General features: G+C 44.6%; 4 protein-coding genes and 4 long non-coding RNA genes across 11 annotated transcripts; 7 read left to right on the top strand and 1 right to left on the bottom strand.

Moving 5' to 3' along the window:
* Nucleotides 1-13,652: 13,652 nt before the first annotated feature.
* LOC139839113 (uncharacterized) lies at nt 13,653-14,213 on the top strand. Its single transcript, XM_071829159.1, has one exon. It carries the CDS (start codon nt 13,653-13,655, stop codon nt 14,211-14,213), a length of 561 nt encoding a protein of 186 aa, XP_071685260.1.
* A 536-nt stretch (nt 14,214-14,749) lies between these two features.
* Nucleotides 14,750-22,124, top strand: LOC139839112 (uncharacterized). Its single transcript, XM_071829158.1, has 2 exons — nt 14,750-15,003; nt 21,869-22,124. The coding sequence occupies exons 1-2, from the start codon at nt 14,750-14,752 to the stop codon at nt 22,122-22,124; spliced, it is 510 nt and encodes a 169-aa protein (XP_071685259.1).
* A 9,354-nt stretch (nt 22,125-31,478) lies between these two features.
* On the bottom strand, nt 31,479-57,820 carry LOC139830527 (uncharacterized). 2 transcript variants are annotated; one of them, XR_011742796.1, is made up of 5 exons: nt 57,095-57,820; nt 42,390-42,504; nt 42,112-42,262; nt 32,426-32,474; nt 31,479-32,323 (listed from the first exon to the last, which is right to left on the bottom strand). It is a non-coding gene; the product is annotated as an uncharacterized lncRNA (long non-coding RNA). The 2 variants fall into 2 exon arrangements; XR_011742797.1 differs by lacking the exon at nt 32,426-32,474 and having other exon boundaries at nt 57,095-57,818.
* LOC139830778 (uncharacterized) lies at nt 33,683-39,959 on the top strand. Its single transcript, XM_071819606.1, has 8 exons — nt 33,683-33,779; nt 33,891-34,181; nt 34,272-35,090; nt 35,205-35,459; nt 37,012-37,369; nt 37,460-37,752; nt 38,833-39,854; nt 39,953-39,959. Exons 2-8 carry the CDS (start codon nt 34,008-34,010, stop codon nt 39,957-39,959), a joined length of 2,928 nt encoding a protein of 975 aa, XP_071675707.1. The 5' UTR covers nt 33,683-33,779; nt 33,891-34,007.
* On the top strand, nt 42,498-43,718 carry LOC139830002 (uncharacterized). 2 transcript variants are annotated; one of them, XR_011742799.1, is made up of 4 exons: nt 42,498-42,943; nt 43,030-43,120; nt 43,200-43,330; nt 43,452-43,718. It is a non-coding gene; the product is annotated as an uncharacterized lncRNA (long non-coding RNA). The 2 variants fall into 2 exon arrangements; XR_011742798.1 differs by having other exon boundaries at nt 42,498-43,120.
* Nucleotides 43,834-45,027, top strand: LOC127293865 (uncharacterized). 2 transcript variants are annotated; one of them, XR_007846188.2, is made up of 4 exons: nt 43,834-43,980; nt 44,069-44,500; nt 44,569-44,673; nt 44,758-45,027. It is a non-coding gene; the product is annotated as an uncharacterized lncRNA (long non-coding RNA). The 2 variants fall into 2 exon arrangements; XR_011742800.1 differs by having other exon boundaries at nt 44,569-45,027.
* Nucleotides 51,644-54,105, top strand: LOC127347179 (uncharacterized). Its single transcript, XM_051373394.2, has 4 exons — nt 51,644-51,820; nt 51,911-52,003; nt 52,878-52,927; nt 53,020-54,105. The coding sequence occupies exons 2-4, from the start codon at nt 51,967-51,969 to the stop codon at nt 54,103-54,105; spliced, it is 1,173 nt and encodes a 390-aa protein (XP_051229354.1). The 5' UTR covers nt 51,644-51,820; nt 51,911-51,966.
* Nucleotides 57,821-62,538: 4,718 nt separating the features above from the next.
* On the top strand, nt 62,539-68,006 carry LOC127293864 (uncharacterized). The gene is made up of 2 exons (XR_007846187.1): nt 62,539-62,797; nt 67,786-68,006. It is a non-coding gene; the product is annotated as an uncharacterized lncRNA (long non-coding RNA).
* Nucleotides 68,007-70,817: the final 2,811 nt, after the last annotated feature.

The raw sequence follows: 70,817 nt of genomic DNA, 5'->3' as shown, positions 1-70,817 counted from the left end.
TCTGAAAGCATATATACAAATGCACTTCTGATGTACTAACAACTAGCGATCTTAGTTTGACTAACACAGATAGACATAGTGAAGAAAGAGAGATTCCTCCTCTGTGATAACTCCACACTTTACCAGGCACTCGATGCCCTTCCGCCGCCAACCACCCAGATGCCCTTCCGCCGCCAACCACCATCTAGCTCCAGCAGCGCCACCGCCCAGATTCCCCTCCGCCGGCAACCACCATCCAGCTCCAGCAGCGCCCGGAGCTCCGTCGCGGACGGCGTCTGACACCAAGAAACCCTAGGAGGAGGGGAAAAGGGGAGGAGGCGCGAGGACTTACAGCGGACCAGTTGCCGGAGCAGGATCTCGTCGTCGCCGTTGCGGTTTGCTCACTCAGTTCCCGCCGCTGTCTCCTTTTCCCGCCGCCTATCGCCGCCGTTGCGTCGCCTCCCTCTCTGTCTGCTCTCCACGACCAAAAACACGAGCTCCTGGGTCGAGAAAACCGGAGCGTGGAGCTTACTGGGTCGGGATTATCCGGGATGGGCCGGAAAATTCCCCAAATAAACCAGACAAGTAAACAGCCCATCCGGGAACTTTCGGGATTTGGTCATGGGCCGGTATTTTCCCCTCCCAACTCCAAAAATACCAGACAAGTAAACAAGGCCTAAGGCACATCTCCTGCCGCCAGCGAGTGGTCGAGGCCGGGTCGGACGCGAGGGAGAGGAAAAGGATGCCGTTGACCTCCTGACACACAAGCACTAGTGATTTTTTCCCTAACGGAGAACACTGTGTGACATGGAAATAAGATTTTAGGGTTTTTTTAATGGACGGGTCTAGGGAGCGGCTGCATGCCCGTTGGCTATTGTGAGCGGTCATGCTAAAATGGAAAGTGCCCACACAAATAGAAAGATATGTCCAGCTGTCAAAGAAATGGTAGGCTAGCTTATATCACTGTCGTTTTTTAAAAAAACTATAACTTTTAAACTGTGCGACGAAATTACAATCCGTTTTCTCTTTTAGAATCCAAACGACGAGAGCTTCCAAACTAGACCACATTTTCATATGTTTTGACGGAATTTTTTAACAAGCAACTTTGATGGGCGACAGAGCAACTTGTTGTGTAGGAAAAACAACTTTGGTGTGCGGCAAAGCAACTTTAGTGTGCAACGAAAACACTTGATTCACAACGATGGTAGGCTTCACAACAGCTGCAGCAACAACTCCTAATATTGCTCTGTAGGACACTAAAATTTCTTGGCCGGGTACCAAAGTTGCTCTGCACGACACTAAAAATTGCTCAGTCAGGCGCTAAAGTTGCTCTAGAGGGTTCAAAAAATGTGTCGCCAGGCACCAAAGGTCACTTAAGTTGCTTCGTCACATATGGAAATTGCCCCAATGGACACCAAAATTGTTGTCGGGCACCAAAGTTGTGACTTCATGTACCAAAGAGTGTACATGTTCGTTGCACACCAAAGTTGCTTTGTCGCACACCAAAATTGTTTAGCTATACAACAAAGTTGCTCTGTCGCACATAAAAAGTTGCTTGTTAAAAAAATTCGTCGAAACATATGAAAATGTGGTCTAGTTTCGAAGCCCTCGTCATGGGGATTTTAGTAGTGAAAACTAATTGTAATTTCATCGCAACGGTTTAAAAGTTACAGTTTTTTAAAAACTGAAACCTGATATCAGCTAGCCTACCATTTCTTTAACAGCTGGATGTAAATAGCTGTCGCTAGTGCGTGTGCTAGGGATGTCCATCCAGCACGCGCCCGCTGGGAAGAATTCAGGTTTTTTAATAAATGAAACCAGTAGTTCAGTTTTCACCAGCCACGTAGACTTGACATGACAGGTAGGCCCGAATGAACACAAAACGGTTTAACACCACTAATTGGTGAAATCAGCTCTGTCATGACCAGCCCTAATTGTGATGGTTAAGTGTCATTACGCGCCACATTGTTAGTTAAGTTACAATGCTGTCGTGGTGGTTTTGCTTCATTTTATCATCTCTGCAGCAGGCAGACGGACACGGCCACCGCGCCGCTACAGGAGCTGGCAAGCAGCCGGAGTCGCCCCTTGCAGGCTCCTCCATCCATCCTCCCCTCTATTCCCCAAATCATCCGAGCTGCCGGAGGAGGGCACTCGACGGCCACTGGAACACTGTGGGAGGTGCTCGCAGCCGGAGAGCCCCCGGAGCTCACGAAGTACAACGTCCCCTACCCTCCTTCTCCCATAGCAGCTCTCCCCCGTGCCGGACTAAGAGCATCTCTAGCAGATCCCCCATATCGGGCTCCATATAGCAATTTGGGCCGATATGGGGTTTTAAGTTTTTTTTTTAGAGAAGCCAGCATCTATGGTCTGGTCAGGATATATTTTTTAGGCCGCAGCCCAAAACCGTTTTCGGCCGCTATATATCCCGGTTGGCACTGCGGATGCAGGTCAAACCCCATCCGCCTCTCCACCGCTTCCGCTCCTGCCGACGAGAAATCCGCCCCCGCCACTCCACTCTCTGGCGAGCAATCGCGTTCGTCCCACGCCCGCAAGAGCCATGCTGTCCGACGGAGGTTGAGGAGGCACAACAGAGGGAGGGTGGATGGTGCCGGATCCCATTCGGCCGCCGCCCGCAAGCTAACCGCCGCCGAGGAGCTCGAGCGGGACCGTCAGGCCTCCGACGCCATCCGCATCCACGGTTCGTACCGGTACCTCAACCACGGCATGAAGCCGCCACGCGCCTGCACTGATGGCCGGTGACTTCGTCCCCGACTCGACCCTAGGCACGGTGATGAAGCTGGTGGAGGAGAAGAGCCGCCGCGATTCCAAGAAGAAGGAGGAATGGCTTCGCGAGCAGGCGACAGGACGCCTGCTACATCGAGATCGATGACAGTGACTGAGCTCGAGCCAGCTCCGCCGCCACGGCACGAAGCTCCCCGGTGAGCTGTATTTTGGTAGTTTCAACGACCGCGGTGGCGTCATTAATGTAGAAAGCGGACCACTATACTCCATTGTTTCATCTACTTTCTCTGTCTGTAGCGAATAAAATCTAGCGCGAATGTTTATTTTAGATTATGCAGTTTGATTTGCCGCTTCTGATCTGTGCGTTCCTTTTTCAATTTGGATATATGCTTTGGGATGGTCTGTATAGCTGCTTTTGGGGTTTGATGTTTAGGGATCTACTAGAGATGTTCTATCCACCCTCGGACTCTCCTCTCCCATCTGCCGTCGTCAAAGCATAGGTACTGAATGCCATTCTTGGTCGTCGGTTCAGAATTCAGATTACTGCCCGAGTCTTAGATCAGTCCTCTCTGTCGGGGCGTCGCCGGTGTCATCCTGAGCGCAACGAGCGCAGTCGTCTCTGTCGGAAAGGGCCGACACTTCTTGCGGCGTCGGCCTCGTGCTCGACGCGGGTACCATTACCAACCTGTACTTGGTCAGGCCGCTGCTACCATGACACTGTACTTGAGCTTTGTCAGTAAACATGGCTCAGTCTAGTGTACGTTAGTAGAGTTCGGTAGCGAGATGTGCTGGTCGCGATTGACAAACGAGGTGTGGTCGTGCCATGTAATTTGCAATTGTTACACTAGTCATTTGTAACGTTGGTGAATCGTACTACTAGCCATTTGTGGATAACTTCTTTTCTTTTGCCTTCTAGTATAGTGCAGTATGATATTCAGAGTAGTGTGACGTTGTTATAATCAGAGTACTGTGACTATTGGTGAGAATTGATAACTCTCTCTTTTTGCCTCTTGTTCCTGTGATGAAGTGCTAGTTAATGCCTACGTACTCTGCAGGTACAGAGAGGGCCGAACCATGGAACCTAAAGGATTACTCTTTAACCTACTAGTGAGGTGCAGGCCAAACCTGTAACCTCAAAATTATGTAGAGGTTCCCAGATCCAACTCCAGGGCCAAACCGGACCGCACCGGTTGCATCCTGAGTTTCCTCCTCTAATGCACCAGGACTAATTGGTTTCCGAAGCAAGGCTCATACGAACACAACCTTCCACGCAAGAAGGGGTCATACTCTGTTGAGGACAGTAAATGAACTTATTGACCCGGCTACAAACAGTTGGGATGAGGAACTTGTGAGATCTATATTTCTGCAAGTAGATGTGGAAAGAATACTGAGGATCCCACTCAGTCAGTATGTGTCAGATGATTTTGTGGCCTGGCATAACACAAAGAGTTTCTGTTTTTCAGTTCGCTCAGCTTATTATATTCAGTGGGAGCATCTGTTTGGACATATGACAAGAAGAAGAGATGGTCAGGGATCGGCCCAAATGAATCCTGTATGGGAAACCATGTGGAAGTTAAATATTCCGAGCAAGGTGAAAATATTTCTGTGGAAGGCGTTGCATGGTGTTCTTCCTGGTATGGCTATCTTGGCTGGGAGGCATATCAAGGTGTCTCCTCAATGTCCAATATGTAAGATTGGGCCGGAAGACATTGGGCATATTCTGTTTAAATGCATAAGAGCAAAAGAGATTTGGAATGAATTGGGCCTGATGGCTGACATACAACATGCACTTCTAGCTGATCGATCAGGTTCGGTTGTCCTCGAGCACATTCTTCGATCACCCAATAGAGATGCCCCAAACCTTGAGCGGGTGTCATTACATGAATTAATAGCGGTGGGAGGATGGTACATTTGGTGGCAACGAAGAGAGGCAGTGAAGGGTGAGAGGGTCAGTCCTCCAAAGAACTCAGCTTTTGCTATAAAGGCTCTTACTGCGAACTTTGGAGCGAGTCAGGGAAAGGCAAAGGAAAAGGAGTTCAAGTGGGTAAAACCTATGAAGGGTAAGCTCAAACTGAATACTGATGCATCTTATTTTGCGGATGGGTCGGGAGCTGCAGGCGGAGTTCTGAGAAATGAAAAGGGGGAGGTTATGGCTGGTTACTATTGTACTCTGAATAATATGATCAGCCCGGCAGCAGCAGAGGCAAATGCGGTCTTGAAGGGTTTTGAACTTTTGGAGAGACTGGGCTGTACTTCCTGTGAAATAGAAACGGACTCCCTGGACATTGTCAAAGAATGCAACGGTGAAGTGGAGATTAACTGCCCCTATGCGGCTATTCTAGCTGAATGCTTTCACAAGGCGAGTGATATGACGGAGCTCTCATTTATACACTGTCATAGAGAAGCAAATCAAGTGGCCCATGAATTGGCTAAGTATGCTTATAGATCAAATGATAATTTGTTTTGGGAGGGTGATAGTCCAAGTTTTATTTCCCCTTATGTAATGAATGATGTGACGATGTTCACAACAATGTAACTGTACTTTGTTGAGCAGGCAGCAAGTTTCAGACGCACTCTTTTCCTTCCAGGGTACCGAAGGGGACTGGAAGGTTTTTAATGAGGCGGCTTGCTGACCTTAATATATATGTGATTTTCAAAAAAAAACACAACCTTCCACGCAGCCAAGCTTTTAAAGCAAACATGAAACTACCGACCACCCCTCAAAGTGAAACCACGCCAGCTCCGGTCAACTTTTTTAGGAATTGCTAATTTGCAATCGTCTAAGAATTATAGTTCTCATTCGAGTGAGAACTGTCTGTTGTTGGTGCTACGATTCATGCAAATCGGCGTGATTTTCTTTGTGTCACGTGATTCTAAGCAGCTAGACCACTCTTGGCCTTTTCCTTGTTCTACTTCGGAAACAAAGATTTCTTAACCCAGGAACACGTTGCTTCTATAGGTGCATATCTGAATTACTGGAGTTAAATTATTAGTTCTAAAGCAATATTGACCCGGACTCCTTGGGGCTTATTGAGCTGATACCTGTATGTACATGTAAAAAAAATAAAAATAATGCTTTGTGTCTTATGTACCGGGGTAGCTACCAAAATAAAGGGCCATATGTAGACACCATCGCATAGTAGACATAAATTGGAAGGATGTGAAGCATATAGGAGATCCGAGTCGATATGTAAGTGCAGAATTTGAGACACATACATCAAAGTGAATGTTTGGGTGAATAAAAAGATACAAGCTAGTTTGCGGTACCTACAGTTATTGAATATCACGTCATGCCCCAAATATATAGTCATCTTACCCTAGGACTGAGAGGGCTCGGGATGAGGCATACTCAAGGAGAGTACAAGGATCTCTGTAGCGCTTGTTGTCCTAGCGCTGTGATAACAGCTTGCTGGGAAACTTTGTTGGCTGCGGAAGGACGATCTCAAGTTAGGGTCCGTTTCAACGTGTGCTTTCGTCTGTGTTGCCTCTGTATAGCAGGAGGTGCCTGAAGAGAAGGAGCTTTTCGGAACAGCAATCTGGCTCTGCTGACTGCTGTGCGGACGGGAGATCCTGGTTAGACTGCCATGTCCCGAGAACGTAGCACTCATGGTTAATTATGCGGGGTATGTATCACACATGCATGCCGCCGTGCGAGCGGACAATGGTGTAGGCGCCGTTCGAGATGTGTGCTTCAACAGCGGGAAGCATGCTCTTGACGGTGAAACGATAACTGGATCTTACTAGAGCAGCCCCTCAACTATGTTTTGTTCCTGTGTCGACCAGACAACAAAGAGAATTTGTGCTACTGTGGGCTCTTATTTCGAATAGTAACATTAATTGGTTTCATAAACTTTTCCTCAAATGCACCTGGACTAATTGGTTTCAGGAGCAAGGATCATACATACAGCTAATCGGTTTCTCCTCAGATTCAACCTTCCATGCAGCCAAGCTTTCCACCGAGCCAAAGCAATATGAAACTGCCGACCGGTCCCCAAGTGAAGCCACGCCAGCTGCGGTCACCTTTGTAGGAATTGCTTAATTACAATCGGCTAAGAATTAATTCTCATTCCAGTGAGAACCATCCATTGCCGGTTCTAAGATTCATTGAAACCGGTGAGATTATTTCTCTTTCTTGTGTCATGTGATGCTAAGTACCTAGGCCACTCTTGGCCTTTTTCAATTCCTTCTACAGTTCAGAACAAAGATTTATTTACCAAGGAGCACGTTTGCTTATATCTGAATTACCACCACAGTAAAATATTCGTTCTAAGGCATTATTATACAACCCGAACTCATTGGGCCTTATTGAGCTGCTACTGTATGCACATGTAGAAAAAAAAGATTTATGTCTTACGTAGCGCCGGTAGCTACAAACATAAAGGTCCTTTTTTTGAACCTACAAATATAAAGGGCCTTGGACACCCTCGCATATAGACATAAAACAGAAGGAGGTGAAGCATAGGAGATCGTAGTAGTTGATAACTAGATATATAATTGCAGAATATGAGACACATACATCGAGTCAACATTTGAGCAAATAAAAGACAATAGCTACTTTGCGGTGTGTACAGTTAGTGGTCATGCCCCAAATGGTCATTACTCTAGGATTGAGAGGGCTCAGGATGATGCATATTCAAGGTGGATACAAGGATCTCTGTAGTGCTTGGTGCAATAGAGCTATGAGTATGGCTCGCTGGTATCTTTGGCTGGCTGTAGAAGGACGATCTCAAGCTAGGATCCTTGGTTGCCTGTATATAGCAGCGGGTGGCTGGCGAGAAGGAGCTTTGAAGAACGGTAACTCGGCTCTGTTGACTGTTGTTTGGACGAGGGATCCTGGTTAGACTGTCATGTTCACAGAAAGTAGCACCATATTCTTCATAAGGAGTGGCAACTGACGATCAATAGAGGTAGATGATTCTCAGAATTTCTCCTCTAGGGATTTTGTGCTCTCTAAAAAGTGTCATGTTGTCACTCCTCCTCTATGCCTTCTTAGTAAAGCCCGCCTGGATGCTACCCAGGGGTTTCCTCAAACTGCTAAACCAAAACAATTGTTGGCTCCTGCCATCTCTACTTCAGTTGTACATGTCAGGAAAAGAGCTAGTACTACGCCTCTTTGTGTCTCTGATGTGAGAAGAAGCCCCAGATTGATAGCAGCAAACAAAGGCTACAGGGCCAAGACATGTTTCGATAAGAACTGTCTGGCATATGCATCTGCAGCTCCTCCTATCAAAAAATCTGTAATCCAGAACCTCTGCAGCAAATTCAGTATTCAAGTGAATGATACAGATGATGACTTGCCTCCTCAGAGCTCTACTTCTCGGCAGATTACGTCTCCCAAAGAGAAGAGATTTTTGACCAAGAAGCAAGTCAATGATGCAGTCAAGAAGCCCAAGAAGAAGTAGAAGTTGGCATGTGCTGGACCATATTGGCTGCCACCTACACTCTGAATATCTTTTGGTCACTTGCTGGGGCCTCTGGTTTATTGTTATAATATATCTGTTGGCTCCCTCTTTTGCTATGGAATGTAATCCCTTATTATGCTACATTATGAACTTCCACTGTAATCACTTTTGGACCTTTGGCACTCCTAAGTATTTGATCTGGCTACAGTTTATGACTGTAGCAGCTGGCCATAAATATTATTGTTTTTTATGGATAAATTATTTTGAAAAGCGCTTAACTGGAATATAAGAGGGACCAATGATCCAGAAAAATGTCCTATCATCGTGAACAAAATAAGAGAAAGTGCTTGTCATGTGATCTGCTTCCAGTAAACAAAAAGGGAAAATATTGACTTGCAGTTTTTGAAGAATTTTTGCACTAGAAATTTTGATTCCTTTGTTTTTGTTCCCTCTATAGGGAAATCAGGAGTAATTTGTTACTGTATGGGACAGTTTTTCAGTGGCAGATTTGTTTTTTAGAACAGATATGCTATTTTAGTAGAACTGCAATCAACTAAAACAGACTTGTTTCGGACCCTGACTAATATTTATGCACCATGCCAGGATAGAACAGATTGCCTTCTTACAATGGCTTAATAACATTGTAATACCAGATGATGAAAATTGGCTTCTTGTTGGAGACTTTAACCTCATAAGATCACCTCAAGATAGAAATAAGGCAGGAGGAAATGTTAATGAAATGCTCTTGTTTAATGAAGCAATCAACAATTTAGGACTGGTAGATATTCCTCTTAAATGTAGAAAGTTTACCTGGAGTAACATGCAGGATTACCCTTTGCTGCAAAGGCTAGATTGGTTTTTCACATTTTTGGCTTGGTCAACCACATTTCCAAATACTATAGCTTTGCCTTTGGCCATGACTACTTCAGTTCAGATTTGAAAATAGATGGGTAGATATGTCTGACTTCCTCTCTACTGTGGAAAAAGTATGGACACAATCTATCCATTATATTTATGCTGCAAAAAGGATTACTGCCAAGTTCAAGATCCTTAGAAAAGAATTAAAGAAGTGGTCCAATTCTATTTCTTCAATTAGTAAAGATATTACAGGCTTGAATGCTCTAATCACTACTAGGAAAAAGCCTATAGATGGAAATAGCACTACCGGCGCACCAGCAAACCCATGTGCCGGTGGCAAATAGTGTTGGCGCACCAATATGTCGCCGCGCCGGCGATGATGTCTTACTGCCGGCGCACAAGCAAGAAAGATGCGCCGGCGATAAAGTTCAAAGAGAACCAGACCAGGTCAAAAAATATCAAGCCCCATACTGTCGGCGCACCACCATGTTGGTGCGCCGGTGGTAAGTTGCTTACCACCGGCGCTGCAGCATGATGGTGCGCCGGCGGTAAGGGGAGCCATGTTTTTCCCTCTCCCGCCCCCCCCCCCCCCCCCCCACTTGGACCGCCTTTTCAGTTTTGAAAAAAAAAATAGAAAATTCAAAAAATAAAATCCTTTGAACTACCCTTATATTACGTAATCTAGTTTTAAAGAAAATTTGAAAAATTGAATTTTGGTATATTATGCAAAATGGCATCATCTTTCGGTAAACCGGGATTTATGGTTGCATACGACCTCCGATGAAAAAGTTTTTTATATCAAAATCTATCTACGTGAAATTTGCTATCCGAATTCAAAGACCTATGGTCGTTTCGACAAAAATTGGATTCGGAAAATTCAAAATAGAAACATGACTTTTTTCAGGTTTAAGATTTCAATGAAAAAAAAAGGAAAAAATATTGTCGGCGCACCACCATACTTGGTGCGCCGGCGGTAACATCTCCTACATATAATGCAAACCGTCGACCTCCTCCTCACTTTCCTCACCTTCCCCTCTTCCTTCTCTTTTCCTCCTCCTCCTCCAACGACGGACTCCACCAACTGCTGCACCGTCGACCTCCTCCGCATGGCCTCCTCCTGCAACTGAAAGAAGAGAAGAACAACATGATGCCTCCTCCGGCGTCGTCCACCTCCTCCGGCCTCCTCCGCATGGCCTCCTCCAGCCTCCTCCACCTGCCTCAACCTCCTCTACGGTGTTGTCCACCTCCTCCGGCCTCCTCCACCTCCGGCCTCCCACTCCTCCACCTCCTACACAGGCGCAGCGACAAGAACGACAACCACGGCCTACTACACTGGCGCAAAAACGGCACCACAACCGTAGCTCACGAGATCTAGATCTAGATCTAGATCTAGATTTTTTTTGTTTTCTGGTATAACTTACCGCCGGCGCACTAGGCAGGTGCACCGGGGATAAATCGAGTTACTGCCGGCGCACCAGCTGGTGCGCTGGCGGTAAGCCAATACCACCAGCATGTTCCCACCGGCGGGCGCTGGTGCGCCGGCAATAACCAATTTTGGTGCGCCGGCAATAAGCCTTTTCCTAGTAGTGAATCTCTCTTATGGATGCCATAGAAAATTTTAGAGATCTCAGCACTATGGAAAGGCAGTTCAGAATAGCAATGAAATTACACTTAACTGCTCTTCTACAGCAACAACTTGCTTATTGGAAACAAAGAGGTAAAATCAAGTGGGTTACTCTTGAAAATGAAAATTCCAGATTCTTTCATTATATGGCCTCCAATAAGAAGAGAAAGAAGCACATTGCAACAATTACTACAGCTGATGGAAGTTTAGAGCACAGTGCCAAAGCAGAGATTTTGCTTCAGTCATCTAAAGAAAGGTTGGGTCAGGTTGAAAATGTCTCTGGAATAGCTCACATATCTGCTTTACTGACCAGTCACCCACAGTTAGCTTTCCTTGAGGAAACTTTCACATCAAAGGAGATAGATGATGTTGTAGCAGATTTTCCCCATAATAAATCTCCTGGTCCATATGGATTTAATGCTGAATTTTTGCAGAAATGCTGGCCCATAATTAAAAAGGATTTCTGTGATTTGTGCAATCAATTCCATCAGGGAACTCTTTGTCTAGAAAGTATCAACAGCTGTTTCATTTAACTGGTTCCCAAAAAAGATGATGCAGTCACTGTCCGTGATTACAGGCCCATTTCTCTGCTAAAATGTACTCTTAAGCTTATCACAAAGCTTTTAGCCAACAGATTGCAGAACTGTCATCACGCAACTAATTCATGAAAATCAATATGGATTCATTAAGAGCAGGACTATACATGTTTGCTTAGCCTGGTCATATGAATATATTCATTCCTGTCATAAGAGCAGAAAAGAGACGGTGTTCCTAAAATTGGATTTTGCGAAAGCTTTTGACAAACTAGATCACTCTTTCATTCTTGATGTACTGCAGCAAAAATGATTTGGGCAGAAGTGATGCTTCTGGATTATGCAAATATTAGCTTCTGCTACTTCCTCAGTGATGTTCAATGGAGTTCCAGGTTCTATTTTTAAGTGTAGGAGAGGGGTACGGCAAGGGGACCCACTCTCCCCTTGCTTTTTGTGCTGGCTGCTGACACTTTGCAATCTATGGTGAATCAAGCTATGAGGGATGGAAATATACATAGGCCTCTTTCACTTCAATGTTACTCCGATTTTCCAATAGTCCAATATGCAGACGATACTCTAGTCATCATGCAAGCAGATATCCAGCAGTTGTTACACTTAAAAGAGCTGCTATAGAGTTTTGGTGCTGCAACTGGGTTTAAGGTGAATTATGATAAATCAAATTTGATTCCTATCAATATCCCAGATGATACAGTAAGTATTTATACTTCTGCTCTCAACTGTCAACTTGGCAATCTTCCATTTATATATCTAGGACTGCCTCTGAGTATTACCAAGCCAAGGAAAGAACACTTCATGCCACTCATAATGTGTCTCCAAAGGAGGTTTCCATCTTGTGCTATGTACTTGAATTATGGAAGCAAGTTAAGGCTTGTGAGCTCAGTCCTTTCATCACTCCCAATTTTTTGTATGAGTATACTAAAGATCTACCAATTGGTCCTGGATGAGTGTGATAAATATAGAAGACACTGTTTATGGAGGAATAAGGACCTGGATAGTAAATCTCCACCACTAGCTTCCTGGGATATGGTTTGTCAGCCGAAGGATCAGGGGGTATTGGGAGTGCTTAAGTTGTTAGTACAAAACGATTGTTTGTTAATGAAACATATACACAAGTTTTATAATCAGGAAAATATTCCTTGGGTGCATTTGGTCTGGGAATCTTATTATCAAAATTCATTGCCACCTCTTCGGCACAGAGACATCTCCTTCTGGTGGCGAGATTGTCTAAAGTCTCTTGATACATACAAAAGCATGGCAACTTGTTGGCTCAACAGTGGTGCAAGACAGATAAATGGGATCAAGAGACTCTCTCCACCAAATGGCCTTTCCTATTCACCTTTGTCAAGGATCAATCACAATCAGTACAAGATGTCCTTACAACAGTGGATACAACCTCCCTCTTCCATTTGCCACTATCAGTAGAAGCTATGAGTGAATATCATCAGTTCTTCACTCTTATACAGGGTATGCATCTATCGGATGAAAAAGATAAATGGACAGTCTCCAATACTGCTTCTAGATATAAGGTTTCTTCCACATGCAAAAATTTGATGCAACAAGGGACTGTTTTGCCTGCCATCACATGGCTATGGAAAAGCTGCTGCCAGGATAAACACAAAGTTTTTTTCTAGCTCTTACTCCACACAGATTGAACACACGAGCTATGTTGCAAAGGAAGATTTTTTATTCCCGACTGCACTTGCATAATGTGTAATCCATCAGCACTAGAAACAAGAGACCATATGTTCTTCTCTTGTCCATTTGCAGTTTGCTGCTGGCAATATCTTTGCCCTGGATGGGTTCCAACAGTTATGACCGGAGATAGCTTTGCTCAACGACATGATTCAGAGTCTGAAATTAGTGTGAAAAGTTAAAAATATGTAGGCGGGCAAAGTATGTCCTACTGTTATGTGTGAGTGCGAAGTTTTATGAAGGAATGACATTTGTGGTGCACCGTTTAAAAAAAACCTATGCTCTAGAAGACTATTTGCTAAGCCCTGTATGCTTTGTATTCTTTTGCACACAGCACCGAGAACGTTATTTCAACATGGAAATTTGCACGTAAGCAAAACACTTGAACATGTTTGTAAAATTAAGAATATTTTATTTTTGTTAATATTTACTTTGGATTTACTGTTCTTGGGGTGCATATGAGCACAGGGGTTGAGTTAAATTTCCGAAGAGATTCACTCTACATGCAAGGACACTTTTGAAACGGTATTTGAGTTGCATATTTAGATAAGGCTTTAATTTATTGAAAACTTGTGACCACTTTAATTGGGAAATACTTGTGCAAATAGTTGTACCCCGTAGAGGAAGTAGAATAGTGTTATTGGTGCAACAGTAAGCTCAAAAAAGAGAAATTATTTTTTTACAAGTAAAATCCATCAATCACTACATAGAGTTCAAAGAGATTCCTATGTAGTTATGTGAAGATCCTTGGCTCAATAAAAAAACACATCCACCGACCAAGTCTTAAAAGGGAAACAACCGATGCTGGATTCTGGTGCTCAACGAATCAATCTAGTGGAAGTGAAGAAACCACCAGTTAAACTCTGGCTTAAACCCCCTCTGGGTTGGGTCAAGTTGACGATCGATGGTTCTTTTAAGAGTGATGATGGTTCTGTAGGTATTGGTATGGTGCTACGTGACTATGCTGGTACAGTAATTTTTTCAGCTTGTCGATCCCTTGCGTCATGTGAGCAGGCTCTAGAAGCAGAAGTCTCAGCCTGTTTGGAAGGCCTGGAGTTGGGGTTGCTTCATAGTGATTTGCCTATCGTTGTTGAGTCAGACTGCTCTCAGTTAATCTCGTCTATTTTGGCCAACGGAAAAGACCGTTCGCCCTATCTACATAGTATCTCAGAGATTAAAGTTTTAGCTAGTGGTAGTAGAATTTGCAACTTTGTAAAAGTAGACCGTAGTCAGGTGAGGATTAGTCATTGCCTTGCTAATTTGGCAAGAGCAGAGAATAGAACACAATTTTGGCTTGGTTCAGGACCTGAGTGTGTAGTGCAGGTGCTTGAGTCTGAGTCCCTTGTAATCCCGTCTGATTAATAAAGGTCTGTTTTTGCCCGCAAAAAAATCCATCAATCACTAGTAAAAAATAGGTCTTTCGTCAGGCCCCTTTAGTCCCGGCCGTGTCCTGGGCCGCGACTAAAGGCCTGGCCACCTCGCCCCGAATCCATCCCAAGCGTACGTCACCCATTGGTCCCGGTTTGTTAGGAACCATTTGTCTCGGTTTGTATCCCAAACAGGGACTAAAGGGTTCTGCGGCCCATTGCGCTTGTTGGCACCCCCTTTAGTCTCGGCTGGTGACACGAGCAGGGACATGAAGTCAAATGGTTCGTTCCTGCACGGAAGCCGGTCATCGTCGCCATTACTAGCGTGGAAATCGATCGTCGCGCGTCGCGGCCACGGGAATTTGGATCGCCGGCGGCCGGCCACGGGAATTGATCACCCGGTGGCTGGCATGTTCATCTTCACCTTCCTCACCTTTATATGCTTCACATCTCCTCCACCATTGCTACATCTCTTCACATCTCCATCATCTCTCCCAAATAAGCTCTCTCACCGTCGACGTTCCGGCCCCAATGGAGCACCTCGCGCGCGCCCCGACTCCTCGATCTCGGATGCACTACCTCACGGCCGAAGGGATATACTTCAAGATCACGGTCACTCTCCGTGCATCAAGGGTGGAGAAGTGGATTCGCGTCGTCAAGAGGGACTTTCTCGATGCCGCGCCAATCAAGTGTGTCGGCTTGGACTGCGAGTTCACCAACCCTCGTGAGGGTAATCAGCATGCTGCCTTCCTTCAACTCTCGGTGGCGACTGATACGTCTCAAACGTATCTATAATTTCTTATGTTCCATGCTACTTTTATGATGATACTCACATGTTTTATACACATTATATGTCATTATTATGCATTTTCCGGCACTAACCTATTGACGAGATGCCGAAGAGCCAGTTGCTGTTTTCTGCTGTTTTTGGTTTCAGAAATCCTACAAAGGAAATATTCTCGGAATTGGACGAAATCAACGCCCAGGGGCTTATTTTTCCACGAAGCTTCCAGAAGACCGAGGGAGAAACGAAGTGGGGCCACGGGGCGCCGCCACACTAGGGCGGCGCGGCCTAAGGGGGGCCCACGCGGCCCTAGCGTGTGGGGCCCCCGTGACTCCTCCGACTCCGCCCTTCCGCCTACTTAAAGCCTTTGTCGCGAAACCCTCTGTACCGAGAGCCACGATACGGAAAACCTTCCAGAGACGCAGCTGCCGCCAATCCCATCTCGGGGGATTCAGGAGATCACCTCTGGCACCCTGCCGGAGAGGGGAATCATCTCCCGGAGGGCTCTTCATCGCCATGATCGCCTCCGGATCGATGTGTGAGTAGTTCACCCCTGGACTATGGGTCCATAGCAGTAGCTAGATGGTCGTCTTCTCCTCATTGTGCTATCATGTTAGATCTTGTGAGCTGCCTATCATGATCAAGATCATCTATTTGTAATGCTACATGTTGTGTTTGTTGGGATCCGATGAATATTGAATACTATGTCAAGTTGATTATCAATCTATCATATATGTTGTTTATGTTCTTGCATGCTCTCCGTTGCTAGTAGAGGCTCTGGCCAAGTTGATACTTGTAACTCCAAGAGGGAGTATTTATGCTCGATAGTGGGTTCATGCCTCCATTAAATCTGGGACAGTGACAGAAAGTTCTAAGGTTGTGGATGTGCTGTTGCCACTAGGGATAAAACATCGATGCTTTGTCTAAGGATATTTGTGTTGATTACATTACGCACCATACTTAATGCAATTGTCTGTTGCTTGCAACTTAATACCGGAAGGGGTTCGGATGATAACCTGAAAGTGGACTTTTTAGGCATAGATGCATGCTGAATAGCGGTCTATGTACTTTGTCGTAATGCCCTGATTAAATCTCATAGTACTCATCATGATATTTGTATGTGCATTGTTATGTCTTCTTTATTTATCAATTGCCCAACTGTAATTTGTTCACCCAACATGCTATTTATCTTATGGGAGAGACACCACTAGTGAACTATGGACCCCGGTCCATTCTTTACATCTGAAATACAATCTACTACAATTGTTCTTTACTTTTCTTCGCAAACAATCATCATCTCCCACACAATACGGTTAATCCTTTGTTTTCAGCAAGCCGGTGAGATTGACAACCTCACTGTTACGTTGGGGCAAAGTACTTTGATTGTGTTATGCAGGTTCCACGTTGGCGCCGGAATCCCTGATGTTGCGCCGCACTACACTTCGCCGCCATCAACCTTCAACGTGCTTCTTGGCTCCTACTGGTTCGATAAACCTTGGTTTCTTTCTGAGGGAAAACTTGCTACTGTACGCATCACACCTTCCTCTTGGGGTTCCCAACGGACGTGTGTTAACTGCACGCATCAAGCTCTTTTTCTGGCGCCGTTGCCGGGGAGATCAAGACACGCTGCAAGGGGAGTCTCCACTTCCAATCTCTTAACTTTGTTTTTGTCTTGCTTTACTTTATTTCATTTACTACTTTGTTTGCTGCACTAAAACAAAACACACAAAAATTAGTTGCTAGCTTTACTTTATTTACTATCTTGTCTGCGTTCTCTATATCAAAAACACAAAAAAATTAGTTACTTGCATTTACTTTATTTACCTTTTGTTTATTTCATCATGTTTCCTCCTAAGTACACTCTAAAAGACATACCGGTAGGCCGAGGGTCTATAATTGGAAGAGATAATATAGAAAAAAATTTCACTCATGTTAGTATAGCTGAAGATTTTGAAGATAGACACTTGGTAGAACTTGCTCCTACTTATGAAATTGCTGCTGCTTCTTTAGTACACATGTTGGAAACTAAATTTGTTAATCTCAATCCTATAATTCAGCATATGTTTCTTACACTCTCTGATATGGAGGAAGGAGAAAAGAAAGATTTTGTCTTAGAAACCCTTCTTAAAGAATTTGGTGGTATAGCAAGAGAGACTAGAAAAGTCTTTATTAAATATAAAATGCTTGGCTCTTACACCAACTTTGCTAGTACCCTTAAAAAGATGGACATTGATAGAATAAAGTACACTAATAATGTTAATGATGGAGGGATGATTAGGACATCAATACCCTGCAAGCTCCTAGGAATGCATGAAGCTCTAGAAAATAACTATGGTTGGCTTGTTCCTGAAAATTTGTTTGATGAGAATAGCAAGCCTAAGAGTAATGAAAAAGGAGCCTCTGAAACTTACATAGATAAGATAACATGTATAGTTGAGAAAACTCCAAACTCCTCTGTCGATGCTTCATCTCTTGATAACACTTGATTCACACTTTCTGCGCCTAGCTGAAAGGCGTTAAAGAAAAGCGCTTATGGGAGACAACCCATCATTTTACTACAGTATTTTTGTTTTATATTTAAGTCTTGGAAGTTGTTACTACTGTAGAAACCTCTCCTTATCTTTATTTTATTGCATTTTTGTGCCAAGTAAAGTCTTCGATAGTAAAGTCAATACTAGATTTGGATTACTGCGCTAAAACAGATTTCTTGCGTGTAGGTAACTCAGAAAAATCTTCCAATTTACGTGCGTGATCCTCAGATATGTACGCAACTTTCATTCAATTCGAGCATTTTCATCTGAGCAAGTTAAGTGCCCCTGGAAAATTCGTCTTTACGGACTGTTCTGTTTTGACAGATTCTGCCTTTTATTTCGCATTGCCTGTTTTGCTATGTTTGATGGATTTCTTTGTTCCATTAACTTTCAGTAGCTTGGTGCAATGTCCAGAAGTGTTAAGAACGATTATGTCACCTCTGAATATATGAATTTTCAATTATGCACTAACCCTCTAATGAGTTTGTTTTGAGTTTGGTGTGGAGGAAGTTTCAAGGGTCAAGAGAGGAGGATGATACAATATGATCAAGAAGAGTGAAAAGTCTAAGCTTGGGGATGCCCCCGCGGTTCATCCCTGCATATTTCAAGAAGACTCAAGCATCTAAGCTTGGGGATGCCCAAGGCATCCCCTTCTTCATCGACAACTTATCAGGTTCCTCTAGTAAAACTATATTTTTATTCAGTCACATCTTATGTGCTTTACTTGGAGCGTCTGTTTGTTTATTTTTTTTTTTGTTCGAATAAAATCGGATCCTAGCATTCTTTATGTGGGAGAGAGACACGCTCCGCTGTTGCATATGAACACATGTGTTCTTAGCTTTATTCTTAATGTTCATTGCGAAGGTTGAACTACCTCGTTCATTGATATATGGTTGGAAACGGAAAATGCCGCATGTGGTAAATGGTATAATGTCTTGAATAATTTGATACTTGGCAATTGTTGTGCTCATATAGATCATGTTTAAGCTCTTGCATTATGTACTTTGCACCTATTAATGAAGAACTACATAGAGCTTGTTAAAATTTGGTTTGCATGATTGGTCTCTCTAAGTCTAGATATTTTCTGGTTGAGGTGTTTGAACAACAAGGAGACGATGTAAAGTCTTATAATGCTTACAATATGTTTATATGTGAGTCTTGCTGCAACATTTATACTTGAGTTTGCTTCAAACAACCTTGCTAGCCTAGCCTTGTAGTGAGAGGGATTCTTCTCGTGCATCCAAATCCTTGAGCCAAATCCATGCCATTTGTGTCCACCATACCTACCTACCACATGGTATTTCTTCGCCATTCCAAATTATATTACTTGAGTGCTACCTTTAAACTTCTATTCTTTGCCTTTACAATACATAGCTCATGGGAAAATAGCCTTAAAAACTATTGTGGTGAAGAATATGTACTTATGTATCTTATTTCTTAATAAGTTGCTTGTTGAGCGGTAACCATGTTTCTGGGGACGCCATCAACTTTTATTTTTGTTGAATATCATGTGAGTTGCTATGCATGTTTGTCTTGTCTGAAGTAAGGGCGATTTTCATGATCAAATGGTTTGAGTATGCATATTGTTAGAGAAGAACATTGGGCCGCTAACTAAAGCCATGAATCATGGTGGAAGTTTCAGTTTGGACACAAAACCTCAATCTCGTATGAGAATATTATCTGTTGTTAAATGCTTAAGCATTAAAAGAGGAGTCCATTATCTGTTGTCTATGTTGTCCCGGTATGGGTGTCTAAGTTGAGAATGATCAAAAGCGAGAAATCCAATGCGAACCTTCTCCTTAGACCCTTGTACAGGCGGCATAGAGGTACCCCTTTGTGACACTTAGTTGAAACATATGTTATGCAATGATAATCCGTGTTAATCCAAGCTAATTAGGACAAGGTGCGGGCACTATTAGTATACTATGCATGAGGCTTGCAACTTATAGGATGTCTTATACATAACACATATGATTTATTACTACCGTGGACAAAACTGTTTCTATGTTTTCAAAATGAAAAGCTCTAGCACAAAAATAGTAATCCATGCTTCCCTCTGCGAAGGGCCATTCTTCTACTTTATTGTTGAGTCAGTTTACCTGTTCTTTCTATCTTAGATGCAAACACTTGTGTAAACTGTGTGCATTGATTCTTACATGTTTACCTATTGCACTTGTTATATTACTTTGTGTTGACAATTATCCATGAGATATATATGTTGAAGTTGAAAGCAACCGCTGAAACTTATATCTTCCTTTGTGTTGTTTCAAAGCTTTCTACTAAGAATTTATTGCTTATGAGTTAACTGTTATGCAAGTCTTATTGATGCTAGTCTTGAAAGTATTATTCATGAAAAGTCTTTGCTATATGATTCAGTTGTTTACTCATTATCTTCATCATTGCTTCGAATCGCTGCATTCATCTCATGTGCTTTACAATAGTATTGATCAAAATTATGATAGCATGTCACTTCAGAAATTATCCTTGTGTTTACCTACTCGAGGGCGAGTAGGAACTAAGCTTGGGGATGCTTGATACGTCTCAAACATATCTATAATTTCTTATGTTCCATGCTACTTTTATGATGATACTCACATGTTTTATACACATTATATGTCATTATTATGCATTTTCTGGAACTAACCTATTGACGAGATGCCGAAGAGCCAGTTGCTGTTTTCTGCTGTTTTTGGTTTCAGAAATCCTACAAAGAAAATATTCTCGGAATTGGACGAAATCAACGCCCAGGGGCTTATTTTTCCACGAAGCTTCCAGAAGACCGAGGGAGAAACGAAGTGGGGCCACGGGGCGCCGCCACACTAGGGCGGCGCGGCCTAAGGGGGGCCCACGCGGCCCTAGCGTGTGGGGCCCCCGTGACTCCTCCGACTCCGCCCTTCCGCCTACTTAAAGCCTTTGTCGCGAAACCCTCTGTACCGAGAGCCACGATACGGAAAACCTTCCAGAGACGCAGCCGCCGCCAATCCCATCTCGGGGGATTCAGGAGATCACCTCCGGCACCCTGCCGGAGAGGGGAATCATCTCCCGGAGGGCTCTTCATCGCCATGATCGCCTCCGGATCGATGTGTGAGTAGTTCACCCCTGGACTATGGGTCCATAGCAGTAGCTAGATGGTCGTCTTCTCCTCATTGTGCTATCATGTTAGATCTTGTGAGCTGCCTATCATGATCAAGATCATCTATTTGTAATGCTACATGTTGTGTTTGTTGGGATCCGATGAATATTGAATACTATGTCAAGTTGATTATCAATCTATCATATATGTTGTTTATGTTCTTGCATGCTCTCTGTTGCTAGTAGAGGCTCTGGCCAAGTTGATACTTGTAACTCCAAGAGGGAGTATTTATGCTCGATAGTGGGTTCATGCCTCCATTAAATCTGGGACAAGGATGAAAGTTCTAAGGTTGTGGATGTGCTGTTGCCACTAGGGATAAAACATCGATGCTTTGTCTAAGGATATTTGTGTTGATTACATTACGCACCATACTTAATGCAATTGTCTGTTGCTTGCAACTTAATACCGGAAGGGGTTCGGATGATAACCTGAAAGTGGACTTTTTAGGCATAGATGCATGCTGGATAGCGGTCTATGTACTTTGTCGTAATGCCCTGATTAAATCTCATAGTACTCATCATGATATTTGTATGTGCATTGTTATGTCTTCTTTATTTATCAATTGCCCAACTGTAATTTGTTCACCCAACATGCTATTTATCTTATGGGAGAGACACCACTAGTGAACTATGGACCCCGGTCCATTCTTTACATCTGAAATACAATCTACTGCAATTGTTCTTTACTTTTCTTCGCAAACAATCATCATCTCCCACACAATACGGTTAATCCTTTGTTTTCAGCAAGCCGGTGAGATTGACAACCTCACTGTTACGTTGGGGCAAAGTACTTTGATTGTGTTGTGCAGGTTCCACGTTGGCGCCGGAATCCCTGGTGTTGCGCCGCACTACACTTCGCCGCCATCAACCTTCAACGTGCTTCTTGGCTCCTACTGGTTCGATAAACCTTGGTTTCTTTCTGAGGGAAAACTTGCTACTGTACGCATCACACCTTCCTCTTGGGGTTCCCAACGGACGTGTGTTAACTGCACGCATCAGCGACCGAGAATTTGGTCTTCCAGATTTGTTGGGCTGATGAAGTGCCACAAGTTCTCAAGAATTTCTTTCAGGACAAGACCATCAGATTCTGCAGCGCGACTATCGGCAAAGATGTGGAAATGCTAAGTTCATATGGTATTGATATTATTTCTGCGTTCGACCTCCAAAAGATACTCCCGAACTCCACCAAAAATCCCATTCCAGTTTGTATGATCTGGCAAATTCTACTATTGGGACAAAACTTGAGAAGAAGAAGAGGAAGAGGGACAAGAAGAAGAACAAGAAGAGGGACGACGCGAAAGAAAAAGAAGATGAACTAATTTTTGAAATGGCCAATGTTCCATTGAGCTACGAGCAAGTAAACTATACCGCTCTAGACGCTCGCCATGGCTTCGAGATGGCTAGGAGGTACTGGAGGCTAGTTGGCTACAATAGCCATGTTGATCGTCTCAATATTTAAAGATGATGAGTAGATGGTGGTGTGGTGTGTGGTGTGTGTCTTCTATATTTGTATGAACTATGAATCGTCTCAATATATCAAATCTTTCTATTGTTATTCAAATTCCTCATATTTTTCTAATTGCGGTTAACGGATTCCTCACATATTAATTATGTCGTATCCAAATTTCCCACATTATTTGGCCATATTATATAAATAATGCATATACTACTTGATAATAATAATAACAAAAAAAATAATAAAAACAAAATTATTTCGTATTCAAATTCCTCACATTTTTCTAATAATAATGCATATATTATTTGTCTAATTGCGGTTTACATATTTAAAGATATTAATTATTTGGCCATAATATATGAATAATGCACATATTAATTGATAAAAATAATAATAAATGAATTAAAAAATTTATTTCATATTCAAGTTCCTCACATTTTCCTAATAATAATACATATATTATTTGTCCAATTGCGGTTTCACAGATTTAAAGATATAATTATTTGGCCATATATTATTTCATAATAATAGTAAAAATGAATAAAAAAATATTTCATATTCAAATTCCTCACATTTTTTTAATAATAATGCATATATTATTTGTCTAATTACGGTTTACAGATTTAAAGATATTAATTATTTGGTCATATTATATGAATAATGCATATATTATTTGATAATAATAATAATAAAATGAATAAAAACAAAATTATTTCATTTTCAAATTCCTTACATTTTTCGAATAATAATGCATATATTATTTGTCCAATTGCGGTTTATAGATTTAAATATATTAATTATTTAGTTGTAATATATGAATAATTCATATATTATTTCATCATAATAATAATAATAATAATGAATTAGTAAAAACAAAATTATTTCATATTCAAATTCCACACATTTTTTTAATAGTAATGCATATATTATTTATCCAATTGCGGTTTAAAGATTTAAAGATATTAATTTTTTGGCCAAATTATATGAATAATGCATATATTATTTAATAATAATAATAAATGACTAAGAAAATTATTTCATATTCAAATTCCTCACATTTTTCTAATAATAATGCATATATTATTTGTCCAATTGCGGTATACAGATTTAAATATATTAATTATTTGGCCATATTATATGAATAATGCATATATTATTTGATAATAATAATAAATGAATAAAAAATTATTTAATATTCAAATTCCTCACATTTTTCTAATAATAATGCATATATTATTTGTCCAATTGCAGTTTACAGATTTAAAGATATTAATTATTTGGACATATTAGATGAATAATGCATATATTATTTTTCTGATAAAAATAGTTTTATTACTGATTCTATTTTCATTGGAATTCAATATTATTATCTTATTCATTATTATTTACTTACATAATTGTTTTTGGTTTCAAAAAATACAGAAATGTGATATAATGGTATAAGAGTTAATGGGATTGATATGATAGTATTTACAATAAGGTACAATCACATTCAAGGAAGCACAGCAGGAAAGAACCGAGGAGTTAAGCGTGCTGAGGGTGGAGTAGCGTGAAGTTGGGTAGCCGATGATGTGACCAAGTCTAGAATTTGAGTACAAATTAAGTGTAATTAGTGTTAAAAATGGTCCAAGTGAGAGAGTAACGAGTCAACACTTAGAAAAAATAAAAAATAAAATAAAAAAGAAATTATAAATTAGAAAAATAAAAAACAATTTTGATTAGTCCCGGTTAGGCTTACGAGCCGGGACTAAATGTCCTAGCCCAAACTCTGTATCGCAGCCACGTGCAGAGCCATTTGTCCCGGCTGGTAACCGGATCGAGACTAAAGGGTTCGCCTTTAGTCCTACCTGAGTAGTCCCGGTTGGCCAACCGGGACTAAAGCCTGTTACGGGTGAGGATAGAAGGCCCTGTCTCCACTAGTGAATACGTAGATTCAATTCTTTCAGATTTTCTAAGGGCATCTGCAACGGGGGCACCCAAACGCAAAAACGGACGTCAGATAGGTCCGTTTGGGTAAAACCTGCTCCCAACGCGCGGACCCAAATGCAAAACGGATGGTCCGCGTGGTTCGGGACGACCCAAACCTCGACTAAATTTGCGGACACTTTGCATCGTCACGGACAGGCGAGGACATGCGCGGATGGTCGTTTCTTTCCACGTATGGCCCAGTTGCCAGAGAGACAAAACCAACCCACCACTCTCTCTCCTCTGTCCCTCTTTCTGACTTCTTTTCCCCCATGGATGCTCCCATGGCTGCCGGCGGGAAGGCTCGCCTGGCGCACTGCCGCCGTCGCCCACGCATGTAGGCCTCCGCCGCCCTTTGCTAGACCTTTTTTTTCATCCATGCCGGAGTTCGCCGCCGCCGAAACGAGCTCCGGCGGTGAAGCTCATCGACGGCGATGCGCAAGGCGACGACCAAGGGCGTCGGCCGCTCCGCCCGCGCCGCCCGCCGCTGCTGCAGCTGGTGCTCCGCCCGAGCCCCGCGCCCCCGCCACTTTTCTCGCAAGGTCCACCACTGCTGCAGCGCCTCGCAGCGGCCATCGCGCGAGGAGCCCGACCACGCCGCCGCGGCGCTCGGCGCGCTCAGGCTCCACCCAGCCGCGCGCAACCACGAACCCAGGCTGCACAAGAAGCGCTCGAGCAAGGCGCCGCTGCGCAGTGGCTCGGGCCAGGAAGAGGAGAGCTTGGGCGGCGGCGAGGGAGACGAGGAGGCGGGAGCGGCAAGGGAGATGAGTGGCGCGGTCGAGCCCGCTGCAGGCGAACGCCGCGACGGCGAGCTGCCAGCAACCAGCGTCGTGCCACTGACTAGATGCCGTGCTCGTGCCCGCACCACGACACGCCACGCCTCGCGACGGCGAGCTGCGAGCAACCAACGTCGCGCCCGCGTCGCTGCAGGGCCGGCCACCGCGCCGCTCGCCAAGAAGCCGCCGCCCCTGGTCGTCGTGCCCACGGTGATGTGCTCCCGCGCGAGGCGCTCGTCCTGGCCGAGCTCGCCGTGCAGCGCGTGCGTGCTGGCGTCGAGGTCGTCGTGCTACGCGTGCGGGAGGGGCTCGTCGGCCGAGCTCGCCTCTGCCTGCCCCGCAGCTGTACCTAGTAGTCTTCTTCTTCTATCTGTAGCTACAACGGCGTAGGCACTGCAAGTGCAATATTTTTTGGGTCTCCGCATAGCGTTGGGGAACGAAACTGGAGGTGGCTGTCCGCAGGACGTCCGCACGTCTCCGGGGTGTCCGGCTGGCTACCCAAACGGATAAAATAGACGTCTGTTTGGGTCGCACGGTTGGAGATGCCCTAATGGCGTTAGATTTAGAGCCGTGGTTCTTCCTAGCTGTGGGCAAGCTGAGGAGTGGTTTTATGTGGGCCGGGCAATCGGAGAGCAGTTGTATGGTTGCTTGGCAATTGGCATCTCGTCTGCATGCCGAAATCGATCTCTTGATGGCCTCAACTTTCAGAATCTCCAGTTGCTGAATACGGCTCTGCGTGCCAACAGGATGTGGATCTATAAGACGGACGGACATGCCTTGGTCAGGGATGTGCTTTAAGGTGATGCCGCGGGGAGGCCGCCTCTCTATGCATGCATGCCTCTGTTGAATGTGATCGTCGATACTTTGAGGATGCGGGTGTCCGCTAGACGAGTTAGATATGTTTATTAGTGACTAGTGTGGTGCATAGCGCCTAGTCTCCTCCTTTGCTGTTTGTCGCATCGGTATCGTTGCGTACTTGACAATACCCTAGAGGAGGGATCCTCACGGAGGGAGGAAGAAGTGGGGCCCAAAGGGCGGAGAGGCATCGGGACGGTGGTACGTGAGGTAGGGCCTACTGCTGCTGTCTGGAATTATGTGGGCGCTTTTGCAATGTTGCAATGAGTTGTGGTTGTGTGCCTTAAAGGCTCCCAGGATCCGGCTTATAAAGCCGCCCGAATCTAGGGGTTTCTATGGAGAGTCCTACCCGGATACAAGCCATCTAACTACCGAATATTACATTGTCGTGTACGTCAAGTATCCACCTATTCCTGACTTGTGGTTATGGATCCGGCTTCCTTCATGGCCCTTCATGGATCCGACTACCTTCATGGCTCTCCAAGGATCCGGCTACCTTCATGGGTCTCCACGGATCTGGCTACCTTCATGGGTCTCCACGGATTCGGCTACCTTCGTAGGTCAGTTGGGATCCGGCTACTTGTTCCTAAGTTGGACATCTTCTATCTTGATCAACAACAACTAGGCTGCCCGGTGAACCAGATACCATCACCACCATCTGTGGACCACCCGGACTTGCCGGAATCGGACCATATCGATGGTATACCTATGAAGTATATCCACAAGAGTAGCCCCCGGAGTTCTCCGAGATTCACCGTTCTTTTGTCCAGCTCAACTTGCGCATGTATCTTCATCCTTTGGTCGGAACTGCGCATGTATCTTCATCTTTGGTCAGAACGAATAAAAGAGAATATTGAATGACTCGCAAACTTCATATCTCCAACCAAGTATTGGTCGTAAACTTCATGATCCAATGGTCAGATTCTTGGAAGATTCCGTCCAACGGTCACTTCATGTAATCTTCGGTATGGATCTGACTAGCCAAATGTAGGTACGAATCCGACTACCAAAAATGTATGTGTGGATCCAACTACCAAATTTAGGTGCGGATCAAGCTACCAAATGTAGGTGCGGAGCCGGCTACCAAAATTTAGGTGCGGATCCAGCTATAAAAATTTAGGTACGGATCCGACTACCAAAATTTAGGTGCGGATCTGGCTACCAAAAATTAGGTGTGGATTTGGCTACCAAAATTTAGGTGCGGATCCGGCTTCCAAAAATCTAGGTGCGGATCCGGCTACCAAAATTCAGGTGCTGATCCGGCTAGCTAGCAGGATTTTCACCTTCTTGAAAGTTTTCTTGGCATAGACATAACTATGTAGCCTCTGAGCGTTGAGTCGGCTTGCAAAAAGGAGACTCGATGCTCAGAAACTTAGGCGCCAAGCGTCAAGGCAGAATTAGTTTTCCTGCACCGATAATTTGGAAGGAACTTCAAAAAGAATCTAAAGTGTAGCTCTGGGGCGACAAAGCTGAAATTATTTGGCTTGTTGCTCCAAAGAGAACTAGATCGATGTAGCCCCCGAGCGTCAAGGTGAATTTACTTGAAAATCCGGCTTGGAGCATTTAGAGTAGCTTTATCTTTATATGTGACTTAGGAATAGCGTAAATCCCAAACATCTAGCGGAAATTTCTGGCACTGATACTTCGACAGGAAACACACATTCCACCTAAGACCAAACCATAGCCCCCGAGGGTTTGTTCCGGCTAAGAAGAGCGGAATCAAAACTAAAGTTGCTTTTCTAACTGTGCACGCCACGGATCCGCCTAACCTTCTCTCATATGGATTCGGCCAGCTTCCCCTGGGCTTCGCGCGAGTGCTATGCGTGCTTGAAAACACCTTAATTCGAGGACTGTTGAACGTTCAAGCGTCATGTACCTAATATATAAACACAAAAACACATTTGTATTAAATTGTTTGGTTGGCCATGTTCAACGAACAAATGCAAGGCGGAACAAAAGCAGCCTTTGAACAAATGTTTTAAGGCTGAAACTATGCACCAGTTGAACAACATAAAATTGTCAAGGCGGAAAAAAACTCGACTATCTTGAAGAGTTAATGCAATTTATATGTTTTAAGAAAGTGCTTGCTGGTTTATCCGTTCTTCTGGTTTATATGCTTGCCTTTTTGCAAGACAGCAAACTATAAACACAGAACATATGCTGAGGCGATATCGCTTAGTAGCAAAACAATCAAGAACCTTAGAAACAGAGGCCGGCTTTAAGTACCAAAATATCAATACTAAGAAATCCACACATAAAACAACAGAAAACGTGTAGGCCAGAAAACTTAAGCTAACGCCCGAAGGAGGAATTTTTCTAGCGTACTGGAGCCTTAGGCAGCAAAAACAGTAGAAAGTGTTTCACGAGTGTGAGGCAAATCGTGAAAAATATATGATCAACTGTGAAAGCGGTAAAATACTCAGGACATGAGTGAACCAATCTTAATCTCATGATCATAAAATGTTAAAATATTAAATATAAATAGGGACTTAGCTGTTTGGAGCGGAGTCAACGTCGGTCGGTCGTGGCGGTTGGTATGTGTGGACTTGCCCGTTGTAGGATCAATGTGAGCCAAGAACGGCATATCCTTGTATTTTTCATATGATTCGGGAGCGTAGGTTACGGTAGGCGTGACCTCTTCACCGCGCGGCTGGCCCTGCCTGGTCTGCCACCACGGTCGCAGCCTTGGCCTCTGCCTTGACCTCTCTACTGGAATGTTATGGAGATCATGTCATATCTGCCACTTTTCAGGTCTTTCTTCAGCGTTCCTTTGAGCAGGTGCGAGATTGACTATCATGGTGGTCCTCTAGGTGCGGATCCGATCACCAAAGTATAGGTGTGGATCTGGCTACCAAAAATTAGGTGCGATCCACCTACCAAAATTTAGGTGTGGATCCGACTTCCAAAATTTAGGTGCGGATTCACCTACCAAAATTTAGGTGCGGATCCGACTCCAAAATCTAGGTGCCGATCCACCTACCAAAATTTAGGAGCGGATCCGACTTCCAAAATTTAGGTGCGGACCCGGCTACAAAAATATAGGTGCGGATCCGACTACCAAAAATATAGGTGCGGATCCGACTACCAAAAATCGGTATGGACCCGGCTACCAAAATATAGGTGCGGATACGACTACCAAAACCAGGATCTGAAATTTCAGATCTAAGGCAGAATCTTACTTAGGAAGCTCCAGCAACTTAGATCAGATCTTTGCAGCTGCGTCCAGCTCAGCGGCGGTCGTAGCTGTAGTACTTACCACGGCGTTCCTGTCGGAATCGACTGTCTCGCCGATGAAGATGTGTATCCCGCTGATCGGGATGATGGAGATCTTGACGGAATTTGTCCTAGCCAGAATCCAGCACTCGTCCGACGGGTGATCGGAAAGTTGCCGGCGGACAAGATGTGCCCCACGGTGATTGTGTCGCCGACGCCTCCAAAGGAGGAACCCGCCCGGTTCCGGCATCCAGACGCCGCTGGCCCCATGTTGGGCGCCAACTGTCGTTTCATACTCGACAATACCCTGGAGGAGGGATCCTCACAGAGGGGGAGAAGTGGGGGCCATAGGGCGCAGAGCTATCGGGACGGTGGTACGCGATTTACCCAGCTTCGGAACACGCTGCACGGAGTCAGGGCCTACTGCTACTTGTCTGAAATTATGTGGGCGCTTTCGCGTTGTTACAATGAGTTGTGGTTGTCTGCTCTAAGGGCTCCCAGGATCCGACTTATAAAGGCGTCGGGATCTAGGAGTTTCTATGGAGAGTCCTACCCAGATACAAGTCGCCTAACTAAGGAATATTACATAGCCATGTACGTCAAGGATCCATCTATTCCTAACTTGTCATGGATCCGGCTTCCTTCATGGGCCCGACTACCTTCATGGGCCTCCAAGCATCCGGCTATCTTCATGGGTCTCCATGGATCCGGCTACCTTCATTGGTCTCCACGGATTCGGCTAGTACCTTCGTAGGCCGGTTGGGATCCGGCTCCTTATTCCTGGGTTGGACATCTTCCATCTTGATCAACAGCAACTGCGCCGTCCGGTGAGCTATATTTCATCACCACCATTTGTGGGTCACCCGGACTTGCTGGAATCGAAGCATGTCGATGGTATACCTATAAAGTATACCACAACAATCGGTAAGTGTGGATCCTTTTGTACCATTGTCCTTGGACCCCTTCTTCGAGCATAATACAAAACGCTAAGATCTACTGCGGGTACTCAAAAGAAAGGTTAAGTACATGCAGGGGCGGAGCCAGCTATATGGCGAAGTTTGGTGGCCGCCATACCTAAATTTTAGCGCTAATAGTAGATATACGTATGCACATATGGTTCAGGTTTGCGTTCAGCTGCCATCCATAGGTATCGCTGCTGTTTGAGAGGTCAGAATTCAGAAAACCGATATGGTCAGCTTTCATCCATGCATCTCCACATGATCTCTGTCCGTGTTGGGCCTGGTGGCTGTTGGGCCTAATTCCCTGATCGGTGATATATGTACCCTCGTTGATAGGAAAAGTCCTAGTTGAACCTGAGTGCACGTAAACCCAGGTGGGGAATGCATTTTCCAAATGTTAAAAAATTCTGAAATAAAAATAACGGGGTACGTATGCATGTTCCATGTGTGCGTAGAAAGTTTTCGCGGAGAAACCACTTTTTTATTTCAGAACCTAAAAAGACAAAATACGTCACATATATACATATATACCGCTATATAGTCCTCCAAAATTGCACTTTTTTGCCGAGGCAAAATAAAAGGTTTTTTCGTCACGAAACTCATGTCCAGGGCACATGTTTGAGATCACCTTTGCATGCATTTTGTGTTTCGAATTTTAAAACATGTTTTTACATCATAAACGCACTTTTGAAAAAGTGGGTTCACATGCACCCAGGTTGTGAAAAGCCAATCTCATCATTGATATTAAAACTCAGAAACTGCACACGATCCTGCGGCCGCCAAATCGAAAACCTATCGCGATCGACTGCGGAGGCGGAGGCGGGCGGCACCACGACACGGCGTAAGCGCCCAGCAGCAACCAGAACCGCGACCACCGGCGACGAGACACGAGGCCGCGCCACCGACAAAGCCGCGAGGACGAGTAATGATATTGCGCCGAAGAAGAACACCAAGTACATAATACAGGGTATTTGATTCGGAACTAAGTCTGCGCTTCGAATTCTGAAACCATTCTCATTAACATGCCTCTGTCCTTAATATGGGTATGGATTTTATCTTCACTCAGGTAACATGCCTCTGTCCCTTAATATGACCCTACCAGTAACTAATTCATGTTTTCTTCTATCGTTTATATATTTCCGTAGACCATTCGTTTATTCAACTAGTTAGAATTGTTGACAGTTATTCATGCAATTTTAAGATTTTGAAATTGGGGCCTGCTGAACACACAGTAATATTTGTAAGGTAGAATTTTGTATTTTCTAATTTATCAACTCCGCCACACCTTAAATTTATTCCTGACTCCGCCACTGAGTACATGGGATACGGAACGGACAGAATTACAAGTATAAACTCTCTTTTTTTTGCACGATGGTCCAAGAACAACTATGGCATGCTCTGGACCTCTGGTCTTCTGCCATACACAAAGATATGTAGTACAACAGTCTACTAAGAGAAATGCACAATTTTCCGATAAAAATGACTCAGCTCGGTGAGAAGTAATGCAAAATAATTTTTAATATGCATTGGATTCAACCGTTTCCATAATTAAAGTATACACATAATATTATTCACTATATAAAGCGGCTTACCTTCTCTTCCTGCTCTCCGGCCATCTTTGCCGGTGCCCTCGCCGTTCGCATCGCCGGCTTTACCGCAACTTCCTTTTCCTTTGTCTTCGGGGCCGCGTCGCCGGCGTGGATTGGATGAGCTGTCCTGTCGACCGGTAGGCCGGGGTTCCGGACGCCGTGGCCGATCCCGTTCTGCCTGCCCCGGCCCGGCCTTCTCTCCTGCTGTTGCCGCAGTTGCCTCGCCGCCAGCTGGTCCTGCTGCTTTTGTTGGGTTTGATCAATCGCCTTCTGGAACTCCCACTTTGCCTCAGGCTGGTTCCTTGCCTGTTGTACATCCTCTCGGAGGTTCCTTGCCTGCTGTAGACCCTCTTGGTGGTGTAGCCCAGCGATCAAGCCGTCGGCGTCCGCGGTCGTCTTCCTCCTCTGCTTCTCCACCTCTACGCCGCCGTCATCTTTTGCAAGATAGTGCTCCTGCTTCTGCTCCTGCTGTTGGCCCTGACTCTTTTCTTCCGCCTGTACGTGCTCCTCTGCTATCTGGTGCCCCTGCTATTCCTGCGTTGCCTCCTGTTGTTGTACATCCCCCTTCTGTTGTGCCTGTTTCTACTGCCGATTCTTCCGTCCGTGTTGTTGGCAGTGGTGGATCTGCCGTCGATCAGCCTGTTGTTCCTATGGCTTCGCAGCGGATCGTTTCTTCCAGGGATGTTTCTACAGGGCGGCCTTTTGCCTCTCACTTAATGTCTGACGTACAATCTCGCAGGCGGGAGATACGTCTAGGCAAGCGTCCTCTTGAAGAGGCTCCTGCCGCCGTTGTCGCCGGTAACTTCCTGTTTTTCTTTTTCTCATGCCTTTAGTTTTCCCTGCCTCTGCAATATCATATATTATGTATTAGTGATGCAAACATACAGGTGCTTTGTAAGATGATTCAGCAAAGTAAACACATGCAGCTAATTTAATTGTGCACCCACTGCTGCTATAGTCCCAGCTAATTTCTTTTGCCTTTAGTTTTCCCTGCCTCTGCAATATCATATATTATGTATTAGTGATGCAAACATACAAGTGCTTTGTAAGATGATTCAACAAAGTAAACACATGCAGCTAATTTAATTGTGCACCCACTGCTGCTATAGTCCCAGCTAATTTCTTTTGCCTTTAGTTTTCCCATCCTCTGCAATATCATATGTTATGTATTGGTGATGCAAGCATGCAGCTGCTTTGCAAGATGATTCAGCAAAGTAAACACATGCAGCTAATTTAATTGTCCACTGCCTTCTGCTAGAGTCGCACCTAATTGATTTAATTATGCACCCACTGCTGCTATAATTGGTCTGTGCTTTTACGACTTTACGTTCTACACGTGCTCATTGTTCCTGCACTTCTTCTTATACAATTAGTTATTCTTTCCGTATGTACCTGACCATCGTTTCTTTTCATCTGCATTGTCCGTGCCTTCGACATCCTTTTTGTTGACATTATATTACTTTAGGTCTGCTGATCATGCTTGCACTGCTTTACAAAATTGATACTCCTGCCTGCGTTTACCACTATAGACAGTCGGCGTGTGCACTTCGTGAATTTGGCTTTCCAGTTATAAACACAACATCAAGCATTTTTATTTTCCTAAATGATACCATCATTTGCTTTTCTTGCATAATATAGAAATTCTCTTTTCTATTACATAGAAGTTCCTTTTTTACTATTATTACTACCTAAATTACAACTATCATTCAATCTTTTTACAGAAATGCTAGGGGGTCATAGAATCCAGCTTTTGCATGTTATTTACTTTTATTAGGTTCCTTTACATGCGATCTACTTCAAGCTGGTGCCTTCCATTTTCTTAGTCTTTCTTGGGTTATCTGTAATGTACCTATGTTTCTACATTATAGCATCTGCTTGCTGATTTTTTTTTGCTTTCTATCTATCCATTTTCAGTTCGAATGTAATGCAGTGCTCTTGCAGTTGTTACCTCTTAAATAACAACCCACTGTTAATATTTGAAAAGTATGCATCACATGGATTACAAGGATACTCCCTTGCTATCAATGAGGTTTAAGCAATTTTCATCGTGATGATGTACCCCTAAGTACAGGCAAATGTTTATTTAAGATGTATTAACTGTCCTGTTCTTTGAGATATTTTGGTTTCTTATTTACATGCTTTCCTTTGATAAATAGATATGCATTGTCTATTTTTGTAGGTACTATTCAGGCGCATCCGGGAGGGTCTTCGTTAACCTCTACTCCTTTTGTTAGTTCTTCAGCTGGGGTTTCCTTGACCCTTTATTGGCATCACTTTCTGGAGCAGGCTCTTCTATTCCTGGTTAATTTACTGTTCCTCTTAATTTTCATTCTTTTTAAATCTTTTGCATTTTTCCCATTTGTGTTCTTCTTTCCTTCTTTGTTTTGATTGTTTATTTTGTGTCTTTCCTAGCCGTTTACACAGACTCCTCAGACGATGACTTTGCTGCTGGAATGCTAAACCCACAAACCGATTCGCTCACTCTTGAAGCTGATTCGTTTTCTTCACGCCGTTGGACTCCTCTTACGGATGTTCACTCTCACGGTTTCCATGCTACTGGTGCATCTACTTCTTCACCATCTTCGGTTGGTCATCCTACCTGTAATGATGGCGATTTTGAGGCCGGGCCGTCTATGCTTACTGATAACATGCCTGCTGCGCCAGCATTGCCTTTGGATACAGGGTCTCGCAGATTATATCCAGGTATGGAATTTTAAGTTTGCCTTATTGTTTGTATTTGATCTACTGCAATTTCTATGCCATTGAACGCTTAATTGTGCCTTCTTTTTACAGTTCATGGTACTCCTTTTACACCTACACGTACAGCTACATCGAATCGTCGGATACGTCTGCTCATGCGCCGTCACCGTTCCTTCATCAGGGCTGGTTATCGCTTCAGTGGCCGTCTTCCAATGTCTGAGCAGTTTGTTACCGTGCTCAAGCGTTAGTTGCCTTCTTCATTACTGTTTCTTCTTCTTCTTCCGGACCCGTTGCTCTATTTTTGATAGCTTTGGTCTTCTGCTAGGTTCGTGGCCTCGCAGGTCATATTTCGGTGCTCCTCATCATGTGTGCAAGCGTTGTGGTGCTTGCTTCTGGTACCGAGAGCGGAATAAGAGTCTTAGTACATCAAAGGAGATTGTCTATACAGGTTGCTGTCGTGGTGGGAAAGTGTCCCTCCCAGTTTATCCAGATTGGCCTTCTCCTTTATCCGAGCTCCTTCGTTTTGATGGTGATGCTCAGTGTAATAAATTCATGCGACTTATTAGGGAATACAATTCTATGTTTGCCTTCACATCTCTCGGTGTCCATGTTGACCAGAGCGCTAATGTAGGCTCTGGTCCTTATGTTTTCAAGATATGTGGGGTTGTCTGTCATGAAATTGGTTCGTTGTTACCTCCAGGTGACAATCCGATTCCCAAGTTTGCTCAACTTTATATTTATGATACCCAGAATGAATTAGATCATAGAATGGGCATATTAGCTCCAGAAGATGATGATGATGCTGCCGATTTGTCTGCACCAGTGGAACAGCCCTCTTCTTCTTCACGGGGTTATCGGCGGCGTAGGGATTCACGCTCCGATCTTGACTCGGTTGCTGCTTCTGGCCGCTCGGTTCGCCCGCGCCACAGTCGAAGGGATGAACCAGATCGTTTTGTCGTTGATTCCTTGTGAGCAATGCTAAACAATCATAATAAGCTTGTGAAAACATTTCGTATGGCAGAGCAGAGGATGTTTTCTCCTAATGCTCCAGAGGTTGGTATTAGATTATTTGGTCATGAGGGCACCGAACATGGTAATCGCTATTCACTTCCTACTACACCAGAACTTGCTGCTCTGATTGTTGGCGACCTCGACACGGAGAGATGCAGATTTGATGTCATTGTTCAGAAGCATGCTGGTCCTTTACAGCGTGTCTCTCCCTTGAACCCTTCTCTTATGTCTCTTCAGTATCCACTTCTGTTCCCCTATGGTTCTATGGGATTTCATCTTTACATGACATAGATCGGTTTCAAAGGAGTCGGACCTCCCGCACCCCTCTCCTCCCGCACCCCTCCCAACCCTAAACGCACCCCGCCGCAGCCGCCGCCGCCGGTAGCGCCACCGGGCAAAGGCCGCGGGGCGTGGCGGCGGCGGCGGCCTCTCCTTGTTGTCGCGCTGGGACGGCGACCGGGATCTCTCGACGCTCGCTGCGGCCGGACGGAATTGGTGATGGGCGGCGGCGGCGGCCAGGTCTCTGCGCGACGGCTAGATCACCGCAGCCCCTTGCCTTCCGCCGGATCACCGCAGCACGCCGGAGGGGCTGGCAGCGGGCAGCGGCCAGGCCATGATCTGCGCCACTTTCCCCCCGCCTCTAGGCCGTGTGTGGAGGCGATCTCGGGTTTCTCTCGCGGCACGAGGTCGCCCGGGGCAGCAGCCTTGGGTACGACGGTGGAGGTGACCATCTTCTTCGTCGGAGAGGGTCGGCCTGCGGTTGGTGGTGGTGGATCTATCGATCTATCACCGCATTCCGGCGGCGTGATGGAGGAGCTTGGAAGCCGGCATCGGCGTCGCCGGTGGTGGGTTGGAGTGGCCAGCCCGGGATGGTCGCCAACGTGGGGGTCCGGCCTGAATAAAGGCGGCGGTCCTAGGGCCTCTCTTGCGTGAAGAGGAGGACCTACCGGAGGCCTGGACTCGTGATCTGGCCGGAGTGTTGAGTTCCGGAAGGCTCCGCCGATGAATGTAACAGTGCTTTTGCCTGGAGTTTGTTGGATCGGAGGTATTCGGTCGTGCGCACCCATGTTTTTATTCCGACCGATTGGTTCTGGAGGGAGCGGCGCGAAGCTCTTTTCCTTTGATTGACATCAAGTGACTATGGATCCATGATGAAAGTCGGAAGAAGAGAATTTCATGAAGGTCAGAGGGGAGGACTAGCTAAGGGAGGTTCAAGTCTTTGCGATGTTGAGGGACTTGCTTGGTGTTTCGGGCTTCACACACACAGCGGTATGAAAGTGGGGGCGACAACACAGGTGAAGTGCAGAGTTCTACCTTTCAGGGTAAAAACCCAAGGTCTGGCCTTAATTGGTTGTGCCTGGCAATGTCCTTGGTGGAGGCATTTGTTTTGAGAGCGGGGACTAGTCTGTAATTCAGGTGTTGTCTTGGCGGTGGATGTATTGCTGTTGTTAGACCCGATATACTGTAGCGGGACTTTTTTTCTTAGTTTTCTTTTCTTGTTTTTGGCTGTGTGCATCCGTAGTGCCATTAGGGTGGTGCGTTGTTGCAGAGGCTGGGTGTAATTGGTATCTTCTTGATATTAATATATTCCCTTTATCGAAAAATGGGATTTCATCTTGGTATCAGGTATCAACATGTTGATGGTGTCCCTCCTTCAGGTCGCCAGAATGTTTCTATGCTTGAATATTACTGCTATAGGTTTCACTACCGGATGGGAGAACCGAATCCTTTTACATGTTGTGGCCGATCCTCTCATCAGATTGAGGTTGATTCTTTTTCATGTGTGGAGTCATGCAGACTTAGTTATCACTTTTGGAATCAGGATAAGCTTCGGTCGGAGACATATCAGGGGATAACTGATGCACTTGGCGAGGGCAATTCAATTGGTAAGAACGTTGGTGTTGAGTACCTTCTGCATTCTAGCTTCACCGGGAGTCCACGTTACATGATACAGAATTACCATGATGGAATGGCCATTTGCCGAGTTTTTGGAGCACCTGATCTATTTATAACATTTACATGTAATCCGAAGTGGGATGAAATTTCTGTTGCCCTTCTAATGGAACCAGGACAGACACATCCTGACAGACCAGATATAGTTACTCGGGTCTTCAAGATGAAAATTAATCAGTTTACTAGCAACGTCAGAAAGGGGAAAGCATTTGGTCCTGTGAATGCATGTACGTTCCTTTCTTTTATTTCAGCTGCCTTGCATTTGTTACGATTTTTTCTTTTGTTTTACTCAAACGGTTTCCTCTTTCCATCAATAGATTTATATGTCGTCGAGTTTCAGAAGAGGGGCCTCCCTCATATACATGCACTCGTGTGGTTAAAGGTTGATACAGAAGATCCTACACCGGGTATGATCAACTCTTACATATCTGCTGAAATACCAGATTGTTCTGTTGACCCACTTGGCTACGCACTTGTGGAAGAGTTCATGGTCCATGGTCCTTGCGGGGAATATAATCCGAAAGCTCCGTGCATGAAGGATGGAGCATGTTCTAAACGTTATCCAAAAGATTTCAATGAAGAGACAACCATTGATGGTTTTGGTTTTCCGGTATACCGTCGCCGTTTGAATGACCGTTATGTTACCAAGAATGGAATCCGTTTGGATAATAGGTGGATAGTTCCACACAATATGGCCTTGCTAAAAAGATTTCAGGCTCACATCAATGTAGAGTGGTGTAATAAGACAAATCTTATGAAGTATTTGTTTAAGTATCTTGCTAAAGGTCATGACATGGCCCGCGCACGACTCCATTCTATGTATCAAAATCCAAGTGGTGAATCGGCAGGAATTAATGAAATTAATGACTATGCGAGCTGCAGGTATGCATTTTCGCAATTCACTTTGGTTCCTCTTTGTATGCCTACTTATTTAGCATGATCTGTTGACAAAGATTTATTTCTGCTTTAGGTATCTTTCATCATGTGAGTCTTGCTGGCGCACATTTGCATATGATATACATGTCTGTGAGCCTTCTATTGAAAGATTGACAGTGCATCTTCCAAACATGAATCGTGTGATATATCATGAGAATGATAGTCTCGCTAATATTGTCCAAGACCCTAACAGGTAAAAAATAAAGGTTATTGGATTGTTACATGTCCTCTATATCATAGGTTTGTTTACATCGCCGTTTACTTTAATAGGTACAAGACTATGCTTACCGAATGGTTTGTTGCTAACCAACGCTATCCGGAGGCTCGAGCTCTTACATATTTGCAATTTCCATCTAAGTGGATATGGAATGGACAGTCTAAGAGATGGAAGAAAAGAATACGTGAGTTCAAGTTTGGTCCTCCGATTGGTCGCATATATAATGTGCATCCTACTACCAATGAGCTCTTCTTTCTGCGCATATTGCTCACTGTCGTAGCCGGAGCTACAAGCTTTGAAGATCTTCGGACCTACCGAGGGACTTTATATACTTCTTTTAAGGGAGCTTGCCAAGCCCGTGGGCTGGTTGGCGACGACAATGAATGGTTCCATCTGTTTGATGAGGCTGTTCAGTGGGCATCTTCTTTTCAGCTTAGGCATTTGTTCATGACAGTTTTGCTGTTTTGTTGTGTGTCCAACGGACAAAGATTACTTGACAAATATTAGCGCTCTATGGCAGATGATTTGGCTTTGCAGATTGCTTCTTCTGTACAGGATAGAGCTGAGGCTATACCCACCGAATATCTTTATGCCCGCCTGTTGCAAGAACTTTCTATTATGTTTGGCAAAAATGGTTACTCTTTACAATCCTTTAACATATCGACAGATTCTATTTTAAGTGGAAGATCTCTTGGAAATAGATTGCTTTTAGAGGAGATGCAGTATGACAGATATGCCCTCACAGACCAGGCTGCTTCTCTCTGTAGTAAACTGAACCAAGAACAAATTGGTATTTATGAGCAGATTATGGCAGCTGTAACTGCTACTACAGGAAAAGTTTTCTTTGTATCAGGTCATGGTGGAACTGGCAAGACATTTTTGTGGTCTGCTATTATCACAGCTTTGCGGGCAGATGATCACATTGTTCTAGCTGTTGCGTCTTCCGGAGTAGCTTCACTTCTGCTGCCAGGAGGAAGGACAGCTCATTCAAGATTTAGAATCCCAGTTGAAATTGACGAACGGACTATGTGTAACATACCACGTGGAACAAATGTAGCACAATTAGTACATAAGGCCAGTCTAATATTGTGGGATGAAGCTCCAATGACGCATAGGCGTTGCTTTGAAGCAGTTGATAGAAGCATGAGAGATGTTATGTCCGTCAATGACACTTCACGTAGTCAGCTTCCTTTTGGTGGCAAGACTGTTGTCTTAGGAGGTGATTTCAGGCAAGTACTGCCGGTTGTTGAAGGAGGTAGTCGATTTGAAGTTCTTGATTCTTCCCTCATCAGGTCACCTTTGTGGCAGCATGTTACAGTTCTTACACTACGGAGGAATATGAGATTGTCTAACCCTGCCCTTTCAGCAGCTGAACTGGCAGATTTGGAGTCATTTGCACAGTGGGTACTAAGCGTGGGCAACGGGACAGTACCTATGGTTGCACGTGACGAAGAAGCCATTCCTTCATGGATTTCTTTGCCACCAGATATAACGCTCCTACCAGAGTCTGATTACCAGTCAGCTATAGTGCATGCAATATATGACTCTTTCCATCAAAGGCATTCTGAACCATCTTACCTAGCACATCGTGCGATTGTTTGTCCAACTAATAAAGTTGCTGATTCTATAAATGACGTTATCTTCTCAATGGTTCCAGGTGCTGAGACAGTGTTTGAAAGCTGTGACACCATCTCTAAATCAATGGATAATATCGCAGATGTGGACTTATTATATTCCCCAGAATTTCTACACAACATAGATCCTAGCAATTTTCCGCGCCATAGAATTGCATTGAAGGTTGGCGTTCCAATAATGTTACTACGTAATATCAACCAATCCATTGGACTTTGCAATGGCACCCGTTTGATGGTTACTAGGCTTGGTGAATGGGTCCTCGAAGCTAAAATTATGACCGGGAGCAATGTAGGTGACTGTGTTTGTATCCCTAGAATTGTTTTAAACGCACCGTCCACCAAATGGCCTTTCATATTGCAGCGCCGGCAATACCCGGTGAGGGTATGTTATGCAATGACTATCAATAAGAGCCAGGGGCAAACACTTGATAAGGTTGGAGTTTACCTGCCAAAGCCTGTATTTTCTCATGGCCAGTTTTATGTAGCTATATCAAGGGTGACATCAAAAAACGGACTAAAGATTTTGGCACTCGACGAGAACGGGGAACCGACTACTCAGACAAGAAATATAGTGTATCACGAAGTGCTTGCCAATCTTTAGTGGGAGAAGGTCTCTACAGGTATCTGTGTATATGTTTACCTCTGCTACATATGCATTTCAGCTTTCTTTAAATTTGAATCTTACTATCGGCGTTCATCTGTTTTCCAGGTCCTGTGAGACAAATTATTTACAATGCATTTTAGCCTCCAGATCTTAGAGATATAAGCTTGCGGAACCTATCATCCTGCTTTTATCTGCCATGCCGATCAAGTTGTGATGAATGGCCATCCTGCTTTCTTTGTACCTGCTATATTTACCCATGTGTTCTTCTTCTTCTTCATGCTTTTAGTTTGTTTTAGACTTTGTTTTGTCACCAGAACCTTTAATGCAATACTGGTACTATGTTTATTATGTGCAGTGTGGTGCCCAAGTTTCACCTATGCAACAAAGTGTCATCGGCCATTCTATATTCACCAACTGATAGTCTATAAAAATGAGATTGCAGCGTCTATTTATTTTGTCGGAATTCACTCATCTAATACAAAGGTTGTTAATTTAATTATCCAACACATATAACCGATTTTTTTGTATAATTTGACGACGACTCTTAAGGAAATAAAAACACTACGTTATTTTGAAGAAAAGGAATGTACCAATCTGGGACGAAACCGATTGTCTCAAGTGTACTTCTTGCTGATAGTAGACTCCGATTCTCTCGCCGATCCCGCTCTGGCTTATCCGATGTAATAGAGATAGAACTTCTTCACTATTATACAAAAAATTACGACAATAGTTAACTGTGCATCAACATAAACTTACAGCTCTCTAAACTTCCAAGATAAATCCACGGGGCCACACTTTCAAACAACTGTTAAGTACCAGATCAGTATAAGGACATAAAAAACAATACTGCCAATCAAAAAGGATGACCAGATGATGATTTGTCAATTCCTTATCCATATATTTGTCAAATCTTGCCTTTCACTATGGTTTTCATTTCGTTTTTTCCCATTAAATTTTATAACAACAGCTCAACTTTCTTTGCTTATTTTCCCACCTACCCTGTTAATACATCAGGAAATCTAAACTATAAATCAAGTACACTGTCAGCTGCTGCTCTTACAACTGCTTAATTAGATCAACTTCTGCAGGTTAGAAAAGAAAAAAAAGGTGCAGTTTGGACATTATCAACCCAATTGTACCTGCTGTTTCATATTTACTTACTGTGCCGTTTCTTCTTTCCATTGTTTTTTTTTAACTGTTAATCTAGGTTTTTCTTTCCCCCTTATCCCTAAGCTTTACCATTGTATTGTTTCTTTGATTTTATTTTGTTCCCTTGCTTACTTTCAGATCCTTGCTGTTTAATTTCCCTAAGCTTTAGTATTAAAATTTCCCTTTCGTTTTGTTCTGTTCCCTCACCTACTGTCCAATTTTTACTGTTTGATCTATTTATGGTTAGTTTCGCTTATTTTTTCATTAAGATTTTCCCACTGCCATGGACCCTACTCTTCATTCATTATGCTCATGGGCATGTGATTTTTCTGTACATTTTTAATGCATACTAATCTCTACTGATCATTCCATGTTACAGAAGGTTTGCATAGGTGACAATGCAGGAAACATCGGTTAGAGATATCAAACCTCGAGGACTTCCGAGGCGTGCCGTTGTACGCATCGCACGGTCATGGGAGAATCGGAACAGAGATCAGCACCTCTATGAAATTGGTTACATGTTCGTTGATCATTTGGTACTTTCTTCACACCAGCATTCGTTATGTTCTTTTTCTAGTTCCTGTGCATGGGACATATGTAATCAGTGAACCGTTAAGATTTAGTTATTTACCGATTTCAACATACCTTTGAATTATTATACTACTTGCAAGATTGTCATGTACAACTATACAAGCATATTTAAATACCTTTTTGTACCTCATCTGGTCTCCTCAGCACTTCCCTTTGACGTTTTTACTTTTCAACTTATTACTCTGTCAATGCCCACATGAACACTTATTCTATCCATTCATTTATTGTCACCTACACAAAAAAATGCATGCTGTCAGATGCGTTTTCACATTTTATTTTTTAGGTCTGTTTTTTCAACAGTATCCTTTTGTCAACTAGCGTTAATCAAAAACAGCATATTCTACTAAAAAAAATATTTTCCCTATCGAATATACACTTAGACTGCACTGATTTTGCAGGGCATCACCATAGAAGGTTCTCTGCTCGAAGAACGTATGGATCAATTCAGAGAAACTAAAAGAAGGCAAAGTATACAAACTGGAATCTTTTATGATTGTTGGTCCTCGACCCAACTATAGGGCAACAGATCACTGCTATAGGTTCCGACTTTCACAAAATACAAAGATAAATGAAATGCTTCCTGAGCCTGAAAATTTTCCTCTGTATGCATATGATGCAAAATCCTTTGATGATGTCCGGCCACGTGTGGACAAACCGGATATCCTATCAGGTTACTTTTTACAAACAAACCAGGTATTGCATGTTATGCTACATTCCCATGCTTACATTGTTTTTTCTTTTATTACCAACCTTCAGATGTTGTTGGAGTGGTGACGATGGTTTCAGACCTCATTCCATCAAAGTCAGGAGATCAATCAAGAAGACACATTTACATAAAAAATGAAAGGTATAGAGTACACTTCAGGTCACTTTACTTTAGGCATGTATAAAAATCACACGCTCTGACATCTTTTACTCTCGCTAAGTGATGAGCTTGCCATCGTCACCTTGTGGGGAGAACAAGCCGAGAAGTTTGATGCAGAGGGCATTCAACAGATTTCTCTGCAGGAAAATGTGTTCATGCTGTTCGTGGGAATGAATGTTTCTCTCTTCAAAGGTACATCATTCTTAGAAATTTCCTAACACGCTTTTACCAATTCAATACTTTACTTTTCGTTTACAGCTATAGTTTTTTAGTTCTATTATCAACATTAAAAATACAGCATGTTTTCCCGTAGGTATGCTAGGCTTTAAAGGTACTTCACTAACGCGCTGGCATGTCAACATACCTATCCCTGAAGTGGAAATCCTTCGCGATAGGTAACTTGCACTATACCTTAGACTCCTTAAACTTATTAACGAATATATAGATATGATGTGCGCAAAACATTTTCTACAGTCTTGGAAGTAAACGATACATAATAGACTGGGAAGACTATGTGGCTGGAAAAAAAGAAGCAGCTGAAACAACACTTTACAATTTATGCAAGCAAGACACCGCTACTATCGTGGTAAGCCTTTACCTGTACTTATGTTGTACAAATCAACCAAACATTATACCAGCAATCTACTAATGCATACATGTACCCAAACTAACTAACATTAAACTTTGCAGGGTAACAGGTATAAGCTAAACATAACGGTCACCAGCCTCGACGATCCAATCAACTGGTGGTTCCATTCTTGCAAATCATGCTGGAGGAAAATGATTCAGTCCGGAGTTTCTCGCAAATGCCCTTCCTGTCACACCCCACACGAGCGCTACAGGTATAGTTATGGGCAGACAAACAACAAGTATCACCTAAATAGTTGCATCTTTTGTATGCGCACTCTAAGAAACGATACAACGATACAGGTATAGACTGAAGGTCAGCGCAGTCGATGTGGAGCCAAACGCTCAAGGCTTACCTATCAGCGGCCGTCTCACATTCTTTGGCAACTGCGCCGATGTTCTAACGGGCAAGGAAGCAGATCTTCTTGCACCACTTACTAAAGGTCGTCCTAATTATGTCCCTCCTGCTATTACTGCCGTGGTTGGCAAGAAGTGCACAATCACTGCGGAGGTAGACCAAGAAACCTATGATGCTAATCCTGGAATAGTGTTCCTTACCGTCTCGAAGGCCCAGCTAATCGCTGACTCAGTGCAAGATTGGAACCTTCTGTCCATACTAGCCCTGCAATAGCTGATAAGGCGACTACACTAGCTGACGAGCACCCAGAAGGCAGCTCCTCACAGGCAACACCTCCAAAAGACATTCTTGAATCAACTGATGTTGAAGAAGATGAGGTAGTTAGTGGACTATCCTGTATAATCAAATAATCCAACATAATCTAATATATATATTTTCCTACCAGGACATAGACAAGGAAAACAAAGAAAAGAAGAGGAAGGGTACCGACAATAGAAAGGGGCCTGCAAAGGCACTGTTCAAAGGAAAAAAGTAAACCTCACCTCTTCAGGTAAAAGCAAAATCTAGAAAAGCGTTACACATTTCACCTGTTACCGCATCCATTCACTCATTCTGTGCCTTATATTGATTACAGGCAGAAGACAAGGACAAGCACGCCATCAGGGCGACCAATCAAACAAACAAAGCACTCACCTCCTACCTTTGCCTCTTATGTTTGTGTTATCTGATATTATTCCGAGTGAGCACCACTGCAATCTCTTAGAGTTGCATACCTAAGACTATATATGCCTAAGTTTATTTTTCGGACCTCCGGCACTACTATCTATGTATAATTATCCAGTATGTAAACCTTTGTTCGCTATCATGTACTTTCAGACTTAATGAGGTAGAAGTTTAGTAACTATGTTATCGTTTCATGTTCTGTTGTCATTGCTTCTTACTGCTGGCTTGCACACACAGCAACAACTCCATCAGGTGTCATTAGATGTGTCCACTACTGTATCATTAGGCTTCTCCACACCATGTTTTACACAATATCGATGGCATCAGGATGAGATGGGTCAGCTCTTTTGGCACTTCGCTTCCATCAGTGAGTCATTCAGTTACCTCTCCCCTAGAATGTATCAAATGGAAATTCATAGAGTGGACATGGCCGAGAAGAACTTGACAATTGATTGTGTCAGGATACTATTTAGGACGGATCCAGCACCATCGATGACAATAGTTTGTCATGACCATGTTTTTTACTCAGAAAAAACTATCTGAGATGATGCGAATTTTATGTGGAAATGAAGACATGCCTCAAAAGGCTACAGAATTATAACATTGGTTGAAACCTTAACAATACAGTTTCGTCGCATAGGCCAAATATTGCTTGAATCTGAGATGACCATGCTATCAAAGATATCACTGACAACTAGCTTTTGTTTCTCGCCAGTTTTGCTTATGATAATTAGGCTTGCTTTTTTGGTAGAAATCCTTTTATAGACGACGCGATGGTCATTGTTGATTTTCATAGATGTCATTAAGGATTTTCGGACTGCATAGAACTGATACTGTTTGCTTTTATTTGAAATTGGCCCTTCAGTGTAAACTAGCCTCTGTGTACAAATCATAATAGTATTGGAAGCCATTCCTCGGTTGCTACCGCTCTTTCCTTTACACATGTTTATGTCCTACCCTCATACCCTGTACTAACACTTTATGCCATTCATGACTACCCGGCTATCAGCTAAATAAATATAAATTTCTACCATTACTAAATGCTCAAGCTTTTTACATATTCTCATTACTTTAAGTTGCAGCAAGATCCACTACTAACATTTCAACTAAGAATAGAATGGGCACAATGAAGCACTTGCACGGCGTGAATAACAGATTTGTTGATTTAGTTTCAAACTGAACTGCATGAGTAATAAACCGGTTGCTTTAGTTTCAAACCGAACTGCAGATGCCCACCTTCTACGTTCATCTTTTTCGTTTAACTAATGAAATTTCCTCTTCTAATAATAGCTGCCAAGTTCTGTCTTGGTCAGAATTCACACCCAACACTCAACAAGAAGTTTCAGTAGGATAGTTTAGATGAAGATAGGCGGCAACGACTGAATTGATGATAAACGTTTACACTACAAACAAAAATTTACATTACCAGGGCATACCTCAAACAAGTGAGTGAACACTCGCAGGTATGCAAATGTGTGTGTATCCTACTGTTTTCTACTCATCTCAATATAATGTTTAAATCTTTTAGTTAGCTAAATACAAATTCAAACTACAATTTTAATTGCACCAAAAGGATATGAGTGAAATTCAATGGAAACCTCCTGGATTCATTCTTGCCTTCTCGGGGCCTCCGACAAGGTGATCCCCTCTCGCCATTTCTGTTTCTTTTTGTGGCTGACGGTTTATCCACCTTATTACAGCATCAAGTCTCAGTTGGGAATATTACCCCGGTCAGAATTTGTAGGCGCGCGCCTGGCATATCACATCTTCTTTTTGCGGATGATAGTCTCCTGTTCTTCAAGGCTACAGCAGATCAGGCAATGCACATAAAGGCAGTACTCGATACCTATGCGTCAAGCACGGGGCAGCTGATAAATCCTAGCAAATGCTCAATTATGTTTGGGCATGCCTGCCCTAACCCTTGCAGGGAAGAGCTAAAGGGGCTGTTGAATGTGGTACAGGAACATTTTGAATCAAAATATTTGGGATTGCCAACTCCTGATGGCCGCATGGCTAGTGGGAAATTCCAAAGCCTGCAGGCCAAGTTGGCAAAATGTTTAGTCGAGTGGGATGACAACCAAAAGTCCCAAGCAGCAAAGGAAGTACTGATCAAAGCCATCGCCCAAGCCATTCCTGTCTATGTCATGAGTGTGTTCAAGCTACCCCTGGGCCTCTGTGATGAACTGACCGCAATGATAAGAAGATACTGGTGGGGCGCTGAGAACGGTAAGAGGAAGACACATTGGGTGGCATGGGACACCATGCTTCGGCCTAAAGAGTGCGGGGGCATTGGTTTCCGTGATGTGCGCCTGTTTAACCAGGCCCTATTAGCTAGGCAAGCATGGAGACTGATCCAATATCCTGAGACTCTATGTGCACAACTGCTGAAGGCTAAATATTTTCCAAATGGATCGTTGATTGATACTGTGTTCACTGGTAATGGATCGTCATCTTGGCACGCCATTGAATATGGCCTAGAGCTACTTAAGCAAGGAGTGATCTGGAGAGTGGGCAACGGTGTGAGCATTCGAGCCTGGAGGGATCCCTGGATTCCAAGGGACTGTAATCACCGGCCACAAACATCACAGGGTCGTTGTCGTTATCGGTGGGTCTCCGACTTCCTTCTCCCAGATGGTTCCTGGAATACACAGCGGCTGCACCTTTACTTTCAGCAAGAGGACATCGATGCAATTCGGAAGATCAAACCATCTGTGCGTAACGAGCAGGATTTCATTGCTTGGTTCCCCGAGAAGAGCGGTCAATTTACTGTTCGCAGTGCCTATCGCCTTGGCTTAACCAAGAGCATGCAGACCCAGACCCAGTCCTATGGTTCAACTAGCCTGCGACCCAATGGAGAACGTCCAAGCTGGAAGGTGATATGGAGCTGTCAGGTACCACCAAAAGTGAAAATTCTAACCTGGAAGATTTGCAGAAATGCCATTTCGACACAGGTCAATCTGTCTAGAAGAGGTATGGGTACTTCTAGGACATGTACACTCTGTGGCGTTGAGGATGAGGACTCCTTCCACGTGTTTATGCGTTGCGCTCATGCTATAAGCCTCTGGAAGGCTATGTCGAAAGTTTGGTCCCTGCCCCGTGTTGAGCTGATCAGAAATACTGGTAAGGAATGGCTCCTGCAGTTGCTCGTCTCCATCCCGGAGACACAACGAGCGCCCACCCTCATGACTATATGGCGTATCTGGCATGCCCACAATGAGATGACGCACGAGAAACCCTGTCCCTCGATTGAGGGGTCGCGTAGGTTTCTGATCAGCTACCTCAATTCGCTTATGATGATCAAGCAATTTCCGAATGCAGATGTGGTGAAAGGGAAAATGGTGGTGGATCCGGACCAGGGGTTTAAGCAAGCTACTGAAGGTAGGGCCAACCATCCAAGCCAAAAGAAGAGATGGATCCTACCCAAGCCAGGCAAGATGAAGCTGAATGTGGATGGGGCCTATACGATGATCAGTGCAGGCGCAGGTGTGATCTTGCGTGATTCAGCCGGCGAGGTTATCTTCTCAGCGTGTCGAGCTTTAGAGGACTGCAGAGATGCTATTGAGGCCGAGCTCCTTGCCATCGAGGAGGGCTTACGTCTGGCATTGCTTTGGACACAGATGGAAGTTACGCTGGAGACGGACTGTGCGGAAGCCCTGGAGTTTATTCAACAATCGACACCCAACACATCTATCTACGCTTCCCGAATCACAGTCATCCGTGAGCTTTTAGGGGAACGAGAAACGAAAGTAGTGAAGATCAGCCGGGATGTGAATGGCGTGAGCCATGAACTGGCTAGATTAGCTAGGGTACATGGTCGCACTGGGTTTTGGCTCAGAAGCTTCCCCGAGGAAGTGGCTGTAGCCATCTCCAACGACCGTAGCTCCTGCTCGGATTGATGTATTTCTCATCCCCACCGCAAAAAAAAAAAAAAAAGGATATGAGTACATACCCTCACAGCAAAATAGACAATTTCAGTAATATAATACTATATTAAACCTCAACAGCTTCGTGTTTTCTCAGAGTTTTGACTTAATCTATACCTAATAATAAAGGAGCTAACGTTTCCTTTCGTCCACCAACAATGCATTTTCGTCCGGTCTTCCCACGCTGAAGTTTATGTTTTTCCTACGTTTTGTTTCCTGCCATACGAGCAGCAGAGTCCCGGTAGAACTATACGATCCTGCAGTAGAGTACAGCTCGAACCCGATCGATCGATCAAGCCTGTACTTTAAAATTTAAATAACTTTTGTTGCCTCCAAGGAATCCCGTCCCGCCCCGGCCCAACTAATTATAGGTTTGTTCGTCGCGTTAGAATCCGCTTCAGATCCGATCTGCCATGTACGATTGCGTGTCGTACGTCAACCGAGTCCATCTAGGGGTCTCGATCCCTCCAATAAAATCCGAACGGCCGCTCGCCTAAGCCGCACGCAGCTACGGACGCACGCGTAAAGCCTACTCTCGCCGGCGATCGGTAGGTTTGTTCATTGTTTTGTATCAATCAAGCACTACACCGCAAGTTCCAACCAACCATCAAACCGCATCGGGCGACCGCTGTGGTGGGAGGCATGATCGAAGCTTCACCCTTGCGTACGTCGTCCACACACCGGAAAGATCGACCCATCGCCGACGGAGGACCTAAAACAACACGTAGAGCCAAGCAACATGGCTCGAGGGCTTCAGGTGGGGCACGGTGCGCGAGGGTGGACATTGGCCGCCGGACGGTCGGAGCACCACGCGAGGCGGCGGGTTGAGGTAGGCTGCAGGACGATGCATGATTTAGGATTTTCGTGGTGAAGGGTGGAGCTCGAGGTTGTCGTTGAGCACGCACGACCGAAAGGTGGCGGAGAGGCCCTGGACGGAGGGGCGGCTACGTGCGAGCTTGGATGGAGATGAGAGCGTCCGTTGCGGCTTAGGTAGGAGAGATCATCCAGGTCGTGGTCATATGTGCTAGCCGAAGGAGGAGAGTGGAGCGGCAGGCTTGGGGAGGAAAGAGAGAGGCAGGGCGGAGCAGTTCAGCTGCGTACCGGGCTGAACAGAGCGATACCGCGGGGTAGACGCTGCTGGCCGTGATTCCGCAATGACGAAGTTGTGGGCGAACGAGAACTAGGCATGTTTGAGTGCGTGCATGCTGCTGGTCTGGGATGCGTCCGGCGGCGTGGAGCTGCTGGAGTACGTGCAATCGAGGTTTGCTGCTTTATGTGTTTGGGAAAAAAATATTGGTCAAAAATGGCTAGCTGACATTGTTTGTGTGTTCAAAATCTAGCTCATGTTTAATTTGATTTAAAATTTCTAGCTTTTAATTTATGTCAATTTGTAATGTGCAAATTGTAGCAAAGCTATATGATTTTTGTTGCATTGGTCACCAACTATTGCCTCTTCAGCGACTAACTCACCCACCTCGATTGCAGTCCTACAACATCAAGGTGTATCCCACCACGTCCCTCGACTACTTAGCGGACTTTGTTGTCGTCTAACTCAAAGAGCGCCATCGCCAACGGTCATCGTCTTGCCCGCTCGATGGACTTTTCGGCGTCTTTGTTGACGGGTCATTCGTTAACCGTTACTTCACTTCCAAACTGTTGCAGTAAGGGTCTCGGTCGATCTTAGATGTGACTAGAAAGCACAGAGTATTCAACGACGAAACAACGTTAGACCATAAACTTCACAATCACAAGGGCAACATGGATTACATTTAGTTCTCCATCCAATGAGAATGGAGGAGGCTGCCTCTTATAGTGGTTGCTTTCCGTAGCAACGCACGGACAATTTTACTAGTTTTCTACCTATGTCATTAGCTAACATGTGTGTTTATTTGCATCTGTCATGTTCTGTGTGTACCTGTGGGGATGTCTTGCTTTTACTCTGTGTTTCATCTTTACCTGGTTAGTCATTCGTGGCTTCTTTTGGGGTCACTCTAATATTTTCATGTTACTGTGCCTCTGCTCATCTGTGGGTCCAGAGCAGATACAGCAGAGCGGTGCGGTGGTGGACCCTGATCTCTTTGAGGTCTCCTCCTTTCTTCCTCATTCAACATAGTACTTTTCCACTTCTATTATTCTCCATCTGCCTCTCTTTTCTTTCTTATTTCTTTCCGCCGCGGGAGCTCCTTTCTTCTTTGAAGCTTCCATTTATCTGTGATGGTTCGTCGATTGGGCCGTCGATCCGTTCGCCCGCATGACGCTGCCCGTCCTTCTGTTCTTGTTAGTGGAGGAGCGGTTCGTGCGGGGCGTTGGCTGCTGGTGGGTGTCGCGGTGGTGGGGCGGTTGTTCGTGGCCGACCCCGTGCTGCGCTTCCAACACAGGGCGGCCGTGTTCGTGCGCGCCGGCGCCCGCCGCGGCCTGGGTGTGCCGAAACTGCTGGTGCGTCTGGGATTCCGATGGCGCCGGCCGCCGTCGCAGGTTGTTCTTCTTCTGGTATTAGTCTTTAATGTTGATTCTACCTTCGTATTTTTCTCCGTTGATTTCTGTGTTGTTCCTCTGTTGATTCCTGTGTTATTTATGCATATTTTTTTGGAATATGTAGATCATGTGACGCCGGATTCGTCTGCGTCCTCTTCTGCTCGCGCGCCGCCATTGAGAAATTAGAATGGGAAAGCGTCCTCTTTTATCAGATGGTGCATTCTCTGTTCGCTGCACCTTAGTTTTCGTTTCGCCAAATCTTAGTTTCGTTATTAATATATCTTTTCACCAAGGGATTCTTCCGCGAGGGTGCCCATGCCTTTTCACCAAGGGATTCTTCCGCGAGGGCGTCGGATAGCATGCCGCGAGGGTGTCTTCTCCTCTGATGTTTCGTACTCTGCCCTCGGGGCCTGCTCCATTGCCGTCTGCTTCCTTCCCTGCTAGGCTGCCTTCAGTTCGGCCTACCTCTTCGCCTGGTGTGCTGTAGATTCTGCCCTTCAGGCAGTACTGATGCTGGATGTGCCGTTTATGTTCGGCCCGTCTGTTCTTCTCTGACAGGCTACCCGACGCCGTCTGGTCTGTGCATATCCTTTTTTCTCATGTTGTTCTTTTCTACTGTGCGGTATGCTATCCGGTTTGCTTACTTCTCTGAATTTTGTGCTGCAGTGCTTCCTTCGCCCTTTGTCGATGCTACAGCTGCGTTTTCAAATCCCCGTAAAAGAATGATCATTCATACTTTTCAGAGAAAAAGAGCTAGAGGTTTGTGATGTTTTCGTGCTTGTTAACATGTTATCCACATATATTTACTTTAAGTTTATGGTCAACCTATCTTACAAACAGAGGTAGGTAAATACTGAAGTGTATTATCGTATACCCAGCAGGTACTTCAGTATTGGTGCTTCGCTGTACTGCTAATTGCTAAGCCTGTTCTGTTTTTACTACTATTTTGTGAAGTAATGTCTATGGATTTCGTGGCACGCATATTTAGGTGTCTCACTTGGTTCACTTTCGAACGCTCCCTAATGCTAATCATTGTTCATGTAGCTGCTGCCGTTGTTAGGTCTCGGTTCATTGTTTTTTACCGTTTTGCAATTGCTATTTAGTTCATCAGTTTTTTTAAACCACGCCATGTTGTACACCATACGCTGCGACATGTTGGAGACCATTTTTGAATGTCGTTCACCAGCCTAGCATAGCGGTAGTCACCATTGCTTATGGTTCAACGATACTGTAGAAGTAACAGCATGTGTTTGGCCTAGGTTTACAACTACCGGTGCTTACTGCTAAACCATAGCATAGGAGCAGCCAGCAGTACCGATTTGAATAAATTTCTTTGTCACAGCCAGCCGTACAGATTCGAAGAAGTTTCTTTTTTCCCAAGATCTCTGTTCCATAAAAAATCCCTTTGTATTCTTTTTTCAGTTACTGAGAAAATTCTGATGTTCTCTTGCATACTGAGATATTATTAAACCTGCAGCTTTCTGCTGCAGCGAGCTGGCTCAGATTATTTAAGCACAATGTATTCTTAGAAAGTTGTATTTGCTTAAAAATGCTTCGGACAAAAAATTGCATCGCAGACATCCGTTGTTTTGGGATTTCATGGATTTCTAATCGCTGTTTCCATTTCTTGCAGTTCCTCTCCATGGACCGCCTTTTTCTGAAAAGCGTATTGCTTGCTTAAAGGTTAGGCCTTACGTTCCAGGTGTATTTTCTCTTTTTGCCTTCCTTTTTTCGTTGCTGCTCTTACTAATTGTTTTTTTCTTATTCTTTTACAGCCCTCTCACCTGGGTGCTCCTACTATGGTGCTCCTGCGTACAAGTGTGAGAAGTGTGGTGCCTTATTCTGGTATCTTGAGCGATGTAAAAGATCTTATGTCACGCCTGCCAGTCTTCTCTGGTTGTTGCCTTCGTGGGAAAGTGTCATTGCCTCGATTTAACGATTGGCCTTCTCCTCTGAAGGAGTTGTTTTCTCTCAGTTGTGGCCATGCTTCTACTCACTTCTACCGCCTTATTAGGCATTATAATTCCTTGTTTGCTTTTAAATCGATTGGCGTTAATGTTGATAGAACTGTTAATTCTGGAGGTGCTCCGTATATTTTCAAGATGTGTGGTTATGCTTATCATCGGATTGGATCACTTTTGCCAAGTGGCACCAATCCGCCAAAATTTGCACAGCTCTACATGGTTGACTCTGCCGATGAACTGCAGCAGAGGCTCGACCTATTTGGGCAGGAGGATGCTGCTAAGGGCGGATGTAGCGAATCAGCTGATCCACTTATCGTCAGAGAACTTACTGATATGCTTAATCACCATAATCATCTTGTTGAGCAGTTCAGGTTTGCTCGCCGGAGATTACAGCCCTCTGTGTCTCCAAATGTTGTCATCAGGTCTTTTGGTGATGAAGGTGGATCACATGTGGCCCGTTTTTCTGGACCAACGGCCTGTGAGATCGCTGCTCTAATTGTGGGTGATTTGACGCCTGAGGTTAATCGCTTCGACGTTGTTGTCGAGACTAACTCGCATGAGCTCAAGTGTGTGTCTTCTTTAAATCCTTCTCTTATGGCTCTGCAATATCCACTTCTTTTTCCACATACGGACAAGGGATTTTATTTGGGAATTAAATATGGCAACCGATCTTCTTCGTCTGGTCGTACGGCGTACTGCCATGTGTATGCAGCTTCTTCTTCTTCTGCTACGGCAGATGTGCCTTCTACTTCTTCTCAGGATGAGGTGTTTATGATGGAGTATTATTCCTATTATTTCCATTATTGGCAGAATGAACCTAATCCATACACATGTTGTGGCTGTCTGAGCCAGCAAATTATTGTAACTGCTTACTCGTGTTTCGAGGCCAGCGGATGACTTATCATTTCTTGAATCAGAAAGCTCTTCGTTCTGAAACATATCAGGGCATTACGGATTCCATGGGTGAAGGTAGTTCTACTGGTAAAAAATTGGGTGTTGAGTACATACTCCATTCAAGTTTTACTGGTGGTCCTCGGTATATGGTTCAAAATTACCATGATGGCTTGGCCATCTCGCGTGTGCATGGTGCTCCAGATCTCTTCATTACTTTTAGGTGTAAACCAAAGTGGCAAGAAATTAGTGATGCTTTTTGTTTGGAGCCTGGCCAGTCCCCGTCAGATCGTCGAGATATTATTACAAGAGTTTTCCATATGAAATATAATGAATTCCTCGCTGATGTCAAAAGTGGAGCTTTATTCAGTCCTATCAAAGCATGTGAAAGCCTTCTTAAGCTCTTTCTATTCTCTTTTCTTCTTGGGCCGAATTTACTTGCTGTGTGTTCTATGGGCTTTCTGATTGTATTTGGGCCTTCATTTTGTGCTATCTCCTCTCATATTTATTTGTTCTTAGGTTTCTTTGCTCTGTTCTTCTTTGCGGATCTTTATGTCGTGAAGTTTAAGAAAAAGGGGTTTGCCACATACCCATACTACTCTTATCTGGCTAAAAAGAAATACTACAGAACCTTCCTCTGCATTGATTGATGGCTTTATTTCTGCTGAACTTCCTGATCCTCAGAAGGACCCCTTAGGTTATGCTCTTGTGGACGAGTTTATGGTGCATGGTCCCTGTGACGACCTCAACAAAAGTTGCCCTTGCATGAAAGAAGGGATTTGCTCAAAACGTTTCCCTAAAGCTTATAATGATGAAACTCTGGTGGATGGTAAAGGTTTTCCAGTGATAACAAGTAAAGATTGCATATGTACCTTGTTTTGGTTTGCAAGATTTGAGGTTGTTGCACAAGGCCATGTTTTTCTTTAGGATCCTTTAGTGCTAATCTGCATGCATCTGCCTTCTTCTTTGCCTAGAGGACACACATGCTAAAATTCAAGAAAGCTATATGACAGATGGCAGTCACATCAACAGCATGATTAGAGTACAATATTGATGTGCAAAAAAGGTACTGATACAGAGGTAGTTACTATGTTCATTTTTACGCCTATTTGTCTCTCTTCGAAAATTCTGTACTGTTGATGTGTAAGTAGATGGTTTGTGGAATTTTCTAGCCAAACTTGGATTTGCCAGCAAATTTTTATTTGACCTTTTGATCTTATTTTACTGAAATATTGTTTATTTGATAAGACAATGCACTTCCTATTACTGTTAGTACTGAAAAATTCTTAGGTGCCATGTTAGCGTCCTAGGGATTCATACAATGATGACATAATCATTTTTTATTTCATCACATCCCAAGATGCTCATTTATGTACTGAACTTGTTGTTTATGTTTCCTTGGTATCAGATAGCATCTCTTAGATAGAAAAGTTGACTTACTTTTTCAGCTAAGACCAAAGAACTCTTGTGCTATGTGGTGTCACCAAACGGTGTCAATCGTATTGTAGATTGTTTCTTCGTATCACAATCAAAAGCTATTAAACAACGGCTATAATACATGCTTTTAGCACCTCATCTTGAGGCTTAGTGAGGTATAGGCCTCCTGAAGCTTTATAGATGTCAAATATTCATCTATGGGTCTTTAGAGATGCTTATATAAGGCACTTTCCTTCCTTACTCTTGTGTATCCACGCTTCCAAGAGTTAAGCCAATTTTTAGGTTAATAAATGTGTGGAAGTACAGAATAACTGTGCATCCCGATTTGATTGCCAATATATACAGTGACATAAGTGCTGATAGATGTGCACGAGATATGCACATTATATGTAACTTTAGGTAATTTCCAGTCTTGGGTATATGCAATTTCTTTGATCTGAAAAGTGTGGCCACGTGCCCACGTATGCCCATTCTCACTAACAAAATGCTCTTAGAAATTATGGTACTGAAAAAAATGGTTTCCTGTATTAATTTACGCCATGCCGTGCTTTCCTTTGGTCGCATCTTGGCTTCTTTATGTCTCATGGAAACTGTTGGAGCATGGTCCGTTGTTCATTGCAAAGCTGGATATATATGTATGTGTGTTGTCAATATTTTCTGCTTAATGCTTTAGCAGGTGTATGGTGGGTACTGAGTACTGACCAATACCCCCTCTGGGATATGTAGGCTTGAGTTTGTCCCAAAATTTGGTAATATGAACTCGTGGGTGTTGAAAATCGCAAAATAATCTGTGATCTTCCTTTCCAGCTTATGGTTTTGTTTGGTTCCTCTTAAAATCAGTTCATATGACTAACATGAAAAATGAACCTAGATTTATTCAGTGTTAGTGGATTACCCATATTTATTCTAGGCTGACAGTTGTGTTATTCTCTTGCAAAGAAACAATATCTTATGAGGTGCGCTACCCTTTGATAAATTCATCAATCTATGTCCATGTCTCATTCTGAGGTGATATAAGTTTGTTAGAAAGCCAATTTTCATATGTCATAGGGTTTGATCACACGTCAATGCCGTATAACACACCTCAATGCCGTATAGTACACCTCAATCTTGCATCAAAATAGATACTATTGTTCTATACTAGCCTGAAATCGTCTTTTGTTTATCAGTATAACAATCTATGCTATTGCCCAAGTTCTGTATATGTAATGGTTTTTCTGCATTGCCCTGTGGAACTACCAATTTATAACCCATTATAGTATGATGATCAATGTGCAGTACCAGTTATTGTTACCAGACTTAACGTTTGTGTATTTCTAATGCATGATTATTTACTATGTTCTTAGGATCAGCCTTTTATGCACATGATTTCAATGCACACTATATCAGATTTCTCTATCAACCAGCTTGACGATAATTATTTAAGCAACAAAATATTAATTACATTTATCAATCCAAATATGGTCTTAAACTATTACCTCCATCGTATTAGGCTGTCGGCGCGGCGTGCCGTCGCGCCCTTTTGTGCTAGTTTAATAACGAGGCAATAGAGGAATACCGAGCCATTGACCCTTCAGCGAAGAACAGCGGCAAAGATGCACGAACGCTTCGTGCAGGCGACTCCACACTGGCCTTTACGCTAAGGCATATTCTGAAGAAAAAAGAACCATCTTGCCCTTTCTCCATTCGCCCTCTCTGCTCCGCTGCATCAACTCCCAACACAGGCGACACAAAGATTACAGCCGGCTGCTTCTCCGATTCATCTCCGCCGGCTCACGCGGCGCCGAATCCAACAGGGAGCGGCCCGAATTTGAAGACCACGCTGGCCTACCTTCTTCCGCCACAGCCGGCTGCTTCTTCGATTCATCTCCGCCGGCTCACGCGCCGCCGAATCCAACAGGGAGCGGCCCAAATTTGAGGAACACGCTGGCCTCTACCTTATTCCGCCTACCCCAACCAGTCACGACTTTGCTACTACAAGAATTCATCCAAGGAAGAAGAAAGAGGAAGCTGACAGAGAGTCGATCCACTTTTTTTTTTCACTGACTTAGGACATAATCCACTCACACTCACTGAATGAATGACTACTTTCTCTAACAGATTCCCTATTTGAGAGAACCCAGCCCATTAGCAACGACCTGTTGCAGTCTAAGTGGGCCTAACCAAAAAGGCTTATGTGCCCCTTCTAAAAAGATATACACGTTTTTTTTTTCTCTCAACTGAATATACACGTTACTAACCATCACCGATGGTGAATATTACTTTCCCACCCTTGGTGATATCGCCGCGCACATCGAAAGACACATACACATTCGCGTATGCGCAAAACTACTGAAACCAACACAATATTTCCTCTATTTTCACCAACCTCAACCATCAACCTCACAATACACTGTACTAAGCATCCACTTCAGCCAACTGATAAGCATAGATATCCTCCAGCTGAGACTCTTTCAATGGACACCCAACTTCGGTGCAACACAATGCACCGTTAACCAAACAGTTCACCTGAAAATAAAAGATCTTCCCTGCAACCTAAACACACCCAGAGTGATCGAACACATCACAAATCCGTTTGCACTGGTAGATGAGCATCAATCTGAACCAGACGATGGCATCTCAACCATAGGAAATACCATAGCCATCTACAAGTGTTCAGCATGGTGCGACACCCACCAAAGGATACCAGCCTCACTCAGCATCAAAGCACTAACAGCACATCTAACGGATCTACCAGAAATTTCCACTGACGCCGTACACGATTGCCCATTGCTTGAAGTTTCGGTGACAGTCAAGCAAGAAGCCCCCTAGCATGCAACAAAAAAAAGATCATCTTCCCAAAAACGCTACCACAGGAGTTCTACCCTTCCATGTAAAAGCTTAGCAATGTAATCCATGTATATACTCTCATGTACCTTCCTTTATCGTACTTGCTCCTATATGCAACCTCGCCTTGCATAGGAACCTTATGTAAACACATAAAATCTCTATAATATAAATAAATCCACCATAAACAGCGGTTTCTTCTTCCTCATGTTAATTTACCGTTTCTCTCCCATAACACCATTAACCGTAGACAGTACGGGCGCGGCGTGCGCCGCGCCACCCACTTCCTAGTCCTGTTAATATCTCAAAGTTTTTGCCCTCATATTAAAATTTCACTTACAAAATGAGACGCACGTAAAGTAAAGTATTGCATATGAATACGACTGTATAAGCTTGAAACTAGAGGATCCCTGGAAAATAAAAAAACATTTCTCCAGGTGAAGTAATTTCATTGGTAAATGACTTCTTTAAGGCTCTGATGTCTGGATTTCTGATGAAAAAGTACTGGATGTCTGCCCTCCAAAAATGCATAAGAGAATAAGCTCCAAGACTGATGAGATTGCTAAGAAAGCGAGGTCATCCTAAGAGACATTTAGTTCGCAGACTAAGGCCATCTCCAACACGGCGACCCATCCCGCGTCCGTGCATCCGGATGGCCGCGGCGTTTGACCCAAACCCGGCTCAAATCTGGTTCAGGTTTGCGTGGCCGTGGACATCGAGCGCGTTCTCCCTGGCTCCCATATCACATGGAGATAATTCATTTTTCATTAAAATAAAACATATTACATTTTTCTTAATACAACCTGCTAGCTACTAGCCTAGCTATCCAGCACTCGCTGTCCTCGCCGCCGTGGCCGTGGATTTCACTCGACGCGGGCGGCCTGTACGCATGAGGATTCCACTCCAGCTTACCAGCTGGGTGGCCCGGCTGCGGCCTTCCTCCGGCTTTCCTCCGCAGCCGCCCTTCTCCTTTCTGCCATCGCAGCTTGGGCGCGGGCGCGCTCCTCCTCCTGCGGCATCATGTTCCGCCTCCCGCACAACTCGAGCTCGAGCGCGGCAGCGCGTTCCACAGCGTCCCGTGCCTCGAGGTGGATGCGGCCGGCGTCCTTGGCATCCTTCATCCCCTCCTGGCGATGCTGCCGCTGTTGCCGGCCTAGCTCCGCTTCCGCAGCCTCCTCGTGGGAACGCCGGTCGGGCGAGGGCATCTGGACGAGGCGGCGGGCAGTCTCCTGAGCGATTAGCTCGTTCTTCCGGCCGATGAGGTCGCCTAAACGGCGGCGACCGGCCCGGACGGAGGCCTCGTGCTCCCTCGTCTTGCGTGTGAGCTCGGCGAGACGCGCCTCGATGGCGACATTGAGCTTCGCCATCTCGCGATCGTGGACGGCCTCCTCCTCGTCGGCGTCCGCCACGGCATCCGCCTCCTCCTCGGTGGCGGGGTCGGTCCCCTCCTTCGTGGCCTCGTACTAGTCGTCGGAGGCCTCGTACTAGCTAGCCACGGCCCCGTCCACCAGCTCCGCGTCATCTGCCTTCTTCGCCGCCCCCTCAGTCGCGCACCATGCCGTTCCTCCTCCTCTGTCCGCAGGAACCTAGCGCAGGTGGCGAGGGAGAGCTTGGCCCACGTGTTCTGCAGGGTGCGCAGCATGGCGATGGAGGAGGAGAGGGCGTCGGAGAAGGTAGAGGGGGAGAGGGTGGTGGAGTGGGTGAGGTCTGCGAGGCTGCGCGCACTGTCTTTTATAGCCGGCGGCCTTGGTGGGAAACTTGGGCGCGAGCGCGCGCCCTAGTCCTTTTCGCACGCGGGAACCCCGGTGCGGGCGGGAACTTTCCCGCGCGTTTTTCCGCCCGCCATTGCTATCACGTCGAGGCCTGCCATGGCGCAGGGCCACCCAGGAAAGTTGAGCCATGTGGCGGCTTTATGGGTCGGCGCGTTGGACGCAGCGTGCGATGCAAACGGGCGCGGGACGCTGTCCACATGTCCGCGCGGTCACCCAAACAGCCCAAAACGAATAGCCCAACGCATCCATTTGGATCGCCGCGTTGGAGATGCCCCAAGGCATAGCTTAGTGGTGAGGAGGGGTTTGATGCCTTCTCACACAACTGAGCTAGAGTCCTCGTACCCCCAATTTCGGTGATGTTGCACCATGCTCCGTAATTAAACGCCATGAGCTCTCTCCATCGGCCATCATTGCTTTTTTTAAGGACATTTAGTTCATTCTGGTCACAGTTCTCGTCAGTCGTTGCACCAAATCCAGCTTAGACGCAAGTGAGATACTTGATTTTGCATGAAAAGTATCGTGGGAATGTTTTTTTTTTTGAAGTAAAACAGTGAGAAAGGCTCCCAATTTTTATATATATAAAAAACAAACTGTACAAGCATATTTACAAAAAAGAAGAAAAAAAGAAGAAAGAAACAAAAAGTACACTACAGAGGCTAACCAAGCATCATAACAAGATTTGTGTTTCTTTTTCATCCTATAAGCTAGGAGTTTGAGCTCTTCCATGTAAATAGCTTTCCATCCCTGAAAACTTGCTCTTTGTCCTCTAAAGATTTTGTTGTTTCTTGTCATTCAAAGTGTCCAGGAAGCCAGGATAATAATTTCCATCGAGAAAAGAAGCTTTAAAGAATCTTTTAGATCCTGATAAGCTTCATTTACAGAGAGGTTTCTTTGTCGTCCGAGGCAGATAAAGTTCCAACATTCTTCTGCAAAGGGACAGGTCCAAAAAAGATGCTGTAGGGTTTTTTTCCTGTTACAAATCGTAGGAATGTTTCAGCAGCTTTCTGCTGATAGGAGTAAGATTGCAGCGGTTCATTATTCAATCGGTCAAGTTCTTATGAATCAAATATTTCCTCGTGGGCTGTAAATTAAGAGGTGAGCTTTTCTCCCCATGGTATGAACTGAAATTACTCGTTCATTTGTTCTGGCATTATTTAATCATGATTTTGTGTACTGAAGACGGTATTCGCATCTAGGACTTCATCTATCCATTTCTAAGGGGAGCTAGTACTACATCATTGATTATATCGTTTGCGTAGCTAGAAAAAAGCTCGAGTTCATAAATATTTGCAAGCACAAGTGCATAACCCAAGCTACAAAACCCTGACTACTTAAGGCTTATTTATGAACTGCCACCGGAGGTACACATGTAAACAAAGGAAAGCTTTAAGTCCTCTGCACTACAATAGTTATTATAAATATAAAGGGCAATGGACACCCTAGCATGGACATGAAACTAAAGGGCGTGAAGCATAAGAGAATCGATAACAAGATACCATCTAGTCTGCGGTTTGTACAGTTAGTAGATAACACGTCATGCTTTGCTCCAAGTAATCATCTCACTCTAGGATTGAGAGGGATTGGGATTATGCATACCCTTGCTGAGTACAGAAATATCCCCGGTGGTCGGTGTACTACAGCCATGAAAATGGATATCGAGACTCCTTATCCTTGTTTAGCGCTAAAGTATTAATGGAGATTAGTGGGGATAATCCGCAGAAAACTCCAAATCTTCACTTATACTAAATGCATGTTTGGTTCTAGAGTATTTAGCGAGTTTAATTTCCGCTTATCCCCACTTTCTCTAAATTTTAGTGTATTTTTTTCAAAAGTGAATTTCACTTTTTACCATGTAGTTCTTCAGTTGTGACATTAATTGCCCCGTTGAATAAAAAAAATTCTAGATTATGTATTTTAGAATATTTGGATCCTCAATTTCTGGTGCGTATTCATTGGGCAAGCTATGAGGTGATTACCTACTTTCAAAAATATCAGTACGGAGACGAGAAATGAAATAATTGGATAAGAGAAGTCTGGACATAATCGTAGATGAGGGTCTCCGATATTTACACATTTTGTCGCACCACATCAACGAAATACGCCGATCCTATCTAACAAAAACAAACAAAATGCTAAATTGGGATAAAACCATGTTTAAAAACTCCTAGATGAGATATTTTTGTAAAAGTTACACTAAGGCCTCGTTTGGTACGAGGGTATTCGTGGGGATGGGCGAGTATTATCCCGGCCCATCCCCAAATCCCCGTCAATCCCCAGAAGCTCATTTGGTGCTGGAGTTTTGGGCCCAAAAATACCCGCTCATCCCCGCTTAGGCCTTGTTTACTTGTCTGGTATTTTTGGGGTTGGGAGGGGAAAATACCGGCCCACGACCAAATCCCGAAAGTTACCGGATGGGCTGTTTACTTGTTTGGTTTATTTGGGGAATTTTCCAGCCCATCCCAGATCTTCCCGACCCACTAACCTCCACGCTCCGGTTTTCTCACCCACGAGGTCAACCCCGTGTTTTTGGTCGTGGAAAGCAGACGAAAGAGGGAGGCGACGCGACGGTGGCGACAGGCGGCGGGGAAAGGAGACGGCGGCAGGGACTGAGCGAGCAAACCGCAACGGAGACGACGAGATCCTTCTCGAGCGACTGGTCGCATGTAAGTCCTCGGCAAGCACCCGCACCACAAGAGGAGCAAGCTCGCCTCCTCCTCGGCCGCTGCCATGGAGCAGGATTGATAGCTTCAGCTCCGGTCATTCAGCTCACTGCCTTTTTCTAGTTCGAATCTTGTACTGGTGCAACCTTATTTTGTTCTTTTTCTTCTACGGTGGCTGTTCAAAACATGGATGTTTAAGTTATACTCACGGCCTGTCCGGAAGTGAGTACACAAGGGAGCACAATCGGTGGATAAAACTAGGTGGGGAATAATCTTTGCAGGGATTGTGGAGGCCTGAATGATCCAGATCCACTTTACTTTGGAAATAGGTCTATTACTAAAGTTACTTTGTGAGCCAAGTAAAATATGGTGGATTCAATCAGCTACTCTTGAAATAAGACTAATCCCTGACGAGATATTTTGTAGGATAAAGCAAGATATCTGCTTTTGCTGCGCATCTCCAGTCGCGTCCCCCAAACCGTCCCCCAAACCGCGCCGGATCGAGCGTTTGGGGAACGTGTTTTGTTCGTGCCGCCTTTGGGGGACGTCGCTTCCCAGCCGCGTCCCCCAAACGCCGCCCCCAATCAGAAATTCAAATAGATGCATTCAAAAGAGATCGTTCCCGCCGATTCATCGCGATCAGAGTAGCGGCGATCGATCAAAGTACTGGGCGCGCGATCATATTACAGACCGGTGGTGCATGCAAATTAGAAGAAGGGGAAGGGGTTGGGCGACGGCGTCGTATCCTGAGTCGACGCAGGCCCGTCGAGCACGATGACCTCGTCGCGATCTCGCATGTTGCTGTGCATGGTGCGTCTCGCTCCGTCGCCGACGCAGAGGCCGACGCAGTGTAACAGTAGAAGCCGCGTCAGCCTGCTCTTGCTGCGCTGCCGCTGCCGCCGATGCCGCTGCCAGGGCCGCCGCGTCCGCCGCCGCCATTTTGGCTTCGATGTCGTCGGGGATCTGGCCTTTGAAGAAGTTGTGCGCACTCGCGTCCGGGGAGACATTCCCTCTGTCGATGTTCTCAGCAGGGACATGTCGTCCCTGCGTTTCTTGAGCTCCAGCTTCTCCTCTTGCCTCTTGAGCAGCTCGGCCCACCTTTGGTCGGCCTTCTTGTCGCGGGAGATAAAGGTCGAGGAGACGTCGGCGAGGCATTTCGTGATCGACGCCTGCGTCTTCTCAGACGACGCAGCGTCGGCCAAGGCGGCCTTGGCAGCCTTGTTGCCGAGGACGCCCGTCGGCTGCCGGCGGCGCGTCCAGATCAATGGCGTCCTTCCCCTTGGACAGCGACAAGCGCGTCAACCGCCATTTCTCATTCACTTTGAGCTTGCCATAGCAATGCATGAGCACGAAAGACTTGTGACCTTCCGAGTTCCTCGAGTACAATTCCATGGCCCTATCAAACTAACCAAAGGAAGCAGAGTCATTTCATCGAACACAATGTAGGCGCTACGGATTATGGAAGAAAGAGTCGTACCAGTTGGGCGACGTCGGCCTTCATTGCCGCCTCTGGTCTCTAAGTCCTGATGGTACCCATGGAAGGAGTTCACCGACGCCTGGATGATGGCCCATCGCGTCGACATTGCCTTCTGGCTCCTCTTCATTGGCACTTTCTTGTACTCACTGTTGATGAGCTTGCGCTCATCGAACTCGGCCTTGATCCTCGCCCAATACTTCCCGCTTTTTTGGTTGGCGCCGATGATGGAGTCATGGCTCACCGTCGCCCACGACTCGCACAGACAAAGATCTTCCAGAGGCGTCCACTTCGGGCCTCGTGTGCCCGACGCCTTCTTCTTCTTCTTCTTCGTCCTCACGCCGTCCGCGTCTACCTCCACGAGATCATCGTCACCGGCACCCTCGTCATCCTCTTCCTCGCCGCCCTCTTCGTCCTCATCGTCGTCCTCCTCGTCGTCCTCCACCCCGTCCTCTTCCTCCTCGTCCTCCTCCTCAACCCCGTCGTCCTCCTCAGCACCGGCGCCGTCGTATTCGAGCGGACCCCTGCGGCCGGTGAAAGGACCGCCGTCCGGACCGGGTCCTGGCTCGCGCTGCTCGTACGTCGGGGAGTAGAGGTTGTTGGGGTTGAAGCCGCCGTGCGGCAGCGCATCCTGGTAGTGCGGCGACAAGTTAGGCGTCACGCACCCGGGAGTGCTGGAGGGGCCGTCGTTGTAGAAGGCGGATGACGACGGAGAGAAGACTCCCGGAACGTACACCGGCACGTTCGTACTATATGGGCTCGCGTTGGTGGCGGCGATACACCCGGCCAGTATGTGCTGGTGCTGGCGCCGCCAGAGCCTTCTTCTCCAGCTCCGCCGCCCTCCGTCCTTTCCGCTCCGCCGTCGATAGCTTCCGGCGCAGGCAATCTTGCTGCCATTGATCGTCGGTCCATCCTTCAGGCTTCTTCTTCAAAGCCGGCGCCTTCCGCGGCCTCGCGAACGGCGCTATCGCCCCTTTCGTCCCATTGCCCGGCGGCTTCTTGGCCGCTTTTTCACCATCTTTTTGGGGGCTGTCGGTGGCGCCATGTGGAGAGGGTAGCGCCGGCGGGTGGACGGCGGGAGGGAGAAACAAATCGGCGGGATAGGAGAAATGAATCGGCGGCGGGATATGTTTTGGGAGGCCTGAAATGCGCGGCGGTATATGCGCGATTTGGCGGGAGCGGCGGGATTTGGCGGGAGTGTGAGACGAATTTTCCCTGTGCCGCTGACGGGTCGGCCCCGCCACTCCCCGTCTCGCTTTTCGTTGTGTCTGGCGTCCCTGGTGCGTCCCCTGTGGGACGGGGACGGGCTCGGGGCGCCGGACACCGTATCGGGGCGCGCCGGACAAAAATGGGCTTTGGGGGACGCGGCTGGAACGCATTTTCTGTCCGGCGCGCCCCAAATCCCTTTGGAGGACGCTTTGGGGGACGCGACTGGAGATGCTCTAATGTTCATTTGCAACCTCCTGTTTAGTTTATTGGAAATGGTAAATTTCAAAGTTTGTAACACTTTATTTGTGAACTTGGTTCTCAAATAAGTGCAGTATTCTTGTAGCTCAGATCATCCTTACCTGTCCAACTTCATTGCCTATGTCAATTAAATTACAAATTATTTGTGTGAATTTGTTGTACGCTCAGAAGCATCTCCACACAAGTTCAATTACTGTTTTCAGTAGTTTGGCATACTCTCATGCACTAATAATTCCCCAAATTCAGAACCAACCTTTATAATTCTATTCAAGATAGCACATTTTGTTTTGTGACATGATATATTGAATAGGCTGACCATAATACAGTTAGATTTACTTGGCTGCATCGACAACACTATCTTCTCGGTTTTTGAACTGAAGTCTTATATATTCATGCTTTATTTGGCAGCTGTGCTTGCCTTTGCATATACTGAGCTATGAAGAACATGAGTGCAATTATCACAGAATTACAAAAAGAAACAACTGATTAACTTAATCTCTGCCCTGTGTGTTTAATTTAGAGGGTCCTTTAGAATTTTGATTAAGTAGCTTTTTTTGATAGATACCTACAACCGGTATGGTCAATGATTTACTGAATTGTCCGGTGATCCTTTCGGATCCACCTGGTATTCTGTTAAGCATCGGTAGTTTCTGCTTTATTCTCTCATTGTACCATTTTACCTTCATGTGTTTGACATGCTCTGTATTAGATTTTTTTGGAATGCTAGTGATTTCTGGAATGATAATGAGCTTGTAACCCTTGCACAGAATGCTTTCTTAGAGGCAAACTTCTCTAAGAATGAGGTCAAGGGTGCAGTCTTCAGCTCTTATGCTGAAGGTGCTCCAGGGGCTGATGGTTTATCTTTTATTTTCTATCAGAAGTTCTGGGATCTTATTAGTTCAGTATAAATGGGCATAGACAAGCGTACTGAACTGGGATCTTTTTTTTTAAGTTATATTCTGCTACTGTTGGTTAAACTGTAGAAGAAATAAAGTTTCAGACCGGTTGGGAACACGCATCAGTTAGAAGTTGCCTTGTTGATCTTGTAATTGAAATAGAAGATTTCTTTTGTATTGGCTTGACCAAATGCCTCTATACTCTTCTGAACTCAAGTTGGAATGAATCAAAGTTTAAGCCTCTAATTACTTTTACTTGTTATTGTCATGCCAGCCAGCATATTTACATGGCCATTGTTGTCAAAAGGCTCCAGCTAGTATATTCAAGTTGAATTAGTTTTCTTAATTTCCCGAAGTCATTTTGTCATGTTGCTATCAGTTTTTTAAGAATAGTTGTTGGTATGATTCGTTCATGACTACAAGGATTGCGTACAAGTGAAGCTGTAGGTTGGCTGTTGTAGTCTGGGTCTCCCTTCTTGGCTGGCATTGAGCAACATCTACAACATCTTATTTGACCACTCGCGGACCATTTTGCCTATGATGTGCAATAACATTTGAATGGTTTTCGACCAGTAAATAGCATGAGCTCGACATGAATCTATGCCCTGAAGCCAACTTTGGTGTGTATGTAAATTTTCGATAAGGGACGCAGATTTTTGGCTCTCGGGTGCGCCAGAACCCGTTTTCAACAATAAATTTCTAAAAAATACTAAAATTACTTATAAAAAATCGGCATAAATCATGTGTGTAGAGAATGTATTCAGGTATGGGCATGTCAAGTTTGAACCGAAAATAAGAAAGTATGTAACTTACACAAAAATAACAAATCATACTGTTTACAGTATAAGAAGTACACGTACACTATTTACAGTATAACAAAGTTCAGTTTTCTCTTTTTTGTGTAGGTCACATACAGTCGTATTTTTTCTTGAAAATTTGGACAGGCAAGTATCAAGGTGTCATATACACGCGTGAATTATTTCAAAATTTTCTAAAATATTTAAATCGCATTTTTCAAAAAAATTGAAACCAGGTGCGCTGGCACCCAGGTGCTCCAGCATATTTTCGATAAGTATGCTCCCTAGTTGCAGTTATACTGTATAAGCTATAAGCTATGTATCAGTACTAAATTTTACCTCTGCATGTATTTTTAGATGGAGGTCCTTTGATGGTGGCGGCGTGGTTTCTGGCATTCAGCGGCGAGCACGCATGACTTCTAATGTTCTGCAAACTGCACGACGTTGAGTTTATGGCGGCGGTTGCTCATCTGCTGAGTCGAACATTTATTTATATGTGTGTTCTTGTTCGAGAAAATTGCATGACACTGAGTTTATGTAAAACATGGAGTTTTTAATTTACTAATTGTCCATTATCATGTCCTTGGATGCAAAGATTGAGTTTTTATTATCTGATCTCAATCCTCTCATATCCCCTCTCATTCCCAAAAACAAAGTAACTAGAGGTTGTGGGGGAGGGTGTGGGGAAATAAGGGGAAATCAGGGGGAAAATGGGGATCGGGTGAAATGGGGGTTTCACCCAATCCCTTCTCATCCCCAAACCCCTAGGGGATGAAAATACCCTAGGAGTAAATAAGGCCTTAACCCCGTCCCCGGCCCAATTTTTGACTTGGACTGAATCCCGGACGTGGACCTCGCGTATTATCCCCGTCCCCGAGTCTCATCCTCGACTCCTCGTCTCGTCCCCATCCTCGTCCCTGTCCAAACCCTACCGAGCGACCGACCGGCGGCGACCGACCGGAGGCGAGCGGAGCTGCTGCGGGAGGGGCAGGAGGGGCGGAGCATCTTACCGGCGGGAGGGGCGGGAGAGGCGGAGCATCTTACCGGCGGGAGGAGATGGATCCAGCCTAGCTGCTCCCACATGAGACCGCCGCCGTTCTTGCAGACTGACCAGCACCGCCAACTACTTCCGTTCCGATCTCCGGTAAACTACCTTTTCCTTCACCCTTTCCCTTCCATGGCTCTCGATCTGAGCGCCTGTATTTTGTCTATCTAGTCTAGCTACGTACACCATCTAGTCTGGCACATGCTTCTCGCATCGAGCAGGAAATGTCTCCGGTCGGTCGGAACGAGAAAGCTTCTGGAGATGAAGGGGACGAATGGGAATGTCCTTTTAAATTTTAGCAGGCCCGGTAGCTTCTGGAGATGTAGGCTCTGATGGTTCTCAGTGTGCCGCCCTTTGTTAGTCTTGATATTAACTGAAAGACATTTCATCTTCACGTAGTAGAATTAGTCACTTTGTTATTATGGTTTGTTGATCTGGTAGTGATGCATATAGATCCTAGGCTACTACAACGTTTGTTATGATGCTTTGTTGATCTGGTAGTCACTTTGTTATGATGCTTCGTTGGTCCCAAAAAATGAACAATCCATAGCTTTATGACTCCCTGTAGCGAATTCAGTGATAAACTACATATGCAGATGCTTGCATTTGTACCTCCATGCTCTTGTGTTCACTGCTATGTGAGTAGTATTTCCTCGCTGGTTCCGGTGGCAACTAATTATCATCATCACGGTTCTGCAATTTCTGTATATATACTCTCATGCTTAATTAATTCCTGTAGGGCCTCGAATTAGTTCTAAGTTTTGATCATGTCCAAATGTTTGGTGAATAAGAACTGTCAAAATTTTGTTGTCGCTGAACTCTTCTAGTCTTCTGTAATGATACAATGTACAATGTACAATGTACAATGTACAATGTATAGCAGGCCTAGTTTTTCACAGACAGAACGCATCTTTGCCAAACTGTTCTCTTATCTATTTCTTTTTATTCACTTTTAAACATGCCTGCTAGATCTTTGTTAGTAAAGCTGATGCATTGTTTGATTGCAAGGAATTTATTTCAGACATTTACTCTTTTGCAGATCCATCCTTGTTGTAAGCTCCAACTTTGTATTTTACATACGCACAAACAAGCATGCACAGCGAGTATGATAGTAGCACTCAATCTCATGTGCAAGTAGTACCTTTTCTCTTACGTCCATGGCTCTATGCATGCATGGAAAATTAGTGAGCAAAATGTATGGTCATTTCAGTTCTGATAGTGGTGATAACTAAGTAACTAACCACCAATTTTGTTGCCCATGCATGCAGGACGAAGCTGAAGCAGACGGAGGTGGACTGCGAGTTCCTCAATATACTCTTTCTAGTCAACTACCGCTTGTTTGAGGGATCAGACCGAATTTACTCTTTTATAATATGCTTGTGGCTTTATTGTTGGTTGCCCAGTGCCTATGACTTGATCGAGTAAAAGTTGTAATTCATGGAAACAATCTGGATGCATATTACATGTCCATTCGCAGCTTTAGGTTTTATTACTTGTTAATTTTAATGTATGCTAAAGCTCAAATATGTTTCAGAATTCTGACACTATTGTGTGGCCTACTGTTTTGTTCATACGCGTCTTAAAAGTTGAATCTTTGCTAGTGTATGTTAGTTTGCATCGTTGATTTCCATTTCCGCCCAATCCCTGAAACAAACAATTTCTGCCAACCAAATGTCAATTTTTAGGTGTGGGGATTAGAGATTGTATATGACGGGGATTAGTGGGGATTGGGTGAAGGTAGGGGTTCACCCAATCCCCTAGCGGATTATCCCCACTAATCCCCGCTAATACTCTGGAACCAAACAAGGCCAAATGGGATAATATGTGTACAAATACGCAACTATAAGGTAAAAAGTGGAATTCACTCTTTTTTCAATCCCCAATACTCTACCTCTACCTAGTGGATTGGGGATGGAGTTTTGCAGGAATTTGATAACGATAGAGGTTCACCTATTATCTACATTAATCCCCATAAATACTCTAGTATCAAACAAGACCTTAACTGAGTACTGGAGCAGAATTGGCTCGAGTAACGGAGTAAGGGTTTCGTTGTTGTCTGGGTTGCCCGTATAGGGTGGCTGGGTGCCTGAGACGTGCTTTTCATAATAACGGTCTTATACAGACGATAATGGAGTCCCGTTACTCGAGTAGGGCTGCCATGTTTTGACTAGTACGGATAAAAATCTACATAGAAAATAATACAAGTGGATTGTTCCACGGAAAATTGAGTAGAATATAGCACTATTATCTTTACTATTAGGCGGCAATCGGTAGTGTCCGTACATAAGAAAAACGCTTTGTCCGTAAAAAAACCGGAGTCGCTCTTCGCCTGTCCAGAAAAAAC

This window comes from Lolium perenne, chromosome 4, assembly GCF_019359855.2.
Source record: "Lolium perenne isolate Kyuss_39 chromosome 4, Kyuss_2.0, whole genome shotgun sequence".
Lineage (NCBI taxonomy): Eukaryota > Viridiplantae > Streptophyta > Magnoliopsida > Poales > Poaceae > Lolium > Lolium perenne.
This window is presented reverse-complemented; position numbering and strand designations above follow the sequence as displayed.

What these genes read in the sequence shown, in the direction of transcription:
- LOC139839113 (XM_071829159.1), top strand. Translation starts at nt 13,653, where the DNA reads ATGCTGGATTCTGGTGCTCAACGAATCAATCTAGTGGAAGTGAAGAAA.
- LOC139839112 (XM_071829158.1), top strand. Translation starts at nt 14,750, where the DNA reads ATGGAGCACCTCGCGCGCGCCCCGACTCCTCGATCTCGGATGCACTAC. An exon ending in GCGACTGATACGTCTCAAAC is followed by an intron (nt 15,004 to 21,868) that starts GTATCTATAATT and finishes ATCCCATTCCAG; the next exon opens with TTTGTATGATCTGGCAAATT.
- LOC139830778 (XM_071819606.1), top strand. Translation starts at nt 34,008, where the DNA reads ATGTTCACTCTCACGGTTTCCATGCTACTGGTGCATCTACTTCTTCAC. An exon ending in GTCTCGCAGATTATATCCAG is followed by an intron (nt 34,182 to 34,271) that starts GTATGGAATTTT and finishes TTCTTTTTACAG; the next exon opens with TTCATGGTACTCCTTTTACA. An exon ending in TTGCTGCTTCTGGCCGCTCG is followed by an intron (nt 35,091 to 35,204) that starts GTTCGCCCGCGC and finishes ATGGCAGAGCAG; the next exon opens with AGGATGTTTTCTCCTAATGC.
- LOC127347179 (XM_051373394.2), top strand. Translation starts at nt 51,967, where the DNA reads ATGATCATTCATACTTTTCAGAGAAAAAGAGCTAGAG. An exon ending in TCAGAGAAAAAGAGCTAGAG is followed by an intron (nt 52,004 to 52,877) that starts GTTTGTGATGTT and finishes CATTTCTTGCAG; the next exon opens with TTCCTCTCCATGGACCGCCT. An exon ending in AGCGTATTGCTTGCTTAAAG is followed by an intron (nt 52,928 to 53,019) that starts GTTAGGCCTTAC and finishes ATTCTTTTACAG; the next exon opens with CCCTCTCACCTGGGTGCTCC.